This window comes from Rhea pennata, chromosome 6, assembly GCF_028389875.1.
Source record: "Rhea pennata isolate bPtePen1 chromosome 6, bPtePen1.pri, whole genome shotgun sequence".
Classification (NCBI taxonomy): Eukaryota; Metazoa; Chordata; class Aves; order Rheiformes; family Rheidae; genus Rhea; species Rhea pennata.
The window spans coordinates 18,944,122-19,005,069 of NC_084668.1; the positions used below are offsets into that span (position 1 = coordinate 18,944,122).

Below are 60,948 nucleotides of genomic sequence, written 5' to 3' on the forward strand. Positions count from 1 at the left end.
TTCCATTAAAAAAACAAAGCTAATTTACCAATGACTTACCTAAGTGACATTAACTATTTGTGTACTACTACTATTATAAAATCCTAGATCTATTACCAACTATAAATAAAGTCAATAGTTGAGTACAGAATTTGGCCTTTAAAAATATTTGTAAAGTTCCCTATTTTTTAAAGAGACAACTATATTTTGCCGAGTGGTTAATGAATTCTAACATTTGACCTAATTTTTTGAAAGTAGTTAGCAGCTCCAGTTACCTGAAAGATAGAGCTAAGATGAGCAGGTAGTTCTACATCAGTGCATTTCTAATTAAAAATGATGTTATTTACAGCCAGTCAATACGAGCTTAAGTATCTGTACTCATGAAGAAATATGCAACAAAAGATTAATACTATTTAGTTAGAGCCTATCTGCAATTTCTGAAAACAGCAAGTGAAGGATATTGAATAGAAAAGGTAATAGTTAGCTATATGAGATCACACTCTTGATTAAACATATTCTTTAGATAACTTGGAAAAATGCCATTTAATCTATTTCTGTATTCAGATTTTTCAGAGAAGAGAAACTTCCCCCTATTATTGAGCATAAAACTAAAATGAAAGGAGCAAATAATTATATTAGCTTGTTGGACAACTGCTGTGAAGGATACTAAGGAATGGCCAAAGCAGTGGGAGTTTTAAGTATATAAATACTAGTCAAAAACTCAAAGCTCCTAAAATACCCCAAAATACTATTATAAGGCTCTGATGGCATAAGGCAGTTTCTAGGGAATATAATTATGGCAAGAAAGGGATTCTTGAGACTAACAGTTGTGCTGTCAGTTCTACAGAAGTCTCCTGTTGCACACAAGCCGTACAGAATATCATAATATACTTCAGATATTTTAAACATTATAATTTCATGACCTATAAAAATTACTAAAAGACTCCAAATCATTTTAAAAGCACTAATGTTAAACTTGTGACCTGTAGGCTAAAGGTAAAAGTGTCTGTGAACTAATTCTTAATCCCAAACTCTGCTTCTAAAGGAATATGTGAAAGGCAATTAAGAACGGCAAGTTTATATACATCGTTACTATCTACATGTATGACATATCTAAAGGCATCCACTGATATTTTTTAGGAATCCACAGGACAAAAAAGATTGAAAATCACTGCCTTAAACTGACATAAATACTTTGTTGAACTAAAACAAAAGCCAAAGACTAACCTGAAGGCTTGGGCTAGTATCAAAAAATTTGAATGTTAAAGGGACCAGGTAAATACTGAAGTCTTTTCTTTGACTTTTTCTTCTGTAACATCACTGTTTACAGCTTAGCATGAAGTTGTTCTCTGGGCTATTAAACCAGCTAAAAATCTGTAGTCAAGTCTGTAGTCTCAACACAAACTAAGATTTTTTTTGATCAAGTTAGATCAAGTATTTTATCTTAGCAAAGCTCCAAAACCTGTTTAACATATTTACAAGGATGTGAATTGTCTCCACTATAACCTAGACTGTATTTTTTTTTAACAAACCAGCAAGTTAGATACCAGTAATACAACAATTTTGAAAAATCCATTAAAAAACTCTATATGCAGTATTTTATTTAACTACAACATGGCTTTTATATTTACTTTTGTGTCATCAGGATGACATTTTGCTTATCTGTATTTAGCCTCATTTTTGTTAGTAAAACATTACTAGTAGTAGTAAAAATACAAATTTTTTTGCAGAGCTATGGCCACCAACACTTTAGCAGCAAAGAATAAACAAGGGTGTCCTTTTTTTTTTCCATTTTTTCAGACTAGCTCATTAATAAGAAAAAAAAATAAAATACAATAAAACAAATAGCTTTAACATCACTATTCACAGAACAAATCAATGATACCTAAAATACCTGAAAGCCAGGTCACCAGTCCTCAGGAACCCAAAAGAAAAAAAATGCAGATCTTTTCATCAGAAATAATATGTGCAAGTGTAATATTTGCATCTATCTCACTGCAGGAGATAAAAATGACTTACTGTTTGATTATATTAGCAACAAATATCTGAAATTGATTGCATTTTCCACATCCTACCTTTGTAGAGAAAAGAGTTAGGTTCCTGAAGTTCAAGTGGTCCTTCGACTATAAACTGGATCTGGAATAAGATTTAAATTTTTTTTTAGTAATTTAAACTAAAAAAATCAGGACTCGCTATATGCAAAAAGATCTAGAGGCAAATGAGTTTTTAAAAATTGGCTGAAATTAGAAATCTAGCCAGTGTTAAGTGAGTTTCTTTAGATCATTTCTACAATGGAGATTCAAACTGTCACCACATCGTCCCAAATATTTAGATCTCCAAATACCAACTGTTACAACATATAATTAAAATCAGTTTCTAATCTTCAATCAACTGAATCAAGCTTGCTAGTAGGCTGAGATAAATTGCTACTGTATTTTATTTATTATATTACTGCTACTGGCAGATAGCCAGTATGACTAAAATAAGCATCTTGCCTTACCTGCAGAGGTAATTGTCAATTGCAACTACTCTGCTTATACAGCCTACACTTCTAGCATCTGTAAGAAGCTTGCCTATTGAGTAGAATAAAATCCCCTCAGATCATATTTCAGCCAATTTGGAACTACAAGAAAAAATAATTAACGTTTTAATCATTCTTATTGTATATTTATTGTGATCAATTTTTATTGTATATTTATTGTGATCACAGAGAACAAAACACAATCACAGTTGTACAAATTATGCTCTGTCAAGAAACAAGTATGCTATATTTACCTATTCCTTCCACTGGGGTCTCATTTTACAAAGAGCTGAATTGACTGAGGTATGATGTGTATGTTTAATCCATTAAATAGCTATTTTCTAAATCAACTGAGAAGAAATACTTATATTGATCTAGCTAGCTATTCGTCATTTTTACTATCATAGAACTCAGTTTCCAAACCCAGTTAGAAGGATCCATAATGCTTGAATGTATATAGGCGAATTCTAAATACTAAGTAGGACAAGCTGAAAGAATCAAGGCAACAAAGGAGAAAAATGCCTTGGGTAAAACATGGTGCATCGCAAGAACTGAGACAAACCTTAAGGCAAGAGCTAGCAAATTTCATACCTCTGAAAATGAATACTCTTAGGCAGTCACAAATTTCATGTGTAAGTTAGACATATTATTTTGTATTTAGCTCAAGCTTCTATTTAAACACTCATCACAGGTTCATTCTTTTTTAAAGTCACAGTATAAACCCAAAACTATGAACAAAACCTTATTTTGTAAAGGCACTAAAACTCTGCAAATACTTTATTCTATGTTGTATCACTGTAGACTACACTAGAGTAGTGTAATCTCTACACATTTAATTAATTTACGGAGAACACTGTAGAATAAAACAATGTAGCAACCCTCATTACTTGTGTGTCATCAGAGAATTTTCTAAATTCTCAAATGTCCTGTTTGGGATATAATTCAAAAACAAAAAAAACCTTCTGGCTGAGAACTATTGTCACTATTGTTATACCCTCCAGCAGTATAGCTGTGGGGAGCTTTTCTTTAGCATATCTTTACCAGTTGAGTTGAGAGCAATCTATTTTTTGTGAAATGGCTGCTTTTATTGTATACAGGACACTGAACCTCTTGTGCAGGACCTTTTCACCATGTTGTGATTGATTTTATATTTTTTGAAAACAAGTCTGGTCTCTGCCATTTGTTTACCCTTGTATTCTCTCTTTATGCTTTGGTATGCATTTTTAATTAGATACACTCCAGTTCTTTCACCACTAGCTAACACTTTTATTTGGGAAGCAGTCTTTACTAGCCCTGCAAATATCCGCTGTTCTTTGCAATGTCAAGTCCTTTTCTCACCTTGCTTTGACTTGGTTATCACTTATATCACAAGTAATTCATCCATCTGTTAACTGCTCCAATTCACATTACTTGGCTTTATTTTAAAGATCTTAACAATGGTCAATGGGCTCATCTGGCAGCTGGTTTGTTGTAAAAAATGTGCCTTTCCCAAGTGACATTCTTGTGAGGATCAAAATATTCACTGAATGGGTTTTATCTAGCAGTTTACAGGTCCCTCAGGCTCTCCATAGAACATATTGTATACACCCAGTGCTTTGGGCATGCCATGTGTAATAATGTGGAGGACTTCACCTTCTTCAATTTTATTTCACTCATCTCCAGTGTTCTGCCATGCTTTCTTTTCATCTTGTGGGTTAATTTTTGCCACAAAAATGATGACACATATGGTGCATCTACATTAATGTTTAAGTTCAGATTGTAAGCGTGATTTAAAGCAAAACTCTCAATTATCCCCACTTTGGTGCTTTGATCTGTGCTGTGAAGCAGTCTTGGAGCAGTGGAACTGGATTCCTTTCAAATGAAACTAAAATAGAAGATGCAGACCAGGAACATGGCTAACACAGTAGCTGCAAATGGGTGTTCAATCCATGGGACTAAACTAGAGCTGGTCCAAAGTAAGAAAATGCTGAAACAAATATAGTGCCTGATTCACCCTACAGATTTGTTCGTATCAGTCTGTACCACTTGCTAACACAGACATAGGCAAAGAGGTGACTGAAACTGTCTAGTCTAGTCTTCATTTCTTGGCTCTCGCTACCTGACATAGGTAAGGGTTAGAAAGCATTGTACCAGTTATATAGCACTTCTGTAAAGGAATGTTTCAGTTCAACAACAAAAATATCCTAAGTACTAAAGGAAGTGTAAAATTTATTTTTATTGTGTCACAAATAAGGGAAAAAACTCCCACTGAATAAAGAAAAAATAAGAAATGGGTGGAACATTGTTCCATCCCACAGTAATCCTGAAAAAAACACAGTATGTCCGCTTTACACACCACCTTTCTCTTAATTTACAGCCTCCAATTTACAGTCTTTTGCACAGTTATTTAAATAATCTGTCTCTCACAGAGTAGCACCTTTGCAATTGCCAGGGACACAAACCCACTTCTCTGCTTCCTCATAAAAATTTTCCATAGACACCCCCAACACAAGCATTCCCACCAAGCTGATTTTTTTCTTGGCCTTGTCTTCTCCAGATGGTTTGTAGATAGTTCTCACAACTCAGCCATCACTTTAAATAGACTTAAAAAGACAAAAGTCCGGTTTCTTCTAAGACTGAATATGAAATCTGTATTGACTGGCAAATACTGAAACTTTCATTATAGAGGGGATCTTTTAGCTTTTTTTTTTTTTTTTTTTTTTTCTGATTTATTGTGGCTCATTTTAGGAATTTCTGAATAGTTCCTATTCTGTGATGGAATGAATTATATCCAAATAGCTACCACTCTTCACACACAAACTAGGCTAGACTTATACTTGTTATAGTTTAAGATGCAGCTCTATATTCCAGAAGAGATGAAAATAGTTTTGTTTGCAGGTTTTTGTAAATCACATGCTTAATGATTAATAAAAACTCTTCCAAATCTCTAACAGCCCTCGGCAACTGATGGTAGAATGTGAAAAAGACTGAAAAAAAAAATAATCCCATTCTTTTTTACTGTCCTTAAATAATACTCCTGTAAAGTTTTATTCATTGTCTATGACAAGACCTGTTATTAGTCTGTTTATAGTGAAGATTTGTTGAGGCATTTCACAAGCTGTTGTGGATGTCACCGAGTTCATCAAAAGCTCTTCTAACCATTTTGAGTGCTTGCCAAGTATGACAGAAGAAGCCATTTTCCCATTTATAGGTCTGCCAAGTCCATATGTACAGAGCTCTAGTCCATTCCCAGGCTAAAAGGCTTTCAGTTTTTTGAAACTAGTATTCCTCTACTACTTCTTCCATTTTGACTACCAAATCTAGTTCCAAGCTAACAAAATCAATAGTGTGCTTCTGGTTACTCTATTATTCCCTCACAAGGATGAATTCAGCTCTTGTGTTCCCCCACATACCGACATCTGGCCATTGTCTATGGTCAGTTTTACTTCCTTAAACATAGATGGTGTAACTTTGCACGAAAGCATATTGTATTCTAATCCCAGGTCTTCTGAAGTTTTATCTTGTGTTTTTTAGATTACAACAAAATCCCAGTACAAATGGTACTCTGTTTGTCTATATGTATGATCTGTAAGAAAACTGAAGCCTACTCTCTAGTGTATTCCTCGTGTTATATAGACAACTCTTCTGTCATTCAGCTCTGTAAAACTGAACTCATTAATTACAGAGCTGCAGGAACATTGCTTCCTAACAGGAAGTTAGGAAAAAAGATCTCTGAGTAATTCTGTGCCCTGCAGATCACTTTACTAGAAGCAAGGATAATACTGGGAAGAATGGAATAACACAGAGATCCAAACAAAGTAAGTTTGTATCACAACAAACAGCCATCCAAGTAATAAAAACAGAACAAATCTTGAACATTTTCATTCAGCACTGAAGTACAGAAAAATAATAAATAAAAATCTTCTATGGATTAGTGCTGATTAGACCAAAACAATAAGGTATTCAGTAGCATGAAACAGAGTGCCCTTCAGATGAAATGACAATTTGGAACTGTTTAACAACATATGGCCTCTTTTCTTTGACATATACGATTAAGAATATATCTTTTTTATATCAAAACATAAAATACCATCTGTCATAAGTACCAACTACGATACTGGCTCTATATATCCAATTAATTCACTGTACTTTCTAATGTAAATATTTCTCCTATTTTCTTTTTCCTTCTTCTGTAACTATATTTATAAAATTTCAATAAATGTATATATTTAAAAAGTCAATACTATGACTTGAAATGTAATTAAGAATAACAATGAAAGTCTGTTTCACTTTGTGCTTCAAAAAAGAAGGGCCAAATCTTCAGATTATTCAGAATGACATTCCTTATTAAAGTCAGAGGATATAGGTGAATTACAAAGATCTAACTAGATTACTAATTGTTATTATACATGTTAACTCAGAGGAATATTTTTTTCGAAGTGTAGAGTTCCTTAAAGACACATGATCGCAGCATGAGAATAGAAATATAGTGATGATTTCTCATTAAGGTGTTAGAATACCAGTTAATATGAAGGAATAAAAGGATTGCTCTCAAAAACACAGCACAAATCAGGAAACTATATAATGCATTTCCAGTCACTGAATTCATAATTTATCTTTTACATATAGTCTCAAAAAATAAAAATGAACCTTCAGCCATAATTGATTTTAACAACATTAAAATATGCAAAAGTCTCAGAATATTAATGACAAGACTAGTAGCAAAGTTTTACTACATCAAATACGAACGAACATTGCTGCTTTCAAGAAAGGTATAAATTTTCTTATTGTATGAGACATACATATATAGATATACATATACACAAATACATCTTTGTTTTTATTCTGAATAATTTGGCTGTGGTTGCAGTGATGAACTGCACTAATATGTTTTGCCTGAATAACATGAAACAGAAACTCATTAAAAAAAATACATTTTAAGCCTTTAGCCTTCTAGGAAGCTTCATGAATTTTTAAGTCTAGTGATTCTTTTAGCCTAAAGGGATGAAATAGACAATCACAGGAATATTGTTTTTCAAAAAGCCTGACCTTCCAGAAAAGGTAGAATGGCATATATCTGTGTATAAATTTATTTTCTCTCTCTTTTGATTCACATCAGTATAGAAACTTTGGAGTTTGCTAAACTGGTTTTGGAGGCTGCTAAAGGGTCACAGAAGGCTTGACTATATCTGACTGAGATTATTTAAGTATAATTTGTAACATAATACCTTTTCATATGCTTCTCTGTAGTTCTCTGCTGCATGAAATGCTGAGCATCTTCTAATCCCATATTCTCAATTTTTAAAGAAGCTTTTGAAAACAAAAGCTATCATTGTTGAAACTACAGACACAGGTCTAAACTTTACAAGTTCTTAAGTTGTCCTGTATCTTTTAAGGTATTTGTAAAATTTGATTTCTAGAGGTATCTGCACTTTTTAATTGTATTATTTCAGGCATAGTGACTTCCTGCGGCACTGAGTTCCACTCCTCAACCTTGTATTTTCCTCTAACTTACAATTTGTTTTTTGTTCTTGCGTAACATAAGGGTAACATAAGGATAATGTAAAATTCCAGTTTGCTTTCTCTGCATGGTTCATTAGGATGCATGCTTTTATCATATTATCTCCTATTTGTCTTCTTTATATGGTAAAAATTCTCACTCTTTTCATGTTATGTACACAATCATTTTTAGTCTTCTGTAAATCCTCCTTAATTTCTATGTTCTCCTTTTTGAGATGAGCATAAGTGGTATTGTGCCTATTGCGGTATTCATTTATTTACTGATACGAAGATACACTCTGTGGTTCTTCAGCCACACTATTGTCCAGTTATCTTGACTATAGGTGTCATCAGGCTGCAATTTCATTCTGAACTACGGTCGAAGTTAACATACAGCACATCACTGCAAAGCCATTTAAGCACTCCAGCACGCGCTGCTTTCCACTCAGCGCCACTAAAAGACCAGGTCCCTCTCGACCATGTCTGCTCCCCAGTAACTTTGGGACAGCTCTGGACTTGCCAGTACACAATCCAGGTGAACAAAGCAGGCGCAGCAATAGTTCTGAGAAGAAACTTCCACTGCTGCCTGAGGGGTTTCTCAGGCCGCGGCACGGGTGGAGCCGGCCTCAGCTGCCTCACGCCCCGGCTAGCCCCCACTTTGGTTTCACTGTCCCTGGGGCAGACAAGCACGGGAACTCCCGGGCTCTCTCCGGCTGCCTGCGGCCTACGGAGCCCACAGCAGCCGCAGAAACCTCCTTCCTTGCTCCGCCTCCCTCCCAGAGCAAGGCCGTGCTAGAGCTAAAGCCCACGACCGGGCCAGGACGACGGTTTAACGGCCGCCGCCGCCGCCGCCGCCGCGGGGCGGGGCGGGGCGGGGCGGGGCTCGGCTCCCGCCGGCGGCGCGCGCCGTTACCAGGAGACCCGCGTTGCCATAAGCCCCACCCACTTCTCTAGTCACTCCGCGACCGGAAGTTCCTGCCGCGTGCCCTTTGCACCGGGAAGCACTTGCGGGCGGCCTGGGCGGACTCGGTTTGAATGAAATCCGGCTGATTCACGGCGGCCTGGGCGGGGGCGGCGCGGCCGGAGCGGGGCCCGCGCGCAGGTGAGGGTTGGTCGCGCCCGCCGCCGCCGCCGCGGGGCTCCCTGGGGGCGCGGGCCGGCCGCGGGGGGCTCGCCGCGGCGGGGGGAGAGGGACCCGCGGGGAGCGGGCCCGAGCGCCGCTCCGCGGGGCGGGTGGCGGGGCCGGGAGCTGAACGGCGCCGCGCCCGGGGCGGCGGGGCGGGGGGAGCAGGCACGGAGCTGGTCCGGCAGCCCCGGCGGCGCTTCCCCCCTGCCCGGCGGGAAGCGGCCGGGCCGCGCGGGAGGCGGTAGCTGCCGCTGTCTGGGCCTCGGGGCACCAGCGCGGCGGAAGCAGCGGCGCCGGGGCCGCCGGGCAGCTCCCGGGCCCCGCGGTTCGCAAGTCTGTGTCGCGCACGGTGGCGCCGCCTTTGGCCTCCGGAGCGGCGCGCTGCTGCTTGGGGGGGGGGGGGGGGGGGGACACGCTGGATGCCGGGGGGTCAGGTACGTGAAACGGAAGAAACTCTTAATTTGTGATCGGGAAGCAGTGGCAGTAGAAAATACGATATAAGCAGAAGTAACAGCGCTGTTTCTAGCATGCGGCAGACTTCAGTGCTGTTCTCAAGAACAGAGGTGTGTGTTATAGCTGGATACTCACAAAAAGTTGCTAAGTCTGAATGCGTGCTGATGTTGTCTTGTAAAGTTTTACTTCTTTCCAGCATACAATAGAAAATCTGGAAAATATCAAGGAACAAGGTAGCTTTTTCTCAGTTTTACGTAAAAGTATTTAAAAGCTTTATATAGCTGAACAGGTATTAGGCAGCCTGAAAAATCTGACAGGTCTGTCTTAATCTTGGAAACTTTTTTCCTCTGCAAGTGCAAGCTGTCTTCTGTATGTTTCAGGTGTGGGGAATGTACTTGCAAGACTCTATTAAGAGCACTTCCTTTTAACTTGTGTTATGGAAACAAAAAGATCTAAGGAGTCCTGAAATTGGCTTGGAAGTGAATTGTTCCCGAATCATTCAGAGTGACTCCTAACAACCAGATTTGTCAACTGCTTAATGAAAAATCTGTGATGTAGCATGCCACACAAGGGGTATTCAACTGATAGTTATGCTAAGAAAATGAGAAGTTAGAATAACAGATTAAATAACAGATTAAATAATACCAAAATTTGAAATAGCCTGTAAAGTTTCTTAAAGTGATTAAGTCTTTACAGGTGTTACGGAGTATATACTAATAGCTACAAATATCTCTCACTCTCTAGGATAATGGAGGGATACTTAGGATTCCCTGAATAGTAGAAAAATTGGAGGATGTGTACTTGGAGAGGGCAAGAGGGAGGCTGGTGCGAGACTGTTATGTGTCTGTTCGGTATTCTGCCGTTTTCAGAGGAGCCTGTTACTTGACTTGTATACAGCACAAAATCAACATTCATTCTCTGGTGGTGTGATTTAGTAATGAATCGTTCCTTATGTGGAAGCCTGGGGCATATGTGTTTTAAGTAGCTTTAGAATGGTTGGTTTGGATTTGGGTTACTTTGGTAATACCAGTTCAGCATTAAATGTACTAGAACTACACTAGTTTGCTGTGCTGCTGAAGATGAGAAAGTAAAGTGAGAGGAACTAACCTGCCTACCTTTCAGCCCAGCTCGAGAGTATTGAGGATCAGGTCTGTACTGTCCACTGTCCAGAAACAATTAGTTTCCAGGCTTGAGCAGGTCCTGGAAGGAGAATGAATACTTCTAAAATTGCACTAGTGGGCTTCTGTATACATTCGTGGCATGGATAATCCATAGCTTTAATAAACAGCCTCAGATAACTGAGAATTGGTTGTAATTCTTTTTTTTTTTTTTTCATATAAAATGTATAGTAAGGTAGAGTGGGGTTTTTTTTGTTTTTGTTTTGTTTTCCTCTCTTGCTCTCATATGTGAAGCCTCTGTTCTGATGTGAGGTTTTTCTGTCCTTCCGGTGTTTGGTGACTTTGCCTACAAGTAGTTTTTGTTCTTTTCTTGGTGGAATAATGCATCTCTGCAGTATGCAATTCCTTGGCTAATTTACCTTCATAACTGTTTATCATCCTGCGAGAAATGTCTTGAATTGTATTACAGTTGCAACAGAAAATGGGAACTTTTTTTAAGTCTTGGTTAATGAAATAATTAATCTATCTTATGATCCATGTTATGTAGAACTTCCCAACAGTCGATCTGAAAGTGCTTATATAAAGCTTTGTATAGTAGTCTCTATGCTGTGGTTGGAGAAAGTGAGTTAGAAGGTGAAAAGGTTTGCTATAAGTCACTTAAAGGGCAAATTGCAAAGCTTGGAGTGAATTCTTGTCACCTGAGTCTAGTCTGATATTCATCCACTAATAGGGCAGTTCTATACTTAATGTTTTTCTCTTCCACATGTATTGAAGCTATTGGTAGTTGTTGACCCCGGCTCGGAGAAAGTTGTCAACCTAGTAGAACTTTTTCACTGAGAGATTGCATCATGGGCTGTTTATACTAGATAAAAATGGTGTACATAAAACTCTTGTTTCATATGCAAGGAAATACAGCAGCTTAAAGTTATGTTTCAAATTGATTTCAAAGTCTGTGCTGAAACGTGTCAAGCACAAAACCTAGTAACTATGGGTAAATAGCCATATGTACATATATATGTATTGTGCACAATACGTATTACATAACTCTTCCCTATATTATTTAAGGAGAAATGACCTCATTATTAAAATTCAGGATTTAAACCAGCATTTAAACAGTATGTTGAAGGTTATAACCAGCAACTAGGTGGTGAACCACAGCTCTCAGAACTGATATCTCTTACTGTTTATTACAGCTATCTAATAATACTATTATAAACAAATGTTAGACAAGGATTTTTAAATCTTTCTGTTTTCAGATCGATTTTTAGGTACTCTGTGTAGTAACAATGCATTAAAACACAGATTTTTTCATTTTGAGGCTAGGACAATTACAAACACCCATTACTGAGATCTTTCTGGTGGATGGATGAATATGGGGTTTGGTTTTGTTTTTTCCTCCATCCCGTGACCAAGGTGTTTCAATCATGAACATACCAAGCTGTGAATTTGCTTAACTACCTGCCCACTTCCCTCCTCACCGCCATTTCTGGGGGCGTGGGTTTGTTGTCTTAAACAATCAGTGAGCACACTAACATCAGTGGTGAGCCCAGGTCATCTAAATCCAGCAGGACACCAAAAAGATTATAACTGGCCTTTTGCAACCTTTCATTATGGAACTTTGGGATAAGTGTAATCACTTCTTTTAAAGCTTTAAGTAGGCTGTTAATTCTCCTTTGCAGACAGGAGGAGATCTTATTAAAAAAGTACTTTCTTGGCTTTGGAGATAAAGGATATTTGCTGTGAATTGTCTGATTGCTTTTTTTGTGCTTATATTAGAAGAAGTGTCAGGTAAGTATATAATCAAAACTAGCTTCCTGCCCTTTCCAGGGGAGATAGAAATGTTGTCAGCTATAGGGTACTACTCTGTGCCTCCTCCACGGAACAGATTAGAGAACAGAACAGGAAGCTGGTATCGAAACAGAAGTAAGCTGTATTGTGGTGCAACTAAGTTGGATGTCTAGTATTCAATGACAGGGATGCCCACAAAATAAAAAGCAGCATTAATGCTTTACAACTGGAGCTCTATTGACTGAAAACTGTAAATGTCAGTAGGATGAACTGAATTATGAATCTTGTTTCTCTTTGAAATTAAGAAAGTCTTCGTAGTTTATTCTATACTATGTAGATTTTCTCAGTTTGTTGTACAAAGAGGTTCTTGCTTTAATTCTGTTCTGTTTTATCGAAGAATGTAAGGGTCTTTTTCTGGAGGGGGGAGCGTGCAGTTTTAGTGGTCTTTGGGAATAATACCCGATGGTTTGGGGTTGATTCCTTGCTACTCATTCTTCCATCCTTGGTGTGGCTGCAGGTGTTCCCGCTCTGCCCCCTTAGGAGTGTTCCCTCCTCCCTGTGGAGCAAGGTCAGCTGGTGATGAAATGGTTTCTGTACAGTTGCGCTTTATAGACTGACATCAAAGCAATCTCACAGTGATCTTCAGTATGCTTATAGGATGTGGAGAAAGGGAGTGAAGGACCCTTTGGTGTCCAGCTGGCTATAAGAGAATAGGGTTGCAATTCTATGAAGCCTGCTTGTGAACTGGCTGCAGTTCTGTGGCACTTGGTGCTAATATAATGGCTGGCTGTTGTGGTCCTGTCTCCTTTTTTTCTGCTCTCTGTAGCACTCATATGACCTCTCGTGGAGGCAGAAATCTAGCAACTTTGCTTTTCACTGGTTAGTGGCATCCCACCCCAGCCTTGCAACACTGAGGAACTGTGACTTCTTTTTTCTCCAACTTCCCAGAAAGATTAGCACATCCTCCTTTGTCCTTGTACCTCTGTGAGATGAGGTTCAGAACAGTTTCTGTCAAATGACAAAAAAAAAAAAAAAACACCTAACCAAACAAAAACATTTTTTATGCACCTTTAGCTTAAGGCGTGGTCAGATCTTCCAAGACTGCTTTTTCTGTTATGCCAAGACAACTGTTTCTGGGATGCAGTGTGAATACAATCAGAGAGCTGAGCGGGGTTAAAAACGACATTTTTGTTAGCCTATCAGTTTACTGTGAGGCTGCACAAATGGCTGTCCTGGCAGTATTGAGAAAGCAGCATCAAGTTGGTAAGCAGCAGCAGCAGCTTCCCCGCTGCTCCTTATGTTAACACTGACATTGAAAAAAACGTCTATCAAATCATGGCCACAGATCATTTCACAGATCTGTTCTAAGACGCTGCACTACAGATGACCGAGAGGATGTAACTAGTGGGCAGTGTCCTCTGGGAGAAGGATAACACAACTTCTGACTCCGAAGGCGAATGCAAAGCAGTCCATCTCAGCTGGAATTCAGACAAACCGAAGGCTTCCTTCTGACTTTTTGAGCCATTACGACTGCTCATTTAAAAACAAACAAGCAAACAAAAACCCCTCTGTACCTGCAGACTGCTTATCTTTGTGCCTGGCTAGGATCATCTACATCATAGACAAAAGTCTTCTAAAAATAATAAGGAAGGACCATAGATTTAGTCTCTAACAGCTCTTTAAGTTTATTGATTAACTTTAAAATGCTTAAGCAGACTGGTAGGGACTGTAGAGACATTAAAGTGTTCTAAGTTACCTGAAATATGAGCCCTAATAGGGAAGGGCTATTGCACCAGCTGAATTCTTAGAAACAAGAGAATCTCAGTGGAGAAAATAAGCTGGATGAAAGGGGTAGGAGACAAGAGTTAACATGTTCTGGTGTTCCCAGAACTTATTTGTCATCTTAACTCCGAAGAAGCGAATCTGTAAAATGTCCCCAATTAACCAGTCTGAAAGCAGTTGGGAGAGCATGATCTATACTTAAGAGGCTTGGGTGGATTTTCAAATTATGGCTATAGGGGCATTTTTTTTTTTTAAGTCTTGTCTGCTATAAGGCACTTCATGATTTTCATTGGTGGTGGGACAAACTCATATAGAGCCTCTAAGAGGTAATGAACTTTTATCACTTTTTATATAAAGCATACTTTCTTTCCCTTCTGTGTTCTCGAATAAGAATAACTTATAAGTTTTTCCAATGCATCTTCCAACTTCCATGAATCTCCAACATTGCATTAATCTTTCATTAAAAAAAATCTAGAAACTGTCATTTGACACTTCACGTTTGCTTGAATGTTTGTGTATTATACTGAGAAATAGCTGCTCAAATACATGTGTTCAAATAATGTGATTGTTGGCATGCATTATCAAATTAGTTAAAAGATTCATTTTATCATCTCAGAGTCCTATGTTTGTTACTCTTACAGAATGCAAAGACTAACTTCTTCAGGGACTTAAAATGATGATTATTACCTAGATCATTATCCCTGCTATCTTGAGTGTTTTTTATCTACTTTTTTCTATATAGTGGAAAGAAACATTTTTATTGATGAAACAGAATTCTTTTACTACTAAGGGTATTTAAAATTTTGACTGTACTTGTTCCTTGTAATGCATAGTCTGGATTAGTGTACTACATTGAGCTGATAAAAGCATGACTGCAGGGTCTTAGCATCAAATCCAGTTCTGTTTTTATATGGAAAAGACCATTTATAACTGTTTGCACTTTAAAAATGAACTTTTTCCCCATTTAATTCTGAGAAACTTTGAAACTTCTTTCTTTGTTGGGCTTTTGTAGGACGTGGCATGTACAGCTCCTGGAGATTATGTGGTAAAAGCTGCAAATGTGTTCTCCTCTGGGCGTTCTTCAATAGAAAATTGTCTTTTGAAAGGTCATCAATTTAACTTTTTTTTTTTTTTTTTGATATGCTACTGCTTCTACTAACTTTCCTGTTTTTCTCCTCTTCCTTTTTTTTTCTTTTCTTTTTTTTTCTATAGGAAAGAGACTTACAGACTTCATTATTATAACCAAAAGGTGGGAGTTGCTGCTGAGTTTCTTCTGGGATCACCTCTAGCTGCGTGCCAGGTTAGAAATGTAGATTTACTTTATTTGTAAATGCTAAAGTTACTCAGAAATACAGCTATCTTAATTATTATCTAAAAATTCTGCTTAAATTGTGTTAAGGTTTACAAAGCATTTAGTACACTGAAGTTAAGGTTGAAGTAATATTTGGGCACAGTGGATTTAAAAAAAATGTTTTTAAGATGATTCTCTATCCTAAATTAAATCTTCAGATGTTTATAAAGAGTAACCAAATATGTTCAGGCCTAAATATACTATAACCTACACAAACAACTTCAGTTACAAATAAGAAAGTAACACATTAGTTGCCAAAATTCTATCCCAAATCAAGCCACTGAACTAGTGAAATAGTAAAACTGGAATTAGTTTGTGGAGATGTTCAGTCAGGTTCTCAAGACAGTTCTTGGCACAGAGAATGCTTCAGTTCAATGACTAGGCTATGATAGTTAACTAGGAGATGTTAGATACCTCTGGTTCTGTAAGAAAGCGAGATTTTTGTAGTTCCGAAACTTCGAAAGATATGCTGATTAAAAAAAATCTGTGCAACTAATTTCTCTGATCTAGCTTTAATCTAGCAAAATATGCTTAGATAAACTATGCACTTGCCTAACGTAAACATTTAAAACCTATTGGGTTGGAAACGGGAATAAGAGTTGAAGTAAATAACAATATTAGTGATCTAGTAGTAAATAAGTATGCCTTAGGATTTACTCAAATGAAACGTAAAAAGATATAAAAACTGGTTTTCAATCTTACTTCTTAAATGCAGGTAGATAAAACGCATCAAATTAGAGAAGGTGCTATAGTTATAAGAGAGACTGCTGATACGTCTTATGGTTAATGGTTTAAGAGACTAAGAATTTCGTAAAATAAGTGTACAATGAAGATCTAGACTGATGTAAATCATACTTTTAATAGTTTGCTTCAAAGCTCTGCTTCAGCTCAGGCTAGTGTCATAAAGATGACCATAGATGAGTATCTACTGGAAGGGGAAAAAGTGAAATGTAGCTGACATAACATTAACTTTTACTCCCATTAACTTGTAATGAAGCCATCAACTGTGTGCTTACATAATAGTTTTAAATAGGGACTTCATGCAAATTCTGCAACTCGTTTGGGAATGTGTAAGAGGATCGAAAAATACATAGATATTGTGTGTAGCTTTTGCTTATAATAAAGCAGCGTGATTTCAATGGTTGTCTGAAGAGCGTAACCATTGACTCCATAATGCCTTTTTAATTCATATAGTGCCAAGGTACCGTTAGGAAGATACTTACTAATACTTTTGGCTGCAATTTTTAGGTTTGCATGTGCTAGAAATAGTCTACAAAACCAAGGAAGAGAATCATGCCAAAGTAAAGTTTACTAGTGCACTAAACTGGGAAATTGAAATTGTCTGTTAGCATAAGTGATATTCGTTCATGTGCCTTAAATATTGTTATTTGAAATGCATGAAATCACATATATTATGAAAATAGGAGTTAGATCCTCTTTTTCTAGTGGTAGTTTCGAACGCTTAAAATATTTATTTTAATCTTAAACTAAAGGAAAGCTTATTTAAATATCTAGCTAGTAAATATATTAACATATTTCAAAAGAAGAATGTCATCATTTGTTCAACTTAAAGATTTTTTTATTTTGCAAGGCAAATTTATTTCTTCACAATTTTCTTGTATCTTTTGCTTTAAAAGAAGGTTCTCGAATTTGTACTGTTAATGCAGTCTGATGTATAATTGTTATATAATTAGCTTCCGTTTTGAGGATGACTGTATTTTTGAAATATCCTTACTTGCTGTTCTCAATTCCTCTTATAAAGCAAGCGTACAAGGTGTAAGTTTATGAAGTTCACTTGAATGAGCTTTGTTATGTTGTATTGAAATTGTAGTGTCAAAACTGCTGCTACTTCTGGTACCTCACTTCGTGTGTTCTATTTAACAAATAAAATAGGCCAGTAAAAATAAGTAATTTCTGTAAAACTTGAAAATCAAATGGCTTGATTTGTTAAAGACATCTTAAACAGAAGCTGTCACTTTTTTTAATCTTATAATTGATTTTTGTATAAAATAAGAAATTGAAAAAGCTAGCTAGGCCTATTACACAAAGTACTGTTACACTTGGGACATAACACTTACTTGGCTATCTGCAATTAAGCAGATACTGCTTTTCAACAAAATAAAGGGAATGAACTGCAAAGAAAAAATCATAAATTTAATCCACTGCTGATGGGACACCTTAATAACAATTCCTTCTCCTTCACCACCCCTTTAAAAGTTTCAATATAGGAAAAACTTTTTTTTTTTCTTTCTCTAATAGAAGTAATGGGTCAGTGCCTTGACTGGAATAATTTTGCCCTAAAGCGTCCCACCTGCAACACTGGAAATATCTTAAATGACTGTACTGTCACTAGTGTTCTAACTATATACACATTAAATGTTTACTTTACAGTATTTCTTTTAGTATAATGAGTTCATTAAAAAAGCTTTTGATGCTAATTCAGAGATCCATAATCTGCTCAGCGTCTTTCACATGTAGTTTTGATGATAACTGACAAGCTGTAAGTTAATTAGCACAGAACTTACTAATGAGGATGCTAAAATCCTTACTTTCACATTTTTATTGATGCTTTCTGAACAAATTGGAGTAAACTTGATCATATCTCTAACTTTCAGGCGTTTCCTGAACACAAGTGCTGTTCTTAAGCAGCAAAACCCCCCAATTAATTGAATGATAGGAAAGTTTGGAAAAGTATGACAAGAGTGCTTGTCTTCAGAAATGGGGATAACCCAAAACCAAAGCAATAAAACAAGGTCTGTTAATTAGCATGGAAGACAGCTTCTTGAATTAATATGTGGTGTTAATTAACAGGAAGTCTGATGTTGTGTTGTAATTACCACCAATATTTTTGACATACTGAGTGACTGAAGGTGAATTATATAGATAGCAATTTAGTAAACACTTGAGAGCTTGGGAACATTTTTCCTTTGTTTCTCTCTTTCTAGAAATATGGATAGACTTCTGCGACTTGGAGGAGGTATGCCTGGGCTGGGACAGGTTAGTATATAGCTTGTCATTATCTTCTCTTCAATATTAGTCAATTAGTGGAATATTCCTTTACTTATTTTTAGAAGTTTACCCCTCCCCACAAAGGAATTGCAGTAATCTCTGACTCTAGAGATGTCATATAAGCATATGCAAATCGTTGTTAAAATCTGATTTTTTTTTGCAACAACTCTTACATTGGCACTGTAAGCTTACAGAATTTCTATAAACCTTTCATTTGATGTTTGGATTCAAAAGCACTAGCAATGCAGAATAAAAATTTGTGAATCAGTTCCTGATAATATGGTTTTTCAGAATGTTAAGACTATTGTAAGTGGGTATATCCTTTTGCTCCTTCATAGATTATTTATTTCAATTTTTAGATCACATTGTGCGGGGTGTTGCAAGATACTCAGGTATATGAAAATTCCAGGAGATGATTTGAATTTAGATTTCATCATCTGCAGATAACTGTAGTGACCTATTTGTGGTTTTTTATGGTAGTTTTTTTTTTTGTTTTGTTGTCCTCACTTCTTCAACTTCACTTGCAGCAGAAAGGCCTCTCTGAAATCTGTCCTGTTCCAGTATAAAACTAGAGGAAAACCTAGTTCTTCCTGCTAGAGGAATTTCCTTTCTTTTTTATTTTTTTTTTATTTATTTTTTTTTAAGCCTTTGCTAGCTGTGGCTAGCAAGCTTCAAAAATAAAGTCATGCTGAACTTGTTACATTGTGTTGTTGTGTTGCCAGGTTTATCCCTGACTGCTGTGGATATAGAAAATAATTCTAAGGAACTTCTTTGCCTGGGGCCTATAAGAAGAATTATTTCCTTAAGAGCTCCAGTGGAATTTCCTTCGCTAATTCTTAGCAATCTTAATTTGACAGAGTAGTCAGACTTTCTTTACTTTCCTCATCTACTTCAAGAACTGTTCTAAATCTAGAATTTGGACTGTGATTCTTCCAGAGAAATCATTTTCATTTATCTTAGCCTTTACGGGGGTGGAGGGTGTTGGGGGTGGGAGTGGGAGGTGTTTCTCAAATGCTTGATAATGCTGAACTCACACTCAATAAGCAGAGTTGCATGTGTGTCCAGGATATTTAGGAAAGGAGTAGTTTGATACCAAAGCATTTGGTGATATATTCTAAGCTGATATGCAGCCTCTAGGTGTTTTGCCAAATAAGCTGTAATTTTTTTTTGTGCATGATTTTTTTTAATCCTTTTTTTATAGCTAAAATTCTATTCACGCTCTCTTAGTGAATCTTCAAGCAGGCCTTGGTTATTTTTAGTTTCACTTTCTTAAACAGTTATTTCTCTTGTTCCTCTGAGCTGCCAGCCTGCTTCATGACTCTTCATTTTTTTAACATCTGCGCAGTCTAATCACTCAAGCTTTCACTTCTTAGTCCTCTCTGAACTTGACGCATATCAAAACTGTTTTTTTCAAATTTACAGTTAACTCTCTCAGCTGCTTTCTGAATTTCCCAGCTTTAGCTTAAAGATTGCTAGAAAATTGTAGCAGACAATAGAATATTACATCCAAAAGGAGCTTGATAGACTCTTCTAGCAGCTTTGGCCTGCAAAGCTGCCTCTATATATGTTTAAATATGGAATTGTCTCTTAAGTGAACCAGTGAGTATGTGTCAGGGACTTTAAAACAAAACAAAAAAATCTTTATCTCCAGAAAACTAAATTGTTCTCTATGCAAGTTGCTGCTTGCACTGGCTACTTTGTTAGTCCTTCAGTTTATTAAATCAGCAGGAAGTATATTCAAAAAGAATAATTTTATGTCCCTATGGTGCTTCAATGGACTGGCAAAGATTTTTTTTTTTTTTTTAATATTTATTGATTGAAAGAAAAATCCAGAGTGAATCAGATGGCCTTCAGGTGGAAGAGAGAAGGCAGGTAAGCTTGTGGAAATACTTTGTCCTGCTACAGAGTAAACCAGGATGTTACCATCCAGTTACACTAGAATGTTTCAAACAATTGTACAAGCTTTTTTAATCACTGTGTCCCTATTGCTCTGTCTTTGCAGATTTTACTTTAGAGGTTGAACGTAAGAAAAAGAATAACCTGTTGGAGCTGGTTACTCTTGCTAACATAATCATGTGTCTAAAGACTTGTGGAAAAAGAAGCATTTTCAAAGTAGTATTATGTAACGTGATTAAAGGATTTTTTTTCTTGTAGCTAAGAGTTTGATTGCTTAGCAAGAGGACTGCATCACATGAGGTTCATTAATTTGCTTTGCAACTAATGCTAAGTAGTAGCAAATGATAGTTAAGCACAGTTCTGTTCCTTTTGTGCCACAGACTTTTCTCATTGACTTGTGGTGGCTTCTTCAGCAGCATTCACTTTTCTTTTCCCCTTGCCATGACACCTGTTTCAGTCACTATTCTGTTTCTTACTCCTTTATTTCTGAATTTATATATTCTGTCCCTGCAGCTTTTTGGAAGTCTGTTTTTACAACCCTCTCTTCTAAGTCTTTTGGACTCTGCTTTGGGAACTGCTTTCAGTGAATTTACCGTTCTTGTCTTGTTTTCTGTTCCTTCAACCAGCGTTGACTGAGAGAATGAGTAATTTGCTTTCAATGTTAATCTGACCAGAGGTGGTCAGAGCAAAATCCCAGTCTTCAGTATGGCTAATAACAAATGCTTGTAGGAGATTATGCATGCCCCCATCCTTACACTGATACTTCAGTGATAAACTTTCCTTTCAGTGCTTGTGTCTTAACTCTCTTGAGCCGTTTCCTTTGTTTATTAGCCTTTGATAGGCAAAGGACTGTTTTCATGGGGGATTGAGGAGGAGGAAGAGAATCTGATTGCTTTTAGGACTCACATAAGCAAAACAGTGTTTTGTAGCAGTAAGCTTGGTGGTTAACTTTGTGTTCTTTGTATGAGAAGGTAACTGTTTGTTTTGAACTTCATACTGTAAATTAGACCTTTGAAACAGAGCTTTGTGCATAAAATGCTTACAGCTTAGATGCTTGGTATCTTAAGCTTTTGAATTTCTGCTCAGAACATATGCATGAGAAGAATAAATGATGGATGCTTTAAAAAAAACAAAGGAAATTGTTCAAGCGTGAAAGTATTGTAGTATCTCAAACAAAATGCTGCTTATTCTGTTTATCTCCCTTCTGTAGGTTGTGGGGGTTCTTATTTTGGAAATGATTTCTTTCTTTCCATTTCGAGGTCTATTCCTCTTTCTTCCCTCTCCCCTTCATTGTCACATCATTTTCTGAATTATCTTCCCTTTCTTGGTTCATTCTTTTCCATCTCTGTGTTTACCTCCCTGGAATACTGCCTACCACAGAATGTCATTGGTGATCTAGCACTTCATTTTGCATTGTACATTTGCTGCAGACAAATTAACCGTCTTTGTGGGGTACATAAAAGCATTCTTATGCAGCAGGCAGGAATTTGGAGCAACGCTCCTTTTCATTTTGTACACAGTTGCTGAACTATTGTTTGCTACTGAAATCAGTTCTACATATGCCTCTGCTAGGCAGTTCTACTGGATACTATTTCAGAGCACAATGAGTGAATTAAGTAAGAATTTTTAACAGACAGACCCGCCTTTCCTCGGTGTTTTCAGAGCAGTAATCCAAGCCATATGAATTTGTGCTAACACATCCATCTCTGTCCAGATGTGATAGGAAATGGTAAAATAGTTTTTATTATTACTTTAAAAAAAATCACTTATTGGTGGATTTTCTAAAAATGATAGCTTTGAATGTTCTGTCAATGAAAACTGTTCCAATACAATAAAAAGAGAGGAAAATTGATTCTGTACTTCTGAATTAACATATTTGACTAAGGAAGAGGGGAAAATACAAACAGGAGGGGGGCAGGGGGGAGAGAAGTGACCTGTCTTGTAAGGAATGTTTACACCTTGACTTGGAATATAGAAAATAGAAGTGCAGATAGCTATTTTATTTGAATAATGGACTTGCCAATTAGCCATCAAGTGCTTCCATCTGTGAAATAGTTGATCAGATGGGTTAGCTGGGATGTTTCCAGATTAGGGCATTATAAATGGCACTTGAAAACTGTCACTTTGATTATGAGGTTTCAAGCATTGCACTGCTTGATGCTGTGGAACCTTTCGCTCATATTATCATGGTTTTTTAGAACATACTGATCCCATTTAGTAAATCTGTGGCACCGTGGGAACTTGGGAGACCTGCCACCGATCTGAAGTTCTGCTTAATCTGCTGATCTAGCCAGGATGGTGTTTAGAAAAGAACACCAGTCAATTGGTTTTCTGAGGGGGCTTCAGAATAAGAGTTAGTTATCTGGAAGGCACAGGAGAATCAGACTTAGTGTAGATCATTCCCAGGTAACAATTAAATGCAAGTTTTCCTTCAGTTTCTTCATTAATGTAAACTGATGAGGCTCTTGAAGTAAATGGCATGTTTTAGCTAGCTGTTGTGCACAAAATTCCCTGTGTAATAAAACACCTTTATAAAAAAAATGTTTTGGTTAATTTGTTCTTGAAATAGGATGATTGTAGTTTGGAGGGTGTAAATATGTTTCTGAATACTATTGCCTTTAATGTAATGAAGCATATTTTCTTTTGGAAAGTTGTGGAGTGTTTCCTGTAGGTTTTGGTACCCGTTGCACTTGTGTGACTTCCTTTCCTTCATCTCCTGGATGTGTACAACTCATACACTTCACATACTTGAATTGTCTTATTGCAGTGTTCTGTTTCCCATACATGCGTCAAGTACTCCCTTGGATCATTCTACAAGAGCAATAAATCTGAACTGCAGCGCTCAAATTTTTGCATTGTTACTCTTGCTTCTGTGATGCCTTCTATCAAAGTTTTCAAGTAATATGGAGGCTGATTTTTCAAAATATCTAGGATAGCCCCTCTGTAGATGAGAAACCGGGTATACAACTTGGGCAGGTTATGTCAGTACTCTCTCTTTTTTTTTTTTTTAACTCCAGAAGTTATCAACCCATTTAAAGAGTATAAACATTATTCATCCATTAATAACCACCCTGCATCCAGTTCCTGTGAAAAACATAGAAAACTTCAAAATCAGTCATCTATGTTTTTTCTTACAGAAAGCTTCAGCTGCAGTTTATATACCCAGATCTTGTGATGTTGTTTAAAGAAAACAACCTTAGTGAGATACAGCAGTATATTTCATTGACTGGGATGAATATCTTATTGCAGTGCTTTCTGTTTTAGTACCAGGAGGTTAAGTGGAAAGTCGAACATCAGATCTGGGGTACCAATGTGGCTGTGTTCTGCAGCTCACGTTGGAAGAGATGACAGCTCCGTGGAGAGTGTACGCTTATTTGAAAGTTGTTTGGGGTTGCTAATGGTAGATACAGTTTTCCTAGGGATTGGCAATCAACCTTCTTCTAAGCGCAGTTGAGTTGATTGTGTCATAGTTTATCTCCAAATGTGCTAATGGGAGAAGGTGGGAATGTATTAGAATCCCTTCAGGAAATTGTCATACGACTGCCTAAACTGATGGGTACTTACCACAAAAAAAAGCACACGCTGAGGATGAAAGCTGCCTCCAAGTGGAAATGAGCTACACTACACATCAATAACGTACAAACATAAAGTTAAAAATAACAAAGCTTGTGGGTTGTGCCTGAACATTATCAGCTTCCTATGATCTACCGTAAACTCTGGAGACCACTTTTCGCTGCCTCCTGTAGGCCTTGGTTCTAAACTTGCTTATTTCTAATAATTAGGCAATTAGCTTCTGTCTCTTCGATTTAATTGCCAGTGCAGTCCAGCCAAATTCCCCAGAAGAGACAAAGGAGCTTGGACAAGGAAATGAGTGCTGCCATAATGAGAGAGAAAGGGGGAAGTCATCTTTAATCACTCGTCTGTGCATCTTTTGCATTATTCTTGTTCACTTGTAACATTCCTTTCTGCAAGCAGGAGATAACCCCTCTATAGTTACTAATCTCATTTCTTTCTCTTAGCAAGTGTTTCCTCTTCCTGAAATCCCATGCTATTAAGTTGGAGTGCTGCTATGTAGCACCTTTGAACACTAGCTTGTGCTCTCTTCCTGCAGTCTAGAAGGGTTGTCATCTTCTTCTTCTTCTTTTTTTTTTTTTTTTTTTTTTTCCTGGAACCATACATTTGAAATGTCCCTGTGTTTTTTTTTTCCTCTTGATACAAGCAACTAACTTTTCTAATTCTTTTTTTAATTCTCCCAGCTAACCTGCTGTGTCTCAAGTATCTATTCCTCACAACAGAAAGCATATATATGTAGAGAATCCAGTTCATTCTTTTAAAGTATATTAAATAAATGATTTTTAACTGCAGTGCCACATAAAGCATACTGTAGGGTGACCTTAGATGATGCACACTGAAGGCTACTTTGCCTGCAGAGTAAAGGTGGTTAAATCTGAATTAGAGCACAACTTCTGGATATAAATAAAATGAGTCATGTTTCATTATCTGCTTTGAGACTCTTATTTCCAAATCCGAATACTGTGTGCAGTGTTGATAGAAGGAGATAGCAGATTAAACTTGGTTTTATTCTGGGGTAGAACAAATCTTTGCTACTTTGGTTGTGGGGAGGGAGCTTGGTAGTTTGAGGTTGATGACTAAGACTTCTTTTCAAAAATACTTATTACGCTGCTGAGGATTTGTTTTGTCTCTCTATTGTAATAGCTTTTTGCTAACCATAACATTTCCTTATCCTTGATATTGGGAAGTATTAACTGCATTGATACTGCATACCTTCACTTGATTTTTGCAGTGTCTTTTTGAGTGCAATTACCTCTTACACTGTGTTGGGGTAGAGGCAGGGGAAACACCACAACCAGGAAGAGTTACACTTAAGTGGCTGTATCACGTAACGGTTGCGCTGGGTACATTACAGAAAGTCTAAGTACTGCAAATTGCTTTGAAGTGATACATGTAAACTAAATTTGTGTCATGGATGCATTTTAATATTGGGAAATAAGCTGTTTGTAATAAAATGTTAAGCAAACTAGAGTGGCTGACTGTTTTTAAGGTAGATTGCACCAAGATGGGGTTTAAACTTATTTGATGTCAAAATAATTGAACTAGCATCAAATCATCTAAATCCTGTTAAAACCTTGCATCATCCTATAGATTTTAATTTCTACTAAAAGCACATGAAGGCAAAATTTAAATTATGGTCAAGAAGAAACTGTATGTGTATAAAAAAGGGAGGGGAGAGAATGAATGCAGGGGAGGCAATTTGTGTGTCTTTGATACATATGTATATATGTATCATATATAAAAATTTTTTTGCAAGCTTTGAGCCTCAGACTACAAGCTGGCTTTCTACAAAAGCATTAGGTAACAGGAGTGCTGTTTTGTGCAATTTTGACAATTGTGGGTAATTAGCTGAGCAAAACACATTGCATTCTGAAGGTATATGGGAAATCTCTGCATATGCTCAAGTAGATAACTCTTCCATGAAACTATTGCTAATACAGGAGAGGTTACTGGCAGAAAAGGAGATTTTTATGCTCTAATTAAAAACTTTTGAAGAGATGGGCTAGAAACCTCAGCAAAATAATTTTATTGGCAGCTATCTGTATTACAAAAAAAAAAAAAAATCTGGTCAGATTTTGTCTCTGGAGTTTCCTGATGAGGGAAACCTAGAGGGTTTTTTCCTTTAAAGTTTTGTGTGTGCATGCACAAGCAGGCAGCAACATGCAGCTAGTATGTTGCACTGAAGAGGGGTTTAGAAACTGCCTCTCCCACCCCATTTAACCAAGTGCTCAGAGCTGCTAAAATTCTCTGTTCAAAAATTTTGATTTATGAAGAGGAGGGAGATGCTGTTGTTGCTCTTCAGAGTTCTGCCCAAATATATACCTGAATAGAATTTAAGAGACAGGATTTTGTAAAATGTTCTGAGAGACGGGCAGTTTTTCTTACCCAGACTGTTAGATTTTTTTTTCCCACAAGAATATTTTTAATTTAAAATAGCAGTTGATACCATGATATTTCCTGAGTACCTGACTCCATTTTGGAGATCATACACCGTCTATGGGATTAAACATATTACTATAATTTTTTCTGACATATGGTGTAACAAGACAATGTGATCCGTTCAGAAATCTAGGCTGTTTGTTGAGACTTATGGTATTTTGTGGTCTGTTATGTATGCTTGATTATAATTGGTATAAAAATGGGTGTAGGCATACAAACTGTTTAGACACGATGCTTGCTTCAAAATGTAATCCTGCTCATGTGGAACTAACTGTAAAATTATGTGTATTAGCTTGAAAACTACAAATTTCAAATTCTTTTAATGTGTGATTCACAGTGTAAACTAATATGTTTTCCCCTTTTATGAATTCTCTCTGAATTTTTTCCCCCCTTGAATTATGTTCAATCATGACAAAACAAATCATGGGTTAACTTGCTGATTACAGATTACAAAATACAGTACAGATTACAAAATCCATGGCTTTTGATGTTTGGTATTCTAATTTTATTAGAACTTTTGAAATTTGGAAATAGAGATTACTTCATTTGTCACTTCCAATGATTTAATACAAGCTGATATTTATTTTGTGTATTGTCTCACTTACTACAACAAAAGTTGCATCCATAACCATAATTTTAGGTTAAATAGCAGTGTGGAAAAAGGACCGTGTTATTCAAGAAATCTTAAAATCTTTATGCAAGTTTATCATTATACAGTTTACCTACAAAGGTAAGTAGAGAAGAGCAATAGTACTCAGGTGAAAATTGAAGTCTTTCATTTCTCTTACCTCTTCCCTCTCTACACATTTGCTCAGGGTTTCCACATCCTTTCTGTATTCTGTAATACTCTTTCACACTTCCCAAGCTATGCATATTTGGATTGTCTAGGAAACAGTGATTTTAAGCTCCTTTTAAGCTGTCGATCTTCTATGCATGCTTTAATATGCAAAGTTATTATTTGACAATGGTTGTCACTGCATGTATACCATAGTCACCTCTTCACCACCACCAGCACAAACACACACAATAAATTTGGTGATTGTCTAGAAAACTTGTTTTAGGGGAGGTGGAGGAAGAGGAGCGAAGAGAATGGGGAAAAATACGTTTTTTTCATTCAGAAGTAATGCAAGGGTTTTTTTGCTTTGGAGGTTTTTTTGGGGGGAGGGGTTAATCTTTCTCAATTGTCTTTAGGTATAACAGCTGAAAATATGTACTGAAAGGGTTAAATCGGCATGAAAGAATTCATTTCCACTTTAATGACCTAGCCTTGCTGGGTTAGGACGATGGGGAACATGCTTCTGACTTGTACTCCTATTGCCAATTAACACCTCCTATAACAGGTTGCCTCAGCTAGTCATTGAAGCAGAGGCAGTAGAAATAGTTTACATGCAGCTTGTTTTTCACACTAGTTGTTTAATACTCACAAAATTAAACTATTAAAAGGTTCTTTCTTACCTTACTGGGAAAGAAATAAACACTATAGCGGTCAGTATTCACCTGTGTGTCCTCTGTGTTCATTTTTAAATTATTCTGGTTGCAGAGGGGGATGTGGAAGATGTAATGGTTGTATCAGTTCTTCTGTTTTACACAGAAACACGTTGTTTGAAACAATAATGACAAGATTTGCTCTAGAGCACTTCAGTTCGTTGCTTTTTTATTAATGGCTGCCCTTGTAAAGTCTGTTTTCTTTGTTGAAGCAGCTATGCTAGCAGATCTTTCAAAATCTTTTGTTCTATTAGTGTGACAGCAGAGCAGTAGCTAAGTTTAAATCATACAATGGAAAGTGTCTTGATTTGGAATATTTCACAGTTGCTGGTATAATTAATTGAGTCTACTTTTTGTACATCTTTAAATGTTAAAGAGTACAAATAAAGAGCAGTGCTCTAAAATGACACTTTAGTTCACATTTTATCAGCAGGTATTTTAATAACATAATAAAATTGGTTAAATAATTGATACCAGTTCACACTTAGAGAAAGGTGGGGTAATATACCTAAAAGTGTTAACAAATTTGCTAAAAGGCCTGAGTAGGTAACACTTCAAGGCGTTAGTTTTTATGCTGTTAGAATGGCAAATGCCTTTAACACTTCGTCAACAAGGGCTGCCCAAGTAAAGGGCTGATTTTTATATTGAATCATCCTGCCTGAAACAAAAAGTAGCATCTTGCATAACTTAATATTACATTTTAATCTTTTATTTGTAACTTGAATGTGATTCTTTTTCCATTACAAATATTACTAAAAATTCTAAAGCAGAAAGAAAAATAATAGATAAACTTAAGATAGCACCATTAACATTTTATCTCTTATTATTACAAATTTTACCAATTTTATTTTTAATGAAATAGGAATTCTGCCATTATATCCAAAAACAAACCAGAGTTTTGTCAGGCTTCACAAGGTGACTGGCCCTTAGGCATGTCATTTTACTCACTGATAACAGGTATAGTTGATCTAAAAGAAACATCCTTTTTCAATAAGGAACAGTATTTGACTGCATTCCCACTATCTTTGTACGGTGAGATATTTTTAAAACAGATTTTTTTTTCTTTTTAATTATAATCATACTTTATTCAGCTTATATAGGAATGATTGGAGAAAAGAATACTCCGTGTAGTTTGTAAATCCCGTCTCCTTCTAGTTCCCCGGGAAGCTATTCAATAAAGCTGTGGGCAGGAAGACGGAGGTAGCATTTGCTATTTGATTCTAAGGCAGAAGGTCTTGCACAACTCTAGAGGGTGGGAAGCTTATCTGAATATCCTAATGAAACCAGTATTGCTAACAGATCTCTTGTTCTGTAGGTATAAAGGTTTTCCTGTTTCAGTTTCTGACACTGGTTGATTTATTTGGTCCTCTGCTTCGTAAGGATGGTGCTCCTTTGTCAAAGTTGGCAGGCAGTAAAGTTTATGAACGGTGATAATAGCGCATGCTGCGGAGGGTCAGTATAAAATACTGAGAGAGTAGCTAGTAAAGTTTGTTTCTTCCTCTTCCTATCCCAGAAGTGCATAAAATTCTGTGGAACGGTGTAGCAGAAACAGGCCAAAGACATCTCAAAGTGTATAACACGTAGCTGGAGCATCTTCCATGTACTACGTAACTAGTGTACGGGGGCTGTGGCTGTTATTCCAGCGTTGTATTAGAACAGCAGCCATTTGTGGAAAAGGACGTGGTCCTAGATGTAAGAAAACTGGTTCCTATTTTCAAATGCCTGTTCAGAGGTATTTTTTCTTCTAGATGAAATTACCTATGCCCAGGTAAGCCTTTTGAAAGATCCAAGCTTTGTTTTGTTGTCTTTATCTATTAAATCTTTAGAAGTTTTAGGTTAGGAATTTAATAAAATTTTGGAATTATAATTTGTGTAAGATGACACGTACAAATACAGTAATTTTTCTGTTGTCTTTGACAGAAAATGAGAATTAACCTATCTTCATAATACTTTTTAATTTATAGCAAAAATTTAACCTGTATATGCTTTATTATCCCTTCTTATCCAAAATTTCTCAATCGATACATCACATTGACTTCAGAAGACTATTGAGGAGTTTATTTTAATCTCTATTCAAAGCAACTGTAACATGAAAATTAATACACATTGTAGTTAATACACTGGAAGTTACAAACACAGCTGTCCGGGCACGGGGAAGAGACCTGATAAATCCTTCAGCTGAAGGAAGGGCATCCCAGGCATCAGAGAATCCGTGCAGGGGATCCTATTTAAATGCCCTAATCTGTGGAATAAACCTTGATTCAAGATCCTGATCTTTGAGAAGCCAATTTCAATCAACTGTGAACATTAATCTTTAAGAAGTCACAAAACTAGTTGTGCTAGGCTTTGTGCGCGTGTATGTGGTTCCAAAAAATAACGAACAGTGAAATCGTATGCTTGCAGTGAAATAAAATCGGCGACAAATGTAGGATATGTGCATAGTGGTATCATAGCATGGGTGTAGCGGTTCTTCCTAAAGCTGTGCTAAGGTTACTGTAGTTGTACTTTTCCATTCACTTCTGATCATCTGTGATCTAAAAGGGATAGAAAATTGGAAAAGAGGAGAACTTGATGTATGTAGAAAGGGTTTGTTGTTAGACTGATGCGTTTTTTTTCAAAGTAAAAAAATTCTCTGCTTTTCTTTCAGTGATTAAGTGGAAATACAAGTCTTCATACCTTCTGAAGTGTTAAGGCTTCTACCTGGGGAAAAAAAAAGATAGTTCTAGAATAGACTTACAGTAGGCAAAATACAGTTAAGAAAATAAAACTACATATTTGTGAAGGAAAAGTATAAAATCAGAAAACGATTGGGCATTTGAGGCATCATCAGACAGACGGTTTGGTTGTAGAAAATCTGCAGTAGGTGGTTCAGTGTCCTACATCAAGTTCTGTGAAATGTTCTGATTAACTGCTCCTGAGGTTTTCATTGCAAATGCTGCAGAGTAGCTCCTCCACCGGAGCATCTCACAGTGTTGGGCTAGGGGTAGTCTGGCAAATGCTCCTTGAGGAGGAGGAATTGATTAAAGATGGACCTTTGGGAGTATATCATAGGAGGTGAACATAACCTGCCGAAAGGTTGCTGATAGAGAGGGCCGTAACAGAACAACTAGCAGTGAGTAGGTGTGGTGGTGTGTGTTTGGTTTGTTTTTTAGGAGGGGGAGAACGAAATATCAAGAGGAGATGGTCATCAATATCAAAGTTAGAAATAATTGCTAAAGGTTTTAGGAAGCGGTTGCGGTTGGCAGTTACATACACGGAATCGCCTGTGTAGGTTTCAGAATGTGAAAGATGCAGTTTCAAAGCTCTGGAGCCAAAAGAGTACCAATTCATTGATACTGAAAGAAAGAACCTGAATTTTCTTACAGTCTTTAAAGCATTCTGTGGAACACTACTCTGGATAGTGTTGTTCTGTGTTCAAGACAAAGCATATATAAAGTGAAATTATACACAAAAGGCAGTTACTATACAAATTCTTGTTTTTATCTTCTGGCTTCATGGCTCGTGTTGACAGCTGTCTTGTGTGTGTTTCCATGTCGAGGCATGTTGCACTGAAGTTGCAGAAGCAACTTTTTTCACTTTAGGTGAAAAATCAAGAATTTACTCAAAGAAGCTTTCTTATTTGTTTGCCCAGGTTTGCTTATAATTCTGGAATCAATGTTCTAAATCTACAAAATGGCATAAAGCCACCAGTGCTTTTTTTCTCCACTTTTTCTTAACATGAGCTAACTTTCTTTTCTACTCCAGAGTTGCTCTGTAGCTATTCTAAGTTGTTGTTCTACACTACTTAAGGCAGAATTAACCTTTTGTCTTTTCAGTGGGAATTTCCTGTACACAATTTGGTAATAAAGTAATGAATGTGCTGTTAATTGGGTGTAATGAGGTAAGCTGATGTGTAGCTCTGTATATAAGAGCAATATATCCCTTGCTCTTCAAGAAAGGGACATTTAAATTACTGTCTCCTGTGTTTTTCCTTTTCAACAGTACACAGAACCTGTTTCAACCAATCATTCACACCTGGGACAGTTGTGCTAATTTTTGAATAACTAGTCATAAGGCAAAGAGCAAAGTATTTTGTTCACAGCTTTTCCACCTAGGGATCGGAGGTCCGTTTTTTCTCTCACTATACCAGTGTATCTGCAAAGTGCTCCCATAGCCTTTATCTGCAAGTCTTCTTTAGCTGAAAGCTGATGAAGCAAAGGGAAATTGCTGTTTGTGTTGGTGCCAGTTAATCATGCTAGCCCAGCAGCATTTACGTTCACACCACTGTAAGAAACACATAGTTAATTGGAGAACTGGCCATATCTTACAGCTGACGAATTTTAGCATTGCTGCAAGGCTGACTAATGGAAACTTCTCTGACTCTCAGCCTGTATATTTTGTAACAGGTTTGTACCCAGAACAATACTTGTTTTTTATTTGACTGATTCTGATAAGTGTAAGTAAGATGGAGAAAATAGTTATTTATTCTTTTTCATAGGGGCCACCTACAGATGCTCCTGCAGTTGATACAGCAGAGCAGGTTTATATCTCTTCTCTTGCACTGCTGAAGGTAAGTATTCTGTGCTCTCTAGAGCTGGAGATAGAACACCTGGCAAATATCCAAAGTTTATGAACTTGTTGTGTTGACTACTTAGGTGCTGATCAGATCATTTTTTTAAAAATAAATCCAATACAGAGTGTGACACTCAGAGTAAGAAATTTATTCTAATTATTTGTCTTATATTGCCTTGATTTTTACTATTTTATCATCATATGTTTTCCGGTCATGTTAGAAGTTGTGAATTATTAATAGAACAGCAAAGACTGGAGAAGCTATCCGAAGTCAAGCTTGAAGCACCTGTTAGTTAAATGTACACTGTCATTTGGTCTCAATTCCAGATGTTGAAACATGGTCGTGCTGGTGTCCCTATGGAAGTTATGGGTCTGATGCTCGGGGAGTTTGTTGATGATTACACTGTGAGAGTGATTGATGTTTTTGCTATGCCACAGTCTGGGACGGTGAGTTCTTTGCAATTAGACCTTGATAGGTGTTTTTCCTAGTGATAAATAATTTGTAAAAGCTTTTCCGAGCTTCTCACTTATGCAATCTTAAGGTATAACCAATTAGATACAATATGAACATGTGTAATTCAGGTGTTGATATAATTAAGACAGTCTGTGCTTAGGTAATGTTTGATTATTTGAATTTAAGAGTTTCAGTAAAATTTCTAGTTCAGATAGATTTGTTCTAGCTAAGGCTAATACATAAGTATGTAGATATGTTTTGTATTTGTGTATGTATAAATATATTAGTATAACAGCATTTGCAAGAAATATAAATTGATAACAAATTATATTGATGAAAAGAATTTTAAAGCCAAGGTATGAATTCCAAATGTAAAGGTCTGACTGGAAGTTATCATGCCCTTAATTGTGATGGTACTGTAGAAATACTTTAAACTTGTTCTCTTTGACAAATCTTACAGTGGCATATTTCTCAAATTATATTTCTGTGGTGTGGAAAAATGTCTAATTTTGAGTAGGAATATTAATGTTATCAAAATATTTTAAAGTGATGATGGTATAATTAGAAATTATGGCTATAATTTGAATGAAATACGGCTCTTATGAAGCACAGAGCCCTTTGTAGCTCCTACAGCTGTGTATCACTGAAGTGTTACCATTCTTTTAAACTGGGCTTATTCTGTGCATGTGCTGACATGGTGTGTATAATCAGTATATATAGAATCTGCAGAAAGCCAGTACAACGTGTTACTTGTCTTGAGTAAGACCTGTGGAGCTGAACTTAGTAAGAAACAACAGGCCAGAGTTTGCAGAACAAAGAGGAAGAGGAGGAAAGGATGAATCCCTATGCCTATTTAATCATGTTTACTCATAGAAGAGATTTCTTAAATAGAAATTCAAACTTTTTTTAGCATTTAAAAATCACTTTGAAATAGATTTATAAAATTGTATTCCACATATAAGGGTGTTCTATCAATTAGTTGTAACAGAGTCAAGTTTCCCTTTAACAAGGATGCTTATGACACTATGTTTAAACTTTGGTTTGTGAAAGGATAGTGTTACTTCATGTGCAAATACTATGATTTTTTGTGCCTTTTTTACATCAGGGTGTCAGCGTAGAGGCAGTTGATCCTGTATTTCAAGCCAAAATGTTGGACATGCTGAAACAGACAGGAAGGTAAGTCACCCTAACAAATAGCTCCCTGCATGTTGTTTGGAAGAAGCAGCTAAATGTTTGCAAAACCAATAATCTAGGAGTTATTATTAATGTTTATAAAGAAATAATTGGCCCAGGAATCGTGAGACTAACATAGCATGTAATTCAATCCACCTCGTGCCTTTTAATTGTCAAGAGATTGTCAGTCATGTTAAATCTGTGTCTTTGAATATTGGGCACAAAGATGAAAATGCTGCTCTGTTTAGTAAAGGCAGTTACTAGAAAGTAACTGCTTACAAGATTGATTTTTCTTTTATTAAGATACAAAATCACAAAGTCGTAGCCTTATGTGTGGCCAATTTAATGCAAAGAAAGGAAGAAATCATTTGGTAAAAGATCCTAGTATTTAAACAAAATTTTATTTCACTCTTACCTCTCAACAGTTGTCGTCTGCTTGCTCAAATTCTTTTACTGTGGGAGAAACTTCAAAATTAATGTTAGCAAAAGGCTCAGCAGCTGAACAGAACAGTGCAAATTGCTTTTTGACTGAGTTCCGAGTTCTACTGCTGCTTTAATTGATATTTAATCTTTTCCCACCATTGGTTCCCGTTGTCCATGTCTGAAATGGACTTTCTACCGTGAAAATTCAACCTTCGACGCCAAGGAGTTAAAGAGTAGATATTTACTCAAGTGCTGAAAGGGTAAAAACTCCTTCAGGGAAGGTGTGGTAACAGGGTGAAAAACTGAAAGCACAATCTACCACTGCTAATGTGCATCCCTTAATGATAGCGCTTTTTTGTCACATTTATTCATGTCCATGCTTTCACCATATTATGGTGAGTAATTTAAATATTTCTAATAGTGCTTTTTCACAGCTCATTCTAATTTATGCCTTGTTACATTATTATTTCTTCTTGCGTTATGTGTTTTTATTGTTAAGAATCTCAGATTGTCCTCTCTGTTTCAGACCTGAGATGGTGGTTGGTTGGTATCATAGTCACCCTGGCTTTGGCTGTTGGTTGTCTGGTGTAGATATCAATACTCAGCAGAGTTTTGAAGCCTTATCGGAAAGAGCTGTGGCTGTGGTGGTGGATCCCATTCAGAGTGTAAAAGGAAAGGTACGGTGGGGTTTTGTTTTTTTTTTTTTTCTTTTTGGTTTTCTTTTTAAAGCACCTCAATGGTATTTAATGTAGAGGCACTGCAAATACATATAAGTTCTTGATTTTTGGAGGCCAATTCTCCATTAAAAAAAAAATTTCATTGTAGATCACAACATCCTTTTTCATTTATTCTGCATCTTACATCAGTAGTCCTTAAACAAGCTGGAAATCTTTGATGTTGTCAGTGTATATAACCAGTCGTTTTCTTCACTTTATATTTTGCTGTATGGTGTCGCTGACCATTTTGGCAACTAATAATCCAAGTATACGTGTTTTCAATATTACATTTTAGCCACAACGTTTTAAGATTAGTTACAAAAAGGTTGGGACAGGTTCAGCCCCTTAACGTGGATACCAATAATACATTATTTTATAAGCATTACTCATGTGCGTCTTAATATCATTTCTATTCCAAATACTTTAGACAATAAAACTTTACAGAAGACTTGATTTCAAACATTCAAATTTTTGAGAAAGGGGGCAGATGATTAAGTATGTTAAATGATTATGAAAAGAGATCAACTTGCAAAGCATATTGGGTTATAGTTGTCCTTTGTTGAAATCTCTTTTGTTCTTGTTTAGTTCTCTTTTTATTTCTTTCTAGCCCCATATGCCATTTTCCTATTTCCTGCCTCATGACAGCAGGGAGCAGCTCTATTATCACCTTCACAGAGCTGTCTGCAAATGTGAGAGGCAATTCGATTTTGCTCAACCACAGGGAGAGTGGATTAGAAAAACTACAGAACGTACAGAAATTGGCTAGGTGGTTTACTGCTTTAAAATACTGCTGAGGTGTTTTGTTTGAGCATGCACTCCCATTGTATTGTAGAATAATTATTGAAATGCGTCATAGTATATATGGATAGCCTTAATGTAGATTTACAAATATTTTAAAAAATACTAATTTTCTGTAAAGCTATAGTATCATATTCCTGTGAGACAGATCATGTTAAAGCTACCAAACAACTCCACTAAGTGTTCCCTTAATTTCATAACAGAATATTTTTAAACTATAGTTGCAGTTTAAGTTGTTGGTATTTTTAAAAATATGTTCTATTTTATCAAATTTGTTAATTTTTAAATGCCTATATTTGTTATATAAATAGCTTCCGACCCTTTACAAGCTATGAGACATTTCAATCAGATATACTCGTCTTAACATGTGTAAAGAGTAAAAGAATATTTTGCTAGGGTTTTTTTTAATTAAAAAAATATATGTTTGAGGGGAGTATTGTATTAATCCTTAATCCTGATTTATTTTTCTAGAACTATTTCTTTTTTCTTGTTTTTATTTTTCCACTCCAATACAAACATTGAAACAAGATTATTTTTATTTTATCAAAGTATAATTTGGAGGACTATAATATTTAATTTAGAGCCTCAGTAGTTATTAAATCCATTAATGGAAAAACCTCCCAGTAAATCGTATTACTGTTATACTACACTTGCTTCCTAAGTGTCTCTTTTATTTTTGCCACTGTTTGACACAGTTTTCATCTTTGATGAGGGTCTTTGTTCTCTTTGGGAAAATGATCTTCGGCTTTTTTTTAACTTGAATATGAATAAATTTTGTGAAGTCTGGAATTTTCGTCCATCTAAAAATCTCTGTTACAACTTTTCCTACGGCATTGTTGCCAGTTCTTGATCACTGGAAACCTTGTAATGTTTGTATTTCATACATATCTAGTTGCTAGAGTCGGATGATTACATTACATTCTCAGGTTTCACATTTTAAAAAAAATTACATCTGTCATATTTCTGGCAAGTGCATTCTTAAAACCTTAGAAACAGAAATAAACAGAATGACTTAAATTATGAGTAATACTCATAATTTATTTCTTGATTTGGGGATGAGATCAGGTACGGGGTGTTTGATTTGTGGACTTTTTTGTTCTTAGTTGGCAAGTTCACTGATATTAAAGTGCAGTTTGGCTTTAGATGAACTGTAAGAAGGAAAGATACATTAGAGCTCATGGAGATTTCTTAGGTCAGATTTACTTTGACTGCTTCATGCGCATGGCTGCCTTTAGCATGCTGTCCAGTACCTCTTACGCTTAATTCAGGCTGGCTAAGATATTATTTCAGGAAATTACCTGCTTCCTGACACTAGCAAAATAAGAAATGCTCGCAGAGGTAATTTTGTTGGCATAGCAGCCGCTGTAGTGGTGTGCTTTTGCTAGTGCTATGCGAGTCCAAGATCATTACTCATTATACCTTTTACCAGCATAACTGTCTGGCAAAAAAATTTAGTGAACATGTGGCATCAAAGATTTTAATATGGTATGTTTTGACTGAGATTAGAAGTATTTAAAAACAAAGTCCAAAATAACACATTAGCTAATTTTAAACCTGCCTCGGGGCAGGTCCGTGCCCATTTGGATTGCTGTGGCTCCTAGTCAGTGAAGCAGTAATGGCTTGTGCTCGAGAAGAAAACCTGCGGCAGAGGTTATTTTCATGTGTCAGGAAGTTGAAATGAATTCTGGTGAGGAGCCTCCAGTTTACCTTGATTAGCTAAAGCATTAAAAAGTGGTTTGCCCTGTCACTGGTGGAAGGGTAAAACTTCCCAACTTTCTTATTGTTCACTGTCCTTATTGGGATGTTTCTGCAGTGATTCCAACCACCTACTGGGATCCAGGGGTATGATTGAAATTTAAATGTGAAAATACATACAATTCTCATCAATTTAAAAAAGGGTCATTTTAGGTCTTCCTAAGACATAATATTAGTTTGTATAAGTAGTCATATAGACCTATGGATGCCAACTGCTTTGATGATGACTTCGGTACTGGGATATTACTACATAAAAGGACACATGAAAGACAGATGAATCTAAATACTACTCTTATTACTTTACATACATGTTCTTGTACTTTTTTTTCATAGCTGTGTACTGTTTATTGCAATATTTAGGCTAATAATGTTCTAGCTGTCTATAAAACAAACTCAAAACAGATCAGTGAATATTAACTGAAATTTAATGTTGTCAGAATCCAGAGAGTATGAAAAGTTTTGTTTAGAGGTTTAGGTTTTTTTTCATTGATTTCAGTTCAGCATAAACAAGCTGAAGTGTGGCCAGTGGCCAATCTGACCAGTTGTTGCTTGATTTTGCACTTGCTCTTAAACCTTTCTTTTTCTCTCTGCCAATTTTCCAGTCTGTGAATATAATGCATAGTTAGAATAGTTCACAAAAGAAGTAATTTATTTAAACGATTGGAATAATGCTTAAATATTGACATTTTGTATTTATTTCTAACATGTATTTTGAAATGTTGTACAGAGAAAAAGATACCTTTGCCAAATGTTAAAAATAACAAAAATTGTTTTGAATCATACACTAGTAGCTGTTCTTCACCTCTTAAGGAAAATATAACTATAGTGAACCCACTATAACACCATAGCTTTCCCCTCCCCAAGCCTGATCTTATGTTGCACTTGTATGTGTTAAGTTAAAAAAAAAAAAATCTGTACGATTTGTGTTCTTTAAGCATGTCTATGTTTTTTAAAGAGGCACCATTTAAAATATTTTATTTTTCTGGGAAGTAGTTCATTGGTTTCCCTTGGCTGATAATTGCTGACATAATTAATGATATAAAATTTGATATCCAAAATTGTCAAAAATCCATTTTGTATCTGAGAAAAATTTGTTCGTGCTTTGTGATATTCTGTAAGATACGTAGCAAAATCTCTTGTTCATACAGCAAAATTTCTTGTGCCTTGTACTGTAGCCTCCCTTAGTAAGGCCCTATTAAAAACAATATAGGAAAATCTATTATTTTGTGACAAAAACCTGTTGAAAAGATTATTTACTTTCCGAAGAGAAGACTTAGCTTTGTGATAACTTTTTATGAATTGTACTATGCATATTAATCACCTCCTGCCATATAAAAATAAATATGATGAACATCTTAATAGTGTATTCAAACTGCATCCTACTACTTTCATAAAAGAGGCTTTTGCTAAGGAATTTTGTTGTTATTTTTATCTCATTAAGAAGGTGCAAGGAGAAATAAGTATTATGTTTGAGTAGACAGGTAAAATCATTACTTTTGGAAGTGATGTCAGGAAGTTATCTAATCCAACCCTGAGCACAACCTAGGGTCAATATTGAGTTTAGACCAGGTCGCTTAGGTATTTCTCCCTTTGCATTTTGAAAACCTCCAAGGATGGAGATGCTACAACCTCTTGGGGATACCTGTTCCGATGCTTTTATTATTCCTCCAATGATATAGATATAGATACCTCTATCTATCTATCTAGAGAGGGAGATTTTTCCCCCTTGGATGCAGTGAGCAGCTCCTCATTTCAGCGTAGGACTGTCTCTTTCTGCTGCTGTGTACATTGGTAACGAGCCTGGATCCATGGTCTCAGTAATCTCCTCTTACAGAATTGGAAGCTTTGATATTTCGAAGCATAGCCGGAATGTGAATTGTAGTCATCTAGAACTGCTTCATCCAGTTTCTTTTCAGTGGGAGCTGTAAACTGCTTTCTTTTATTCATTTTATGAAATCTTTACATTTTTTTAAAAAAAGGAGTCTTAAACAGATATGATGAGCTTTCTCATTTATTCTTTTGTATGCTTTTAAAGTGTGATAAAAAGAATTTTCTTATCGTGCTCCTAGAAGTCCCAAAGAGGGACTGTTGTACTGTTTTAGCAAATGTATGATTTGTCCTAAAATAGCAATTGTCTGGAGAGAGGGAGAAATGATGTCTTTATCCTTGTACAAATGACGAACTGAGGAAAAGAGCTTCGCTGGATTGCAAGGTTGAATGTGTCCAAAGCCAAGGTTGTCCCAAGGAAAGTTAAGGTCTCAAGTTCATCTCGAGCTATTGAAAGAGAAAGATTGTATCTTTAAATAGTTAGAAGGCTACAGCATTCTCCAGCTATTGTAGTAGTACAGCAGCTCAAATACTTCAGAATTGTATGGTTTTCTGAAATGTTTTTAGTAATTATTCAACTAATAAGAGTCAGTCTTTAAAAATGGACAGAATTTATGTAGGCATAAATTGCCTAAATGCCTAAGTATGTATAGATCATACGGTTGAACATTGTTCATGTGCTGAATAAGGTGTTTGTGGTGATCTCTTCAATAACACACTTTAGTCCATTTTTCTTCTCATTGGGATGTTTGTCTTACCTGTAGTTTCAGATCTCAACCTATGTGTAATTTGGTTATGTGTATGAGGTGCATACCTGATTTCAATTTTTAACTCTTTAAAGCAATAGATGATCTTTTTGTTCAGTACTAAACATAGGATTAGGGTTCTTTTTTTAAATAGTGTTTGTGTCTTCTGCTGCTTTTATGTTCTAGTTTGGATTAAGTTCTTTATACCCATACTATCCCATCCTGGTGTTATATGGGGAAAAGGCAGATGAACTGCTTTTCTGAGACAATTTTTGTGTTGCAAATCCTCCAAACTCATCAAGTCAAATATGTATGTTAATGGTTTGGCAATTACTTGGTAGTCTGTAAGACTAAGCCAAAAAAAGTCAGAGAATTATCAGCAGCTCCTCTAAATGTTGGAATTAGCAGCTACCCTCAAGACTTTTCTTCAGGTGAACACAAAGCTTAGTACACTAGTTCTCTGAAAGGTTGCATGCTTTCAGACCTCCACTCTTTTATCAGACAACTATAATATTCCCTTTGTTCTTATCCTTTTCTCACTTTTGTTTTGATTAATCATGCGGTTAAAAGGGAGACTGTGACTGTTTTTTAAATAGGCAGAAAAAAAAACAATCCTTTAAAATCTCTCATATATGGGGGAGACTAGTGTAATGTCAGAAATTTGAAATTGAAAATGGTCCATTAAAGAATTAAATTTTATGAAGACTTTTAAGTGGATTGGACTTAACAAGACTTTTTTGTCCACATATATAACTCTCTTCCCAGTTCATGTGTTTGTCTTCATAATCTTTACCTTAGTGTATCTTCCCCAGGCACAGGTGAATTCAGCAGTCATTAAGGTACAGCCTGGAAGTATTAGTTAAAAACAACTAAGCAAAACAATAAATTGACAATGTTGTCGGTAGTGCATTGGAAACATAGCTATTTGCTGCAAATTATTATGCATGTAATATTTTATAATAAATAGCTGGGGGGGTTAAGCATAATATTAATCACTTTATGTCAAGAGTTTTTATACATGGAGCTGCTTTTGTTACAATTGGGCTTTTAAACACTTTTTTCTCTTGTAAAGGAAAATTTACAGTGTACAATTTTGGTATTTAAGGACAGGAATTTTATCTTTCTGTATATTTTGTAAAATACCTAGTGCATTTAGCTACTCTTAAGGTAGGCATAATAACTTTCATCTTTCCATTGGAATCTTGAATTGTTCATGGTCATATATTAATAATTTTGCTGTTGTACTGGACAATTTTCGGTAACAGCAAGTAGAGATATACTTTGAGAGCTTGTTTGAACCTAAAATATAGCTATACAAAGTAAAGCAGAATACCATGATGCAAGCTCATTGACACAATAGTTACCCAATAAATTCACTTTAAAAGTTATTTTCTCTTTTTTGGTCTTGTGTTTGGATTCTGAGATAAAGTGGAAGAAAAAGATAGCTGAGAAATAAATTGAGAATTTATTCAAGATTTAGTACTGCTTTTTTCCTTTTTATTATCACAACTTCTATTGTCAAGATAATAAATCATCAGAAAAATATAGTATGCTTTTGCAATGTGATTTTAGCATTTAATTGCCAAAATTTGATGATGAGGAGGAGTCTTCCATTTATTCCTTAAAAAAAAAAAAATCCAGTGAAGTTACAGCTGTCTGAATTAACTCTAATTTCTTTTGGAAGTGGAAGTAATTGATTTTGCATATTCATCAGTCACTAAATCAACAGGAATGTCAGCTGAGACACTATCCTGTGATATCAACAGCAGATATTTTTGGCTCGGGTGAGATTACCAGTTTCATATAGTGGGTAGGCAAATAACCTCCAAATATCTGTTGAACTAGACTGTTTCTCAGTATAGACTGAGCAGTGCGTTTGGTGCCACAACCTATGTATCAAGAGCTGAAACATCCTAATTTCATCTAGGCAAGAACTGAGTCTCAAACCGAGTCTGATTCGAAGAATAAGGTGGTAGATATGTTTGTGTGGGTTTTGATTACTGTTGAATCAATAACAAATGATACTTTTTTCCTGAAGAGCTGCATTTCTAGGAGATCAGTTACCTCTGCACACTAGGTCTCTGTGTTCATGTGTGCATTTCAGTTCAGAATGTGTCTTTGCTAAACCTAGGCATAAGCTGCAAAGTATTGAACTGCTTTAGTTTTATCACTGTACTGTTTTGTTGCATTTTTCTTTGAAAGACAGCAAATTTTTTAGGGTAGTTGCACATATACAGAATAATATTATTTGCGTATTTTACTTTTCAAATTTTTTAATGGGATGCCAAAACTGTTAATATCAATGTTGATGTTCTAAAATTTGTTACACAACCTCCTTTGAATTTGCTGTGACTAAATTAAGCAATGAATGTTTACATACTAAGCCATTTGCATAGGTTACTTCAGTTCATTCCCTTCTTCAAAACAAAAAAAAGTTCCAAGAAGACTTTTTTGAAAAGTATTAAATGTTTAATTTCCTTTTGCCATGGTGGATGTAGAATAGTCCATTTATCTTCATTAAGGCATATGGCTTTAAAACTTGTGGCTTTGCTGCTTGGAGTTATGGATGCATGCCCTCACTTGTCAAGATAAATGTATTATACTGTAGTTCTCTCTCCTTCTAGTATGGATATTCAAGTTGTACAGCAGCTTTGACCACAAGTAAGCAATTCTCTAAGGATAAAGAAGGAAAATGCACATACTCCTAGGAATCTCTTTTCCAGAGCTAAAATTGACATTTTATAAATAATTTCCATGTTGCAAACTTCAGCCTCACAATCACAGCAATTCAGTGATATGCATTTGGCATCAGTCAGTTTCAGTTCTTAGTGCTTTTCATTGGAAATGGCATAAAAAGTAAGATTTCTCTGAATTTTTTATGCTGTGGGCTTACAGGGGACAGAAGATGTTCTTCACTTGTGGTTGTCTAACAGTGCATGGCAGCATAAATAACGAAATGGTCATAAACCCTCGCTGCACTTCTGAGGTCACATGTTCCATTTCATTTTTAAAGAATCTGGAAGCAAACTAAGCAGTTGATAACAGGTCAGTTGCAGGTGATAAAAGATGTTTTAGATGGGACATTACTTCTTTTTCCACACCTGGCATAACCACATTATATCTTTTGCAGAGTTTCCTTTAGCACTGATATGTTTGTTCATAAACATATGGCATAAACAATACGTTGATATTTGAATTGCAAGGACACGATACTTTTTTAAAGATAGCTTCCATATGTCATAGATTCTTCACTGAAAAATTATTGATGTTGGAAAAAAAAATTTTAAAAGCTGACCTATTGCTAACTGAACTATATCATTAAGATACAGTATACTTTGCAAAACAAATGCGTTTCTCTAAGTATTGTTTGCAGGATTGTTAGTGTAGGGATCTGATAGAATCAAGTGTGTAATTTATTTTTATTTTATTTTTTTTTACAAAGCAAATGTATGAAGACTGCTTTGATAAAATGGTAACATGTGGCACTTACACTGTCAGAAGAAAATAAAATAAGTCCTACTATTAAATAGCATAAACTTTAATCAAGGCTTTTTTTTTTAGTAATTATGTGCAGATTATGTAAGACCAGATTTTCGTCTAGTTACCAATTCAGGAGTCCAGCATTTGATTGGATGGTGAATAACTATGAATCATAATAATTATAGCTATGCTCAAATTTTCAAATTACGCTATTGAAAATAATTGTAGATTTTGTTTCTACAGATTCATTATGCAGGCTCTGTTGTGGATTGTTGACCCCAGGGAAATGCTTAAGAAATGCTGTATAGTTATTGTTTTTTTAGATTATTATGCTTTTTGAAGCTAAGACAGATGTACAAAAAGATGCAGTTTTTATTTTGTATTGGCAGCTTCCAAATATTTAGTATCTATTTCCAAGAGCTGCAATTAGTAAAGCATCCATGGTACTGAAATCCACACATCCCACAAGCTAATTATATTTGCAAGGTCAGATTGAATACATATTTTCAGAAAAATAAAGGGTTATATAAATGTGTCTTCTACTTGGCTGTTATATCACAGTTTGTTGATCTGGAGTATAATGTGTACAATTCACAAATTTGTCTGATAACAGAAAGTGGTGTGTGATTGTGTTTATTTTACTAACCAGTATATTCACAGCAATCACTTCCAAATATCTCTCCAGTAAAGATGTGTTAATTACAAAACAGACAAGGTCTTCTATTATATTAAAGCTACTAACAAGAAGACAGCAGGAATCACACATGTAAATAGCATCATCAACCCCTATTTTAGTCCTCTGTTTTGATCTGTGAGTTGCGCATAGACCAAAGGTGCTATTAAAGACTCAGTATATGAAATAGGCAGCATTATATGAACAAAATTTATTCAACAAGAAAACAGACCTTTAACATGAATTTAACAAGCCTGAGAAATTATAAACTCTCATATGCTGCAGATTTCATGCAGTGATAATAAACAAAAAAGGAAAGTAAGAGGTTTCCTTAAGCTAGCCAAACTGCTAATGGTTTTGTTATAAGCTGTCTGCTGTTGAAATGACCTCTGAAAAGTCTGAAGACATTTGTACTAGGAAAAATTAAATGGTCAGAGTGGTGAAAGAGTTGCACTGTGGAAGTGCATTTTTTTAAAAATGCCTACCTTTGTAATCTGGAAAATATCCTGCTACCATAGACCTTCATTTAACTTTCATATGCCTTTAGAGAAAAGGTGATGAAGTCTGGAAACTGTAGTTTTTGCTAAGACAATGTAAGATATGTAAGACAATTGAAATGCAATGAAAACTTAAATTCTTGGATGAGAAATACTGATGTCTTAGAAAATGTAAATAATTGAGCATTTTTGCTCTAGTTTTAACAAAATGCTTCGAGGTTCTTTGTTCAACTTACTGTGTCTAAAGTTTCCGTTATAAAATACAGAGTGACCATGTTGCTGCTATCCGATTGCATAGTGCTGTACTTCAAAACACACAAACCCTAGAGAAGAGATTTCAGCTTGTAGACACCTCCAAGTGCTCACCAGGGCTTTTTTCTTGAGTCTTACTGTGGCATAATTAACACCTAGTTCACCCATTGCTCATTAGTACACTGGACATTAATGAGTCTATTTATTTTGATATGATCCTCTAAAGGAGGAACTGATTTGTTCTCACTCTGTAAAAAGCAATTATATTTCATAGAAATGAATATGTAGGATATATTGTTGTATTTATGCTTTATTGCGTATTAGATCTAAATTTAGCTTCCAGGTTGTTGAGCATGTTAGTTTCTTTAAGATGGTTGCTATAGTGATAGCAGTGAATTCCTTTAATCTTAGTGTAGTTAAAGTATTTAGTTACCATTGGTTGTTATAGTGCAACTAAGAAGAAAAATATCATTCAGATGCATACTCTTTGTATCCTTTTGAGATGGTGAAATTGCAATTTTATGCTTTTTAAATAATTAATAATTGTGATTTTAATATTTCATAGCATCTTCTGTTAGATTGCTGTTTGTTCAACTTAAGAAATATTTGTATTTAACTTCTCCAGGAAGACAGACAGACCTGACTGTCTTCCTTGCACGCAGGTAGTGTCTGGAACATACAAAAACTGCTTCTGGGCAGAATGTAGAGGCTAAATCAATATTCAGAATCATTCTAAAATATTTTTAGCAACTAATTCTCTGAGGTATATTACTGTGAAATTCATCTAAACATAACTGTGAGAACACAAATCAAAATATATTATCAAAAACCATGTTTAATGTGTTCAGTCATTTTAGGTTTTTTTTTCTGCTTTTTATTTTAGCTAGCTCAGGTATTAAAACAAATCCTTTCTTGCAAATGCCATTCGTTCTTGGATAAGCTAAACATTATCTAGGAAAGGTGTCATTTAAACTCAAACCTAGGAGCATGGCCGTTAGTAAGTTAAGTTATGATGAAGCTTCTTGTGGTTATGGTACACTGCCAAGCTAATGTTTCTTGCTCCACGGGGTAAATTTTTATTTGCTTGATTTTCTTTCCCATCCTCACCATCTAGGTAGTCTCTGGAGACCTGTAGTGTGGAATTTTTTTTTGCTTTGCTTGACTTTTTAATTTATACTGTCTGTTTGTTATGGTTGGGCATTTGCAGGTGTTAATAAATTAGAGCATCTGGTTCAAATAGAACATTGATAAGAAATATGTATAAAAGCTTGTCATAAATGTTTTGAGATAAAGAAAAATCTGATGATGGTAAAGGAAGAATTACAATTATTTTATGTTACGGCCCTGAAAATACAGATATGCAGAAACTATTTAAGATTTTTTCTGAGAATTAAGTTCTTTTTAATGCAATTCCCTTTTTGTAATGTTAATATAAGATGTTACATCTATACTTCTGCATATTAAATCCAAAATGTGTTTTGTTTTCTATTATTGTTCAGTATGAATTTGTCACTGTTATCTGAATTTAATTGGGTCATAACCTAATATTTTAATAAAAGAGAAGAATTTTCAGTGTTTCCTGCATGCTGTTTTAAGACAGGAGGTACCACACGGGTCTGGCGCATGTGAGCAGAGCAGCCACCCAGTAGGCCTGCTGGTATTCAGTCACTCAGCATGACTGAAGCAGTGGGGTCCAAAAAGAAAATACAACAGGTGATGAGTTATTAGGCTTTTTCAGTTTACAGTTTGATTAAATATTTATTTTATTATTAATACTTGCTAAGTAATTTTACTGTTCCATGAATAATCTCAGTACTTGTATTGTGATCCTAATAAATTGAATATGCATTAGTTATTAATATTTGTGTAAATTGAGAGGAAAATGTTAGAACAAGGAGGGAAACACAATGTCGCTTTATTTGCAGATTGTTTCTGTAATGGACAGCGGTTGATTCCTTACTTGTTCAAGTCTCAAAATATCAAAGCAGGTGTTACAAATTTACCTCTTGTTGCCCAACACATAGTATGGGGAGAAAGACAATAAAAAAAGATCGTAAAAAAAGCTACTAAAAATGAGATTCAAACCATTTAGTATAATGAACTTGTCTGCATAAGTTTGGAGAGCTATTCAAGCTGTCTGCAAGGTGCACTTGCAAGTAGTTCTGTGGATGTGCGAGTCTGTCTGTGTCCAGGTCCAGTTAAAAGACTGGAGCCTAAATGAGAAAGGTTATCTGTAGTTAAGGTCAGTAATGACGGCTTCCTGCTAAGGGTGGTTTTGAGGGCAATGTTGATATGGTCTCAGTTCTATCTCACCTCACGCAGGTGTTGGATGGGTGATTATTTTTATTGTATGGGGCCATGAAATACTATTTCCAAAGATTTTTCGTCGACAAATGCAGCACAGGATTTACAAAAAAATTATGGTTTTGCTTTTTTATTTGCAGTTAAATAGCACTGAATACTACCTACTGTGTACCTTTAAATGATAAATGACCTTGGTTTTCTTTTACTCTATTCTTTACTCCTGAGCATGACACTGACAAGGACTTTTTAATCCATCAGACAGTTTATAGACCCTTTCATAGTCACAAGAAGTAAAAAGCATCTGACTAGAAGGGAATACATGGGGCAAGTTCCTTGCTGGCTATAATTTTGTTGTCATTTCAAGTATTGTGGTAGTATAATTGATGTGACAGGACTGGGCTTTAGACTCAGTCCCTTAGCTTGTGCTCACTTTCAGTTTTAGTCTCTCTCTGCCATTCATTTTGATTAGATAAAATTTAGTTGACAAACTAAATTTTGAATTAACTAAATTTTGAAGCCTGTAGTAAATGTAGTTAAAAATTCAATGTTATATCATAATACCATGTATATAAAACTTAAAGCTCCATGGGAAAAAAAGTAATAAATGTTGTCACCTTACAATCCAAGGTAGTGTAGTGTGCTGATAGCATAGCCACAGGAGGCTCTGTTTATATTAATATTATAATTAAATGATTTTCTGGATAAAGGCCAAAAACAGATGAGTTGATTGTGCCTTGTCCACTATTGCTTGGCACTATTACTTGCATTTTCTAAAAAGAATTGACTTGACATCTTGGTTTTTACAGGTTGTTATTGATGCCTTCAGATTGATCAATGCTAATATGATGGTCTTGGGACATGAACCAAGACAAACAACTTCAAATCTGGGTCATTTAAACAAGCCATCTATTCAGGTAAACCCAGCATGGGTAGTATATGTAAATTTCAAGGTTTATTCAGCAGTTCTGGGGAAAGGTACCTCCAAGCAGTAAGTTACAAATTGTTTGTTGTTCTCTCTGTAACATTTTATGCATGCATTTGAAATTGGTGTGATTCATCAACAGTTATATATGTGAAGAGTTTAAATTTGAGCCCTAAGTTAGATAAGTGTGAATGCATATTTAAGTGTATACTGTAAAGGTTAAAGTACAGATTTATGGAAATAAAAACTTTTAAAAGTGACAATTGATTCATACCACGTGATACAAGATAGGTGAAAGAGTATTCCTTTTCAGTGTGACTGTTTTTTATTTTTTTTAAGTGCTTCTATTAACATGTCTCAGCTTTCCTAAAGATAAATTATTGTAAAGCAAATCAAGAAAAAGGTACTTTTATCATTAACAATCTTGTCTCTTTCTACTATATACTTTTATAGCTTCTGGCTTAAGTAATTTAGATTTAACCTTCTGCTGTGTCTTAAATAGTTCATCTCCAATTTTGATAGTAAGAGCACAACAATTTGCTGAAAAAATGGTGGAGTAGGAGGTCCGATGGATCAATAGGACATTTAATTGACTGTTTCATCTCTAATCTTATTTCCTTTCAGTACGTTGTCCAATACCACTTTGCAGGCATTTGTAAAACTTTGAACATTTAAGTTTGGTTTCTGAAATTGACTGTTTAACTACTAAGGCAAAAATGTTAGTCTCCACTGAAGCAAACATTTCTTTCAAGAATACCTTTTGTTCTGAAGCAAGTGCCCCAGGAGCAATTAATGCTTTTGTCTGTATCATTCTTCTACCTCAGTGTGTCCCTCTGCTTTTTTTCCCCTCTGGAAAACTTTTTTTTTTTTTTTTTTTTTTTTACTGTAACTTAAGACACCTGTACTAGCAGCCATGAAACTGTATTGCTTCTCTTATGATCCATTACTTGAACAGTAAAAGTAATATTTGCTAGACAAGCATCCAAGAAAAAGACTAGCCATATAGAACTGAAAATAGGGGGTAAACTTCTGCTATGAGAGACCTATCCTTTGAGAGTTACTACATCACCATACCCATATCTTGCAAAACATCAGTTGCTTTTTGTTACGTATATGTTGAAACCCCTTATTTATAAAGACACTTAGCAAAAATTTTCAGACACACGAAACAGTGTCTGCTTGAAAAGATAGGTGTGGTTTGCTTTTGATTCTTGCATCAGTGAAAGCTGCAAAGTATAATGAGTATGAAATAATCAGCTAATACTCTTGATTGGATAGAGGCAAGCCCATGCTTGCAATGCATTTCAGAAGACTGTACTGCTGGGCTTATCTGGACCGCATGTAATGACCTCCCTTTTAAGCCCCTGTAGAATGGGTCAAGCTCAGTGCTGTGATTTTTTTTTTCTTCTTTTTTTTGGGGGGGGGGGTGTTTAAACTATATGCTAGATATCGCTGCTGAATTTAAAACTCTGTCACTACAGCACAGCATATTCTGGCCAAAGGAGTTTGAGGTTTTGTTGTTTGGATATTTTTTATTTTTGTTGCTGTTTTTTTTGCAAGTTGGCACTGAGCTGTTGCAAATCTCACTGTTATACAGAAAATCATAGTTCAAAATGATACTCTGTTCTTAAGAACAGTTTTTTTTCTGCATGGAATCAGTGTAGTTTTGCTTTTATTCTAAAGTCATGAGAAAATTCTGACTCAGTTGAGGTCAGTAGCAAACTCAATGTTGGTTTCAACTGGGCTAAAATTTCCATTTCCTTATTTCACAGTGGTTTTAAGATATTCTTTAACATCTCAGAGATAAGAAGAGTATGTAGCTTGAATTCATTCTGGATTTCTTTTTATTTTCCTTTATCAGCAGTTCTTTCGCTTGCTCGTTGTGTATCCAGTTTGTAATGCATGCTGAAATTATGATCTACATTTGAAACAAAACACTTCAAAGAATAAGATTTACTTTAAATGTAGAGCAAGTGTTTATTTTATAGGTTTATAGGACAATTTGGTCTGTTCTAGAGGTTAAACTGCAGTTCAGATTTGAAACAGAATGGTTGTCTACCTTTTACATTTGTCTACTCTTTAAAAGAGTGATTTTGGAAGAGGAGAGGGAAGAGAGAGAATAGGAGACAAGTGGGCAAGATCAGTTTGTCAAATATTCAAAAACTCCATTAATATTTACAACAGAGTTTTTTTTAAGTACTCTTAGACAATAACCTTGAGCAGAATAAGAAAATTTCAATTTTCTTATTGAAAACTACTATTGAAACTACTTATTACATGTAAATTCAGCCATAAATTACTTTATTGATATTAAAGTTATATTTTACAACTTTATTATAATCAGTGGCACAAGTAATGATTATACATGTAACTGTTGGTTCTTATAAATGTAACTAAGTATTTTTGTAGCTTTGTATATGAGTGTTCACAAAAGAAATCTGTTTAAAATGTATGTATGAGAACATTTTCAGCTTTCATAAAGATAATTTTAGAATGCTGAAATATTAAGTTGCAGAAGATGCAAATACACGTTCACTCTGGATGGCTCTACAGAATATATTTAAACATAAATAGGTGGCATGATTGAAATGTAGAAAATATTTACCAGTAATTATACATACTTTAAGCATGACTTATCATAGTTGAAGAAACATATCTCATATTTCTAAATATATAGTTTGAAATGTAGAATTTTTTTTGAAACAGACTTTAGTGACGAGCGTTTCATAGAATTTTCTTAAAACAAAAACCTCTGAATCTTGATCCAACTCATACTTAAATCACAAATTTTGAAAGTAAATTTTTGTATAATGCATCTACAGGAGTAATATGTGCATAAAGGTGTCACTTACTGAGACACTAATCTAAATAATCAGACCGTGATATAAGAGTGTAAGGACAAATCTGCAAAGAGCATAATTATAATGAGAAAGATTTTTGCATTTAAAGTAATAATAACTAAAGGATTTAAATATGCACAGTGAACTTGATGCACATAGTCTAACTTATAGTTGAAATGTTTCATCACCATTTCAGCTATTCTCATTGCATTATAGCTCAGAATATAAACTTAGAACGGTTGACAGTGGCTGTAAATAAATAGCCAGCATTCTTTTATTTGTATTAAATATCAGGCTCTTACAGTTTAAAGGGATACCCAAATTTATTGAAAGAAGAAAGATTTGAGAGAAATATATTTGTATTTATGTACTGGACAAAAGTTTACAACTGGTTATCATTTTTTCCTGCGATGGTTGTTACTATGTGCAAGAGCCTTTTTTTCAGAAGTAGAAAGTATGACTGTTAGTTCACAAACATTAGAGAGAATTAGGAGAAGGTGTATTGACTTGATATGTACCTATAGTCTGGTGGTTTGTTTTTTTTTTTTTTTTTTTTTTTTTTAAGTGTATTTGAAGATGGCTGTCTTAAATTAACTCTTCCTTCTAGCATTGCTTTATTTCAATGGTGGGTAATTTTTATGCAAGTTTCCCCATGAATCTTACAGGCACTAATTCATGGACTAAACAGACATTACTATTCCATCACTATCAACTACAGGAAGAATGAACTAGAACAGAAGGTAACTATTTTAGTTTTTATTCAGACTACAAAAACCACTATATTACTAATTAAGGGTTTTGGCAATATTGTGATTTTAATTGCTAATACTTTCAGTAGACATTTTGACTCTTCTGGAGTAGATGGCACTTCCAGAAGGCACTTACATGTATAGTGATGATGACAAAACCTCCCCAAAACACATTCTAATAATCATATAAGTATTTTGTCAGCATTTTCATCCAAATGTTTTATGAAATTTGTTGTTCCTAGAAATGGTTGTACAGTGCTGGAAAGTCCTCATGCTGAGAACACTTAATAGATTTTTTGCAAAGTTTTGATTCTCAGAGATGCAGCTGAAAGCCACACTACCTGTGTTAGGTTTGCAGTTACAGGCTGTAATTCCTGAAGCTGAAAGACTGTATTTCCCAAAATGGAAATGCGTAACAAAGGCATCTCCGGTTTTTGTTGGTGATAATCATTGACTTATTTCAACAAAGGGCTTCCATGTGGTATGAATGAAGATCCCCAAGATTTTATCTACTCAGAAAGTAGTGATGTTCTACTTAATTTTGTACATTTACAGAAAAAATACTGTTCACTGAGTGCTACTTTTAATATCAAATTTCATACTTCAAGTAAAATCCTCTAGCTTTAAAATCTCAACCAAACAAACAAAAAAGAAATAAAGCTTATTTATAATCTAGTGAAGGTAAGGCTTGAAAAACCAGATTCTGCTCTCAGTTATGCCTGTGCGTGTGCATGGCTTCATTACAGTTACAAGTTGATCTCACAGTTGGAACTCATGATGCACAGGTCAGAATAGTTTTCTCACTTAACTTTGACTTCTAGGGAGCTAGAAGTAACAGAAAAAAAAGCAACTTTGAATCATGGAAGAATATATATGCAGATCAGGAAGTTGAAAACAATTTGTGAAATTCATAACTGTTTTTAGGACAGAATTGCACTCTCAAGACCTCAGTGTTCCTCAGGAAGGTTTGCTAATCTGTATGTGAGAACTGATTCAACAAAACAGCTACCTCAGGTGATGCTTATGAAGCTTCCAGAGGTTGTTTCCATTAAAACACAGTAGTTTGGCTGGTCTGATCCTTTCTGAAGTTCCAAGTGCATATTTGGTTTAATGGCTTTACATTATCTACACGATTACCATTGGAAGACACTGAATAATTATGACTAAGTTGTAAGAACTTGAATCTGTGAGGCAGCAAATATCTCCACAAATCTCTGATAAAGCAGATTCGTTATTTCAAAAACTCGTCATGTGGTGGTCTGTTAATTCCATTTATAATAAGAAGAGTACTTGCTTCATGACCTTCATAGATGAGGAGGCTATCACACAAAACTGTAATTCAAAATTTGGATAACTTAGCACTGTAACCTGTGTCACTTGGCTACAGTGGACTGTGTGTTGCTGAGATCTTGCTAATATAAATTGTGTGACAAAAACTTTTGACTTGATTCATGTGTTTTAAAGCCACATTTTGGAGGGAGAAGTATATAGAATGAAAAACTCACTTTTATTCAGGAAATATAAATTGCAGGGTTCTCAAAGACTTCTGTAGTAAATATTTACAAATTGGAGGCACACTGAAACTGCAGAAAGAATCTTCCGTACAGCCCTTGTGTTGTTTTTAGGGCTGTTTGTTTTGTCAGACAAACACAAGTCTTGTTTGCTATAGAAGTTCACCTCACAATTTTAATAGCTGCTTGCGTATAGTACAGGTTCATCAGTGAAGCCTAGTATCTTCCTTGTGTGTTTAATCAAAACATTACAGTATTTCTCATGTTTGACAGAGGCCAGAAGCTCAACTATAGTCTATTTGACAGCTAGAATATTCACCTTTCTGTTATTTCTTTTACAGTGCTATTGTGCTTTCTCAACCTACAGCAGAAATACAAAAATGGAAGCAAAACCTAAGTATTCTTGTCAAAGTAAATTTAACCCTGGTTTCTATGCCTCATTTTCATATTCAGGTCTCAAAGTTTGATCTTAACTTACAAAAAAATCTATGGTCTGCTCTAAAAGAATATTTGATTTTTATGTGCCGTACTTAAACATTGCAAGTTCAGTAATTTTTCATTACGTTCCTGCTTCTATGTATTTTCTGTCAAACATCTTCATGGTATTATGAATGTATTTTATGGTGTACTTTTTAAGCAGTTTTTATTTTGCAGATGTTGCTAAACTTGCATAAGAAGAGTTGGATGGAAGGTTTGACACTTCAGGACTACAGTGAACATTGCAAACTCAATGAAACAGTAGTGAAAGAGATGTTGGAATTAGCGAAGAATTATAACAAGGTACTCATATTCCATAAAGACAGCATAATTGCAATTATTTATGAAGTGGAGGAGTTTCTGAAGTAAAGAGCTGATTGTCACAACATTTATTCACAATGGCTTGTAGAGGACTGGACTAGAAACTAAACAATCATTACAGGAACTCTTTTGGATCTTGGTGCTTATTATGATACCAGTTTTCAGGATTCGGAGTTTTATGCTGTTTTATACGATCTATTTTCAATAAAGAGTTTCCCAGGGTACTGGGTTTAGTTAAATTAGGCACAGGTATGTCTGTCATGGCCTTGTGGAAACTGTGTTTGTTTGCTGCTAATCAGCTCTGTGACACTTCTCTGAGAAGTTGACTATTAACTTTCTTAAAGTAGCAGAATAGCTCTTCAATCTTTTTTTTTCTCCTAGTCTAAATTAGCAAAGTGCTTAATTATGTGTTTAGCTCTAAAATGGAAATAATCACATCCATTTTGTATTTACACTTTGCCAAGTGAATGTGCAGCTCCTGTAGCTCAGAATAAGCAATTGATTATATTCTTTATTTCTTCAGTCAAGGGCCACTTGACTAGACTTTAGCATAGTAGAGTAAAGGTCTATCCATATCATTCCATTAAATAGATAGATAGACAGTTACTCATTGTAGAACCTAATTTGATGTTCTTTTAGATGAAGAAAATACTGCTTTTGTAAGAAAGAGGAATCAGTTATTTGTACTGTTTTAATACTAGCACTTACACTTTAAAAACTGTTTATAAATACTAGATCTCGACAAGCATTCTTTAAGTAGTGTGTCAATCATTCTTGATATTATAAAAATGCTGTTTTTTAACTTGCTCTTAAAACAAAAAAAAACCAATGTGCATTTACTAGGAAAGTAAGCAGATCTACTTTGCACAAACACTGTATTTGAAGACAACAGAACGCTATAAAGATATATTAAAATAGGTAACTTGAATTAAACAGGACGTAAAGACTTGCTAAGGATCAAACCTCAAATAGAACAATGTGGGTAACAATAGTTTTGATTTTTGCATTGTGGCTTTAATTGTCTTTACTGATACCTACCATTTAAGACTTTTTCTTAAAACACTTTGGTGAATACATCTTGCTTATCTGTATTCCCCTTGATCTTTTGCTCTAATATTTAGTAATTAAAACCATGTCTGCTGAAAAGCTGAAGTACCTTTCCTTTTGACTTTCTGAAATGTGTTGCTACTTGATTTTTTTTTTTTTGAGAGAGAGAGAGAAAGAGAAAAGCAAGAGAGAGAATTATATTTTAAGAATCTTGTGTCTTGGGGAAAAAGTAAACGAATTCTGAAACACTGACCTTTTCTGTGTTTCTTTCGCAGGCTGTTGAAGAAGAAGATAAGATGACACCTGAACAGCTGGCAATAAAAAATGTTGGCAAGCAGGTGAGGTGCGATGAATTAGAGTGAGGTGGAATGATAAGCTTGGTTCATTCTAAATATTAATTTCCTTACATGCACATAGGTGATTTTAGTTCTACATACAAGATATTTTCAACTCTGCAAATAATGAATTTATTTTTGCTGAATACTGCTTTCAGGAGCAATTGACTTTTGACTTTAGGTAACCTGCAGAATACCTGAAAGTCATGTTCTGCATGCGTTTGTATTACGTGCTGTGGAGTACTGTTCGGATATGGTACACTTTCCTTTTTTTTCCTCAAAGGAGAGACATAAAAATATCCAAGTCCATTTTAGTGTTACGGAGAGGCCAAAATCATGGAGACTTAAACAGAAAAGGTTTGGGGATGGTTTATGAATTATCATGGCTCAAGAGCCAGCTCATCTCTGTGCTCAGTTCATGAGCGCACTGTGGGTGCTTGCTTAGCTCCAGTACACACACAAGCAACTAAGCTGCATTGCTTTATATTGATGTTGAAGAAAAACAGTTTAGGACCATATCTGAAATTGAAAACACCTACTCAAACCAATCTATTTTTTTCAATATCCGGCTATAGTATCCTTATAGAGCACTTGACAGAAAACTCTTTTTACATTTGATTTTGAGCTAAACACTGAGGAAATGTACTGTGGTAGGGGAGAGAAGGACAGAAATGAAATTGGTAAAGGATTGTCTTTAAAATTCAGGAATGGCAATGCAAACAAGAAATAGCTTTAAAAACATCAATAAGTCCTTAAAGGACCAGCATTTATTCTATTGTTAGTAGTTCTATAAGAATATAAAGGACTCTGGTTTGCTCTTATATCTCAGCTTCTAGCAGCTATGTCAAAATATATCTGTAGTATTGTGTAGTCACTCATGTATTTCTGTAGCATTCAGAACGATGGCCAAATCTTTATTGAACATATATGTGTATTAATATACGTACACACAGATTTTATGTGCACATACATAAATATATAATATATATATATATATATATATATATATATATATATAACATGTAGGAAGGGCTATATTTTAAGGGTTATGACATCACCTCAGATAGAACCTCACCTTCATTTCTTGTCTAAATTATTATGCATATGTAGAAAAAAATCTTTATTTTGATTTTTTTTCTTTAATTTTTTTTTCTGGGAGAGATTTCCCAATGCAACAATAACATTTTATGATTTTTCTGAAATGTGCCTGTTAATGTTTCAGTATTATTTGGAGCGAGATTAATTACCTAAATGTAATTCTGAAAAAAAATTATGATTATGGTTAAATTTACAATCAAATAAACTTATTCTTTGCAAATGCACAAAAATGCCCACATCAATTGAGTAATAGTGTGCAGGGATGTGTATTTTCAAAATGTTGCTCAGGCTTAGCAATCAGTTTTGCAGAACACTTCAATATATTACTAGGCTTTTTTTCATTTTTATGGGAATAAATATGTTAATTTTCTTGCAGTTAATAGGACTATTCAAAGACCATTTGTTAGATTGTTGAGTTTTTACAGGATTAGAACACAAATTTATGCAAGATCTGAAAACATGTTGCACCATACCAGAATTCTGATTAAAATATTGGCCTCATTAAGGTGCTTACTAAAATAGTCATTGATCTGCATAAAATCAGGATTTCATCTAAAATTTTATTAAAATATTTTATATGGCTTTATTAGTTTACTGTATGGATATATCAGCCTGTAAACTTTTGTGGTATACATCTTGGTTTACATTTAAGTAATACATTTAAGTAGTACCAGCTCCACATGTTTTGGGGATTTTTTTTTTCCTCCTGGGAATAGCTTTGTAAATTCATCAGTTGAGATATTAATCTAGAATAGCTTTGAAGAACTTTCTGTACTTATTCTCAAGTTTTGTAGACTAGATAATGGTTTTGATGTGCAATTTTCTTGCATTCATGTTGCGTTCATATTGGCAATTTCACAGAGTACTATTATAACAAACTTAGCATATTGAAATAACTAGTTGATACCAGTAGGGTGATACATATATATAATTTTTGTTTTACTCCAAATTGCCTTGTATTTTTTTTCTGCTTTTAATGGACCTGACTTCTTAAATTTGGGATCGCTGGTAGACAGAAGTTTTGGATAGTTGAAATTAATAAGAGCTTTACCAACACTGGGGAGACCATTCCAAATGTTTTGTGCCATCCTGTAGAACTTGGAGCTGTTGTGGTTTCTCTTCAGAAGCTGGAGAGAAGTTTACTTCCTAAACCTATCTTCAGCTTCTCTGAATGATAGCAAGGACTAATAACGTCTTATTTGGCAGGTTGGTTAGAATGAAAAACTTGGGAGCTTCACTGGCCTATGTTCCTTAATTCACAGTCATCTTAAATAGAACTGAAATAAATGAACAAAACATAACACTGATGGATTTCATGTCTCATGGCATACTTTGTATTTCAGGACCCCAAACGTCATTTAGAAGAGCATGTGGATGTGCTGATGACCTCAAACATTGTCCAGTGTTTAGCTGCTATGTTGGATACAGTTGTATTTAAATAACCAATTTACTGTTTGTGATGTTTTCTGTGTATATTTGTTTATTGTTTTGAGTACTCACAAACCAGAGATTGTTGAGGCTATATTTGATTAAGCAGAGACATCTGACTTCATTTGCAGTGTAAGTGCAGCACAGTAACACCTTCAATTTCTAATTGTGCTGTTGCTTCAGTTTCTTTATGTCAGGGTCTTTACAGATTCCAAAGCAATTCGAGAATACATTGTGGGCAAAATTACATTTTCATTTAATATGGGGCAGGGGGAGGGGGAAAACAGTAGTACATATACATTTTGATTGTTGCAACATAATAAAAATGCATTTACAAACCTGTCTTAAGTTCTGGAAGACCTTTTTTTTTGTGTGTGAAAGTTAGGAGAAATTAGTAGTGTAGGAAAAAGCTGTGCAGGTAAAATCTGACTTTTCTACCCTCTATAAAACTACTGAGATATTAATTAATAGGATAGCAAAAATGATCAAATTAAATTTGCCTCCCATGGATTACTAAATACTGGGACAAAAAAAATGTAGTAGCACTGAATTTGGAGGACAAAAAAAAATACTGAAAATTGACTGCTCCATTTCAATATTGTTCAAGCCATAATATCAACAGGAAACAATTGACCTTAACAAAATGAATTCGGCTATCCTGATAACAGAATTCCACAGTGCTCTCACAAGCAGGGTCATATATACCAGAATTCCAAGAATGAACATTAAAATAGCAGGGGCTGTCAGAATATTATCCATTGAAAGTAGACCTAACAGGAGGGTGGGTGTATGAGATGTCCACATGTATACAGAAAAGGGTCTCAGCTGGAATGTGTCATTGATAACCCTTTCCACTGGCTAGAGAGGAAAACACAAGAAGGTGAATGGATTGGTTCCTGGGTTTTAAGCAAATGAAGCCATGTAACAATAACAACAAGAAAACCCCTCTCTCCCTAACTTCAAGTATTGGATGGTAATTAGGTTGATTTGATTCTTTAGTCTGTTCAAGAGTATTCTTTCTGTTCATACACAGTATTTTGTTTAATTACTGAAAAGAAATTTTTTTGAATAAACTGATCTAATAAAAGTACGTGAATATTTTAAAACTGCTACATAGATCTCTTTGTTAAAGATTTTTAAAAGATTTGACTTATTTGTGTATTGAAAATACTCTAAATTTTTTTCTTATTTTTCCACATTGTGTCCATAATGATCATTAAAATTCAAACGTTTTCATTTTGTTTGGAATATCATATTTGGGCCAATTTACTATTTTCAAATAACTATCTCAAAGTATGTTTAACAAGCATTTACTTCAGAAGGAAACAAATGCAATTTTTTTTTCCAGCTGCTCTACTTATGGTCTTTCCCCTTGCTCCTTAGTGGGCAATAGAATATGACACAGAGAATGGAGCCACAGAAGCCACATTTGCTTAATAAGCTACATGTAGCTTCAGTGGAAATGCTTTCTAGCAGCAAGCCTGAAGACAGGGTCATTGGTGAGCAAGGGTCTACTTAGGCCTTGCAGCTGCCTGGAGCATGGTACACCTGCATCCCAGGGTGAGAGGGGGCAGCATCCAGGGGACCACAGCTGGGTGTTGTTTTCCAGCAGAGCTTCAGTGCTACGAGATGCTTGCACACACCATGGCATGAGGCGGACATGTAGCTTGGTAGGTCTTAGATCACGTGGCATCTCAGAACAAGAGAAACTGTTGCAGTGCTGCAGCATATTGCAGTGCATGAAAGGCTAGTGTTAAGCAGGAGCTACATCAGTGAGTCTTGCACGTTCTGAATTAGTTTTGACAAATCTCCATCTTGCAGGGGGTAGCTGAAGGCAATCTGTGGGAGAAGCAAGTCTCTTGCATCATTGGCTGTAGTACTCTGCTCTCCGTCCACTGCTCACACAATTTTCCCCTTACAAAGAAGTTGTATGAATAATCACAAAGCTGTGGTATGGGGCATCTTTCTTCCTCTTTTGCGGTGTTTTAGGAGGTAGAGCATTTGGAAGCATGCGTGTGTGCAGCAACCTGAGAAACAGCAGCCCAGATAGCATCTTGGAGGAAGAAAGAGGTTTCCAAGCAGCCACCTTCTGAGCCTCCAGCCGCAGTAGAGCAGACCTTCATTAACAGCTTGACCCCTCGTCACCTGTCAGCACGCGGGACTGGCATGTTGTATTCGCAAGCCTCTCTCCTCCATTCTCTGGCGATTCTATAACACCACCTGCCATTGCATATCCACCTATTATACCAGTTTAGGAGTTGTGCACACTGAAGATTTTTGGCATATATTAACACTTCCATGTGATTGGCAGTATACTACTGAATTCATTGCAGCTCTGCATGTATACGGGTTTAGCTATGTAATTTAGGGCAGCATTTCCCAGTGTTTATCTGTATTTTGACCCATCTCCTGCCTGTTTATCTAAATTCATTATCTTTCAAGCAGTTTCAAGGAGGGGAGTGCAAGGGTGGAAACGCTAGTGAAACAGGTGTGGCAAGCGGTTGTTAAAACTGTTATTGATAAAACTATTTTCTTAGCACAGAAGGAAGGTATGGGATGGGAGGTCGCATGTA

The 60,948-nt window shown here is 35.5% G+C and overlaps 1 protein-coding gene across 2 annotated transcripts; it reads left to right on the forward strand.

Annotated features, from left to right (window-relative positions):
* Positions 1–8,979: 8,979 nt before the first annotated feature.
* On the forward strand, positions 8,980–58,717 carry PSMD14 (proteasome 26S subunit, non-ATPase 14). 2 transcript variants are annotated; one of them, XM_062579109.1, is made up of 13 exons: positions 8,980–9,080; positions 15,458–15,545; positions 18,542–18,593; positions 32,476–32,547; positions 32,877–32,996; positions 34,109–34,179; positions 35,126–35,276; positions 48,454–48,561; positions 52,075–52,149; positions 53,083–53,172; positions 54,324–54,449; positions 55,790–55,852; positions 58,291–58,717. In XM_062579109.1, the coding sequence occupies exons 3-13, from the start codon at positions 18,546–18,548 to the stop codon at positions 58,387–58,389; spliced, it is 1,023 nt and encodes a 340-aa protein (XP_062435093.1). In that variant the 5' UTR covers positions 8,980–9,080; positions 15,458–15,545; positions 18,542–18,545; the 3' UTR covers positions 58,390–58,717. The 2 variants fall into 2 exon arrangements, with proteins under 2 accessions (XP_062435093.1, XP_062435094.1); XM_062579110.1 differs by lacking the exon at positions 53,083–53,172.
* Positions 58,718–60,948: the final 2,231 nt, after the last annotated feature.

Bases quoted from the DNA above. Each gene is read 5' to 3' on its own strand.
- PSMD14 (XM_062579109.1), top strand. From the start codon at position 18,546: ATGGATAGACTTCTGCGACTTGGAGGAGGTATGCCTGGGCTGGGACAG. The intron at 32,548-32,876 runs GTAAGTATTCTG...TCTCAATTCCAG, and splicing joins CTTCTCTTGCACTGCTGAAG to ATGTTGAAACATGGTCGTGC. The intron at 54,450-55,789 runs GTACTCATATTC...TTTCTTTCGCAG, and splicing joins TAGCGAAGAATTATAACAAG to GCTGTTGAAGAAGAAGATAA.